The sequence below is a fragment of the Danio aesculapii genome, chromosome 20 (assembly GCF_903798145.1).
Source record: "Danio aesculapii chromosome 20, fDanAes4.1, whole genome shotgun sequence".
Taxonomy (NCBI): domain Eukaryota; kingdom Metazoa; phylum Chordata; class Actinopteri; order Cypriniformes; family Danionidae; genus Danio; species Danio aesculapii.
The window spans coordinates 21489723-21555861 of NC_079454.1; the positions used below are offsets into that span (position 1 = coordinate 21489723).

Here is a 66139-nt window from a genome sequence, read left to right on the forward strand (position 1 = left end):
CAAGCTAGTAAGCTTCATTGACAATGATGGATTGTCAAGAACTGCTTCGCCTGACAACATTTCATCACACCCTGATTACAGATAGCATCTTTGCTAAGAAAAATGAGGAAAATAAATGTTAATACTGTTTACAACAAGATCTGTGCAGGTTGGAAATATGCGATCATTCAGAATTTTGACAGGATAAAAAAAGGAGAAGCTGTAAATCATTCTCTATTGTCACTAATTGTTTCTAACAGGCAATTTAAGCCAATTATCTGCTAACAAAAGCCAAGCCCACAACAGGCAACACTTCACCCAATCTAAATGGGAAATCAAAGAGATAAGGGGAGCACTGTGGGGATTTTACAGCTGCGTGTACTCAGGGTTAAACAGAGATTTAATCCTGACGATTGTAATGCACCATAGCACGACTTCATGACAGCTATCCTCCTTACAGTCCATTCTTGATAGAAATGTGTTCAGATTTACTCAAACGTACTCAAGTCTAATTGTTTTAAGCTAGTAGAAGATTCCATTTGAATTTTGTACCACAACATGTTTATGATGAGTGATACCCATTTTAGCTCAGAAGCTATTAATAGCATGAGTATGTGCAATGTCTAAGAAACTATTGCCAACACTTTAGATTAGGTCACAATTCACGGTATTAACAAATCATTTGCTAACATTACTAGCTTAATAAACTACTAATTAGCTGTTTATTACACTGTAAAACCCATCAGTAAACTTTATTAAATGAAATGATTGTAGTTAACTGGAAATTTACAGTAAGTTAATTCTACTCTTGAAAAGAGTTTTGAACTCAGTGTTGAAGGTAATGGGTTAATTAAATACCTAATTACTTCAACTTAAATGAAGTAAGTTCATAGTACTCATATAGATTAGTTTCAAAGGGTTTGTAGCAATCGGTTTCCTCAAACAGTTTGAGTTGTCTTAGTTTATTAAGTTTTACAGTACTCAGTTGGTTTGAGTTCTCTTCATTTATTGGGTTTTCTGTGCTCAAATTGCTTCATTTACTCAAACGGATTAAGTTCACAGTACTCATTTGGATTCGTGGTTTGTTGCAATTGGTTTCCTCAAATGGTTTGGACTTAACATATTGGGTTTTACAGTGTAGCAGTTGGTAACATAGAAGTTGGGTTTAGGTTTGGGGTAGGATTAGCAATGCAGAATAAGATCATACTTTATAACTACTAATGAACTGTCAATATCGTAATAATATGAGGTTAACAAGCTTGTAGTTAATATAGCATGAATTGTGACCTGACCTAGAGCTGGAGATCATGCAGTATATAAAGTCATAGAGTTTATCAGCTCATCCTCCACCAAACTTTTCACCACAGTGGTAACTTGATCAATTTCAGCATAAAATAAATCTCTTTAAATCAAGTCTCCATATTAATAGTGCAAAAACACACTTAATTTCACATGTTTTCCTTTAAGTCTGATGAAAAGCATGTTGGGATCTAGAAATCTGCTTCAACTTTGTCAATAAAACCAAAAAGCGAGTTCCCGTAACTTGTTTTTATAAGGTATGATTCATTCATGCATTTTCTTTTTGGCTTAGTTCCTTTATTAATCAGGGGTCGCCACAGCGGAATGAACTGAAAACTTATCCAGCATATGTTTTATGCAGCGGATGCCCTTCCAGCCACAACCCAACACTGGGAAACACCCATACACTCTCATTCATACACATACACTACATCCAATTTAGCTCATTCAATTCACCTGCACTGCATGTCTTTGGACTTGTGGGGGAAACCGGAGCACCCGGAGGAAACCCACGCCAACATGAGGAGTACATGCAAACTTCACACAGAAATGCCAATTGACCCAGCCACGGCTCGAACCAGCGACCTTCTTGTTGTGAGGCGATCGTGCTACCCACTGCACCACCGTGACGCAACTAACGGTGTAATGACCTGAAATATTTGAGTAAGACTGACTTATTTGTTTAATTAATTCCGCTCTCTGTTTTTACAGTGATACCTATCTATATGCAGTGATATAGTCTAAGCAGTTTATAAAAAGTGGTACCTACATACCTATATGCCACCATCATTCCAGAGAGCATGTGAATGCAGGGATGTGCACAGAGCTTCTGCCAGGTATTCAGTTTGCGCTGGGTTTAATTTTAGGGATGCAATCACGTCAAGCTCCCCTTTGCTTTTGTGAGAGGCTTCTGGGGCCTCCTGTCAGCTGTTGCGGTTGTTGGCTCCCATACAAACCTTCAGTTTCCAGTAAACAGCATGACAAACTGAAAAAAAGGAAAAGTGCAATCAAGAGGCAGATTGTCAGTGCCTGTCTGACAAATGGACAGATATAAACAGTTGGTGGAATTGCGGTGCAACATTTGAGATTGGGAAAATGTCTGTTTTTTGGACAACTTGCAAAATAGTTGAAAACCAAGTTGCATAATGTTATTATTCATAGTTCTTACTTAAAGGTGAATTTTTTAGTGTATATTCTTAAGACGTTAAGCAATGCATTGGTTCAAAAGACAGATCTGACAGGTTTTGTAAATTTTTCACTCAAATTCTGATATAATATTCCCATGTAAATTAACTTAAAACTGTGAAAGAAATGAATGTCACGTACATAAAATGCTGCTGTTAAATGTTGCATATGAATTTATTGTGGCAATCAAAATTCTTATTATTTTACTTTAAACATTTTAACAGAAAAATAACCATTTGGTAAATAATTGAATTTAGCATGAAATAAAATATAAATACATAAATTCCACCAATAAGTATTACACTTTATTTATTTCACCAAATGTGTGATATTTTATTTATTTTAATACATATAGAATAGGTGTGCATGCTAGAGCTAAAATTAGTAATTAAAAATAATAATAATTCAAATTTTACTATTCATTTGACGTCTATTAAAAAATATTTTTATATACTGCAAATCTATAATATTTTACATATGCAGTGCGTAATAACACATCTCCTGGGTCACGACCCTAAATGTGATTTTTTTTTACATACAGTTGAAATCAGACTTATTAAACCCCCTTTGATTTTTTATATATATTTCTCAAATGATTTTTAACAGAGCAAGGAAATTTTCAAAGTATGTCTGTATGTCTACCATTTTAAGGTCAAAATTATTAGCCCCTTTAAGCTATATACATTTTTAATTGTCTACAGAACAAACCACTGTTATACAATAACTTGCCTAATTACCCTAACCTGCCTAGTTAACCTAATTAACCTAGATAAGCCTTTAAATGTCACTTTAAGCTGTATAGAAGTGTCTTGAAAAATATCTAGTCAAACATTATTTACTGTCATCATGACAAAGATAAAATAAATCAGTTATTAGAAATGAGTTATTCAAACTCTTATGTTTAGAAATGTGTTGAAAAAATCTCTGTTAAACAGAAATTGAGGAAAAAAATTAACAGGGGGCTAATAATTCAAGGGGTTTAATAATTCTGACTTCAACTTTATATAACAATACTGTTATAGCTCTACTCATTCTTCAAGGAAACGCTTGTTTTGGCTTCATGGCAATTGCTGACACCAAACGAAGAGAATTCAGCTGTTGAACCAAATGTTGAACGTGAGAACTGGTGCTTAGTTTTTTTGTGCGAGTTGACGTAGTGCAGCCTGCATTACCTTGCGCAGGTACCCGCGTCTGCTGAACGCTTGATGGACGTTCCCACCGCAAACATTTGTCTTCACATCGCAGTCGCTCCACCCCGTTGAAGCAAAGCGGCGAATCAAAATGCGCTCAGGACTTGGACTCCTTTCCAACGTGGGCTGTGGAGTTAAACTTGTGGTAGAACGGGGGACGCCAGATCTTATCCACACCACGCAGCGGCCAGATACCTGATCGTGCTTGGATGGAGGGGCGAAACCCGATCGCCTGATGTGCTGCCTGAAACCCAGAGGAGTGACTTATCAGGACGCGTTCAAAATGTCTTCTTCCTCAAGCGAGGTCATTAGTGCCGATGAGATCAAGAGGGAGAGTCGTGGGAGTGTCAAGCTGTCAGTGCTGGACCCCGCGGAGTTGCCGATGGAGAATGCCGAACTTTTGGACTGCTCGCCGGCCTCCCTGGCCTTTTCCCCCGAGCAGGTCGCGTGCGTCTGCGAAGCGCTGATGCAGGGTGGGAACGTGGACCGCCTGGCCAGGTTCCTGTGGTCACTGCCGCAGAGTGACCTGCTGCGGGGGAACGAGAGCATCCTGAAGGCGCAAGCGATAGTCGCCTTCCACCATGCCCGCTACCAAGAGCTCTACTGCATCTTGGAAAACCACTCTTTCAGCCCGTCGAACCACTCGTCTCTGCAGGATATGTGGTACAAAGCGCGCTACACCGAGGCGGAGAAGGCGCGGGGCAGACCGCTGGGCGCCGTGGACAAGTATCGCTTACGCAGGAAATATCCGCTGCCTCGGACTATCTGGGACGGAGAAGAGACCGTGTATTGTTTCAAAGAGAGGTCTCGGAACGCGCTGAAGGATATGTACAAGCGGAACCGGTACCCATCTCCAGCCGAGAAGCGAAATCTGGCCAAAATGACAGGACTTTCCTTGACGCAGGTCAGCAACTGGTTCAAAAACAGGAGGCAGAGAGACAGAAATCCATCAGAAGCGCAGTCGAAGAGGTAGGACGCTGTCGTAGATATATTTATATCGTTAACTGAGAATGGAAAGCGTATGAAGGAATGCGCGAGACCGAATGGAGGACACGTTTCAGCAATGTTTTGAAATACGAAGCTTTGAGCGCTTCAATGAGGTGTACTTTTGAAGAACGTGGTGCCGGTGACGCGTTCGCTTTTAAAAGTAAAGGTTACTCCGTGGGTCTGTTCAGTCATTAAACTTGATCGATGAATTATTTTCTTATCCAAAAGCAATTTGGGAGATGCTTGTTTATTCACAGAATAAAAGGTTAGCGATGTTGCATTATATATACGGCTGCTTTACACATTCGCTTTTCATAAATTGGAAATTTTAATTAAAATGTTTGCATTAATTTGATAAGCAAAACAAATACCTTATAAACATATAGCTGCTTTCAAACACAACCAAAACAGCTCATCTGTTTACTTTAGATATGATCAGCCATTAAATTAGCATAGGCATTGTCTATGTTTGTTTCTGGATTTTAAGGCCATTGTCCCACCCTGATAATCAGTCAGGGAGATCTGCACTCAATCTCCTGACGTGGCCAAAATCCTCTTCACAGCTTGAGGCATCTGAGACAGATAAGAAGCGATTCGGCTATGTAAACTTTAGCTCGCACCTTGTTTGTATGACATCGCGTTTCCAGCTGCCGTCGACATAACTCATAAGAAAGAAATAACATTGAAGCTCGTAAATACGGGAAAGTCAGGTTTTAGACTGCAGTGGGTCTTGCTTTGATGTTGCACTATCACCCTGACATTGATAATTACTCGTTGTTTGAACGAGGATGTTCATGAACTCCTCGTATGAGTTTGTTGGATAGGAAAAGACCAACGGCGTGTGGTGTCAATAGATCTTTGTATAGATGCGGCTCGGCTGCTCGAGGGGACTGAACGATGCACCCGCAGCTGTCATAGTCTGTAAAGAGACCCACCAAATGCCTTCAAGAGCTCAGATCCTTTTATCTGATTTTTGACCCTCGGGGGCAAGAGGTCTACTTTTAAATAATGACTGAGATATTTGTAGAAAATGACTTAGTAAAGCAGTCTGTTTTGTAGGGGTTTACTTTAAAATTATTACTTAAAGGTTCTGAAAGAGTTAAGTGCATACTGGTGATAAAGCAGTAGTACGCACTTAATACACACCATTTTGATTTAGACACTTCACTGTATTTTTAATTTGGCAATTAACAGTGAGAATTACAAATAAAACTTTTTGGCATTTATAAATACACATATTTATCTGATAATTATACTTCTCGTGTTTTTTAAAGGGACAGTTTAGCAAAAATTAAAATTCTGTCACTTGTTCCAAACATGATTTGAGTTTCTTCCTTCTGTTGAACACAAAAGAAGATATTTTGAAGAAAGCTGAAAACATCTAGTGTTTATTTTTCTTATTATGGAATTTGATGGCTACAGGTTTTCAGCTTTCCGAAATATCTTCTTCTGTCTTCGACAATATAAAGAAACTTATAATGGTTTATAATCACTTGAGGGTGAGTAAATAGTGAGTAAATTGATGGACCATAAAAAAATTAAAACATAAACAGACCAAATTGAAAGTACAAATAGTAGACAATATTCTTGAAAGAGTTATTTTTGAAACAAACAAACAAACAATAAATAAATAATTTCAATAAATAATTAAATAAATTCAAACTAAGCCCAAAAAATAATCAATGGTCTGTTTCAAACATTTCTTTTTAATTTTCAGTGAGTCAGACGGCAATCACAGTACAGAAGATGAGTCCAGTAAAGGCCAGGAGGACTTGTCACCACGTCCCCTCTCCAGCGGCTCTTCCAGCTCAGTCCCACACGGAACAGCCCCCCCTACAGTTTACTCAGACGGAGGAACAACAGTCATCCAACAAATCGGAGATGTCAAAATGCCCTCACACTCAGGTGGAGGAATGAGTTTTAATGGTGACCTTGCGAGCGTCAATGCTCACTACATCAACAGTGGAGCTTATGGTCACTCACACAGCAGCAGCGCTCTCCTGAACGGACTTGGTGCCACAGGTGGCCATTTCTTGACCTTTGATCCTCAGAGGGTCTCCCATCACAGTCAGGAAAGGCTGTTAGGTGGGTCTTCCGTGTCTTATGCTCCCTTCTCAATGGGGGGTTCTGAAACAGCCTCTGGAAAGATAGAGACCATGCAAACTTTAGTTTCCAATGGTGAAGATGGAGTCATTTCTTCAGTGGTGTCCTTTGCTTCGGCCCCCTCCACACCATCCACTACCTCAGGAGGTCTTCATCTGAGCAGTTACAGTGTGGTCAATCTCCCTGGAAGTGAATCTACCATGGGTCTTCCTCCTCTAATGCTGCCCCCATCATCAACATCATCTACTCACGGTAGGAGGACCTCATTTACTTAACTTCGTGCTTAAAGGAACAGTTCTCCCAAAATTTGGAGGTCATATTGCTCTAAAACCATATAGTTTCAGTGTCTTTTAAAAACTAAGGGGTTCAGTGTTGGTTTGGATGGAATTGACTTTTACTTTATGCATTACAACAACCTTATTTTTGTTCCACGGTCTAATAAATGTCAAACTGGTTTTGGAACATGAGTAAATCATGAGAAGTTTCATTTTTGAGTTGTTTTTAAGTCTGTTTTCCTGCCGCTTTCTGTTAAAAATGTCTGATTTTTACGCCTCTGTGTCTCAAACATGTGTCTTTGAAGATACAATAACAACAGTATCTAAAGTAGTCCGTGCACTTCTAGTGAGCTCATAAGAGCCAGAGTAATTACATCATCACTTTGGAGAATACTATGACTGAACATTTATGAGGTTAAGCTTGCCAAAAGTGACCGCAAAGATTGATGCAAAAGAGCAGAGGTTTTGCAAGAGAGCCTTGTGGGTCACGGGCAGTTGGAGTGTATTGTGGGTGAAATTGTGAGAGGCATGTGGGGGTCCAGGTCAACTGGCTAGAGGATCATACCAAATGCAGGCTCTCAACACAGTCCCCACCTCCCCTCCATGGCCCTAACCACTCACTAATGGTTCTTTCCATGAATATTTTATGGCCACATCAATAACAGCAAGGCTAGCTGTGTTCTGCTCCTCTCTCGCTCGTCTGTTTTATCCTTTAATATGCAGTTTACGAGGCACATAAAAACAAACCCACCCCTGGCTGAACTTTTGATTTAGAAGGAAAACAGTTGAGCCCAAACGAACCAGCGAGAAAAAAGACGATATTAAAATTGTTTAGCCAAAACCTCGTTTCCTTGTGCCCGTATTTTTCAAGTCGATTCAATAAAATATGTCTTCATAAAAACACAAAGTTTGATCTCCAGTGCCTCACAAACACAAAAAAACAATAGCAATTTCCTTGCTGTCTATGAAATCCAAAATAGTGCGATACATTTTTAGACTTTTCTGTTGCCTATAATGGCAGAGATGACAACAGAGGATTGAGTAAAATGTCCTAATGAGATGGAAGGAAAATGTGTTTCTGACCCCCTCATACAACAGCCCTCCACCACAAACAATGTCTGCGGGAAGCTAAAGGAAACTTGTAGAAAACTTTGGTTCTAGTTTCAGAGAGTGAGCGAGTATGAAGCGAGGGAGGAGGGGTTTGGACTCCGTGATTATTTATCAGACATTTGTGCAAGCCTAATGGAAGAAAAGTGTCTGGCCAAAAGCCAGAGGCTGTCACTGCAAGAGACATGTGCCAAGAACCACATTCTAGAGTTACAAGGAAATCATAGTGAGTCTAACCGCAAACAGAAAATGAAAAAGGTGTTTCATTTTACAGTTCACTAGAAAAGTTCTGAAGAAAAGAAGAAAGAGACTACAAAGAGATACTGACTGAAAGAATGGCGGAGCAAGAAAGAAAGAAAGAGAAACAGAAGCAAACCTCCTGAGATAGAGCGACGAGGGAGTCCCATCTGGATAAACAGATCACATGTTCACGCTCTGTCCTTTCTATCGCATCTATTCTCAATTGAATTGTTATAAGCTGTAAGAGCAGCCTTTGCCAGCTAAAAGAAAAGAACATTGTATTAAATTGGGAACGGTTGACGTCCGGCCAAAATGTTTGGGGTTACCTTGGAGTCACAGCACAAAATGTGAACTGCTTCATCATTAAGAGGTCATGTACATTAAATTCATAATATACTGCATATATTTATCAACACGTTTATCATTTACAAGATATACTCTTCTCTGAAATGATTTTAAAATTTTATATATATATATATATATATATATATATATATATATATATATATATATATATATATATATATATATATATATATATATATATATATATATATATATATATATGATTTCGGTAGATTATACATTTCAAGTTCGATATCGTATCTTTTAGCACCTTCTGACATTTATTTTTGTTTGCAAACCAAGTCCAAAGCACTTAAAAAAGTATTGAAAGTATTTTTCGAGTGCCTTAGACTGATGATTTATTTGCTAACCTTAACAAATCCCATTTTCAAAGAGCACCAATACATTATATACCCCTGAAGCTCATTTTCTTTGTTTTTAATGTTTTGTTTTGTGCTATACTGTAACTATAAAAAGTGACAGGTTTACATGCACTCAAAAAATATATTTTTTTACTTGTTCAAACCACTTATTTAAAATGAACTGAAACAACATAATTCTTGAGATTTCATTGGGACAACTTAATCTTTGTATGTTCAGTCCACATAAATTTGTTAAAAGTGTTAAAATAACTAAAGTTTGTGTTGGGACAACATTAATAAATAGTGTAAAACCCTGCATTTTTTACAATGTGTAAGGCTGAGCAAATATTTGAAATGTAATTGAAATCGACATTCAGAACCTATAATCAATCTTATTTTTCCAGGTCAATTTATTCAATTACTTTCCCTACCTTGTGTGGAGTCACGTGAACCCACTCTGTTAAGGCTAATTTATACTTATTAAATTATTCTGATATTATACTTCCACCAAGCGCACACATACATGCAGCCTTCGCATACCTGTGCACCTCTGCAAAAATGTGCAAAACTTACATCACAACGATGCGTTGCGCAAGCTTTGTGATTGGTCAGTTAGGTAGCGGTGACAAGGGTGGGCGGCGTGGAGAGCCGCGTTTTAGGCAATGTGTGTTTTAATTTCAGTTGTTCAGCGTTGATGTTCAATAAAGAATCATTAATATAATAGATAGTGTGTGTTTACTTCAATTATTTTTAAATCAAGCAATGCACCCTTCAAAAATTTCTCACTTGTAATATGTGAGCATATCTACTGTACAAAACTTGTCTGTGAATTATGAGGGCAAAAACATAAAATAAATTAAATAATCAATTATTAATTGTAATCGAGTTAAAATGTTTAATTAATCAAGATTTTCATTTTAGGCCAAATCGTCCAGCCCTTTTTACATGTGTTCCGTCCAATTACAGGAGCAAAACTAGCATTTTTAAAACGCAGAATTTTGTAATTCATTTGACAGAATTCAAATGATGTAACTTTGTTTTATCATAGCATGTGCTACTTCACGAATTCATTCATTTATTATGATTAGCAGACATAGTGAACTACATTACCTGAACTTGATTATCCTTCCTCTTTTATCCCTCACCCAGGTTCTGCTCCTTTGGGCAACGTAGTCAGTGACTCTTCCCAGCACTCAAGCCAAACTCTGCTCTACTCCCAGACTGTGAAGCAGGAACCCTTGGATGTGCCTGGAAGCTATGCTTATCCTTCTGATATACCCCTGGACCAAGGTAGCAACCTGGGCTATACAGCCTCCCTTTTCCTCTCATCGTCCTCCAGTGGTGGTTCTCTTCCCCCTACCATCACAGCTACAGTCACCTCGGCCCTCTCCAACTCCGACGTACACCATGCTCTGAATCAAACAGGACGTGGCCTCCATGAGGATGGTGTAGCTCTGTCTTCAGACTACAGGTCTCAAGACATCCATCTGCCCAACAGCCTGCAGGTTGTTTCTAGGGAAGGAGAAGGTCCAGTCAGGGTTGTTTGTGGGGATCTGGATATGGAAGGGAAAGAGCTGGCCAAGCTGCAGACTGTACAGATGGACGATGATGGAAGCGACCTCTGATGATGTCAATGATGCATTTCACTCGTGCTGGACTGGTTTTGTCACACCGCATTGTGCCCTTATGGACGCTGTAAGCACAAATCATTCTCATATGAAGCCTAGAGATGGATGTAAAAATGCGAACAGTGCCTTCCTGTCCTGATATATCCCAACTTGCACTAAGAGGGCTGCAGAACTTAGCAGGCAATGCACTGACGTTTGGAAAATTATTTAGCTGTCTTTATACTGTCACCTCAAAAACAAAATACGAAATACCTGTTAAAAAGCACAAACGTGCTCTGAATCAAATAATGCAGCTTTATAGTGATTGTTTTCTTTTAACAAGATTTTATTGATGCACAGATGCATTTTTGTTGTTGTTGTTGTTGTTTATGGTCTTTTTGTATTTAAATTTTTTGTGTGTGAAAATGCAAATGTGATAAAGCTTATTTTGTTATGCTTGACTTGAGGAATTTTATGTTACAGAATGTTTTTTAATTCAAACTGACAAGTCTCTTTCTACACATCCCAGTGTAGAATCTAGATAACAAGCCATTTATTTAAAAGAACTTAGCAAGAATTATGTTTTTTTTATTGATTTGTGTGATTTGGATGTGTTTGGGATGTAATTTACTTTAGCATTCATTTCTTCTGAATAGTCACATGTAGCAGTTTGGTGAATTTTCATGGGCAAAATGCATTCATTTAAATAGGAATGTAACACATAATCCTCAACACACATCTTTTAAATTCAAGCTGACCAAAATAATGCAGTTTTAGTTTGACTTTTGTGTGTGTGCGTTGTGCTACACTTTTAAAGGTAACACTTTATTTTGATGGTCCATTTGAGTATTAGTAGACTGTCTGCTTAATATCTGTTGATACTGCTCCGTCAGCAGGCATTCAACTGAGTATAAGAAACTTTGCAAGTACATGTTAACTTACACTAACCCTAACCCCAACCTAACAGTCTACTTATAATCTAATGAGAATTAGTTGGCATGTAGATGCAATGTAACTTAAATTCAACAAACGGACCATTAAAATAAAGTGTGACCCTTTGAAATTTCAATTATTACTTTATTATTGCCATGAAATTTCGCTAAAGTGATTACACCTTTCCACCTTTCCTCTGTACATACTGCAAGAACCACAAGAAAACTTCAAACGTTAGTCTTGCTTGAAAGAAGCCTATTTTTCTAACCCCTTCTACCCTATTAAATATTTATATTTGTACATATATAATGAATGATCCCAGGGTTGTCTATGTCACTGACACCAGTGTTTCACAATAGAGTCCCAAGTCTGATAACTCAATAAGTAACGGGAATGACCTCACTTTTAATGAATCATGGCTTATTGGAAGCACCAGGTAAGTTGGCTATATGTTTTTAACCAATAGCAGGCGTAGACATCTCCTATCTATTTAACCAGATCAGGCTACAACTTGGATCCCCTGGATGACTGGTGGTGATCTCAGACATTACTAATGCATGGACGTACGCATATGCAGCACGATGGAGATCAAGCTTGTGTTCTCACCAGAGGCGTCGTCTGTGATCTCTGGCCAAAGCCTGGCAGCTGAATAAGCCCTGCTCACTCTTAAAGTGTCATATGGTACCTGTCATGACATTACTCAAAGTAAAGGTCATCCAAAAAGTCAGAGTATATGAGGAGAAGTTACATATCCTTATTAGATTTCCTGAACCGTCCTCACATGATCTTGCAGGAATAGACTTTTGGCTCGGACTCCAGGGCAAAATGCAGACTCATCGTTAGATAGATTATTAAAGGGCGATAAGAGATATACTATGTTCTTTGAATAATTAAAAAAGGATTTCACTAGGACATTCGTGCACAACAAGATTATTCTTAAAAATAAAAGGTTTCAAAATATACTTTTTCATACACTGTAAAACCCAACAGTCAACTTTATCAAATGAAACGAGTGTAGTTAACTCAAAATTTACTGAAAGTTAATTTTACTCATTTTTGAATAAATTTAAGTTAAATAAATATCTCATTACTTCAATTTAAATGGAACAAGTTCACAGTACTCATATAGATTAGTTTTTTTTTATCTCAAATGGTTTGTTGCAACCGGTTTTCTCAAACGATTTGAGTTGCCTTAACTTATTGGGTTTTACAGTACTCAGTTGGTTTGAGTTCTCTTCATTTATTGGGCTTTCCTGTGCTCAAATTGATTCGTTTACTCAAATAGACTACGTTCACAGTACTCATTTGGATTAGTTTTTGATCTTAAATGGTTTGTTGCATTCGGTTTCCTCAAATGGTTTGAGTTACCTTAACTTTCTGGGTTTTGATGCTATATAACAATCATTTTTGGTTCCTCAGAGTCAGAGAACTTTATGTGGACATTTCCTTTATAGACCTTTTATAGAATTCCTTTAGTTTGAAAAACATTTTTAAATATGCAGAAGTTTTCTGAACTATAAAGAACTCTGTAAAACCCAAAAAGTTAAGGTAACTCAAACCATTTGAAAAAAAAAAACGATTGCAACAAACCATTTAAGTTCAAAAACTAATCCTAATGAGTACTGTGAACTTAATCCATTTAAGTAAATGAAGCAATTTGAGCACAGTAAAACCCAATAAATGAAGAGAACTCAAACCAACTGAGTACTGTAAAACTCAAGTAGTTAACTCAAACAGTTTGAGGAAACCGATTGCCATTTGAGCTAAAAAAATTATCTATAGGAGTACTGTGAACTTACTCCATTTAAGTTGTAGTAATGAGATATTTAATTAACTTATTACCTTCAAAGCTGAGTTCAAAACTCTTTTCAAATAAGTAGAATGACCTTACAGTAAGTTTTACGTTAACTACAGTGATTTCATTTGATAAAGTTGACTGTTGTGTTTTACAGTGTATCTTTTTTGTGTGCAATAGAACGGTTGTATGGGTGTACTGTAAAAGGTTCATTGTGAAACCATCAATGCCAACAAAGAACCATTAGTTTTAATGATGTACCATATAATGGATCACGACAATATAGATTTTGATTGACAAGACTGATATAAATGTACATTTTGATTAATTGTCCAATAAAATATCCCAAAGGGAGTTTTGTAGTAATGTCATGAAGAACATTTTGGTTTCACAAAGACGCTTTAAGCAGGTCTTAAAAAGAACCAGCATGATGAATGTTTTTAAAATCTAAAGGACAGTTTATAGAATGGGAAAGTTCTTTGGGTGTTCTTTCAAGGAGCCATATTTAGGATTGTGGTGGTAGCGTGTAACAAATTATGATCTTTTGATAAGGTCAATTTTGATCTTCCAAGTAAGTGTGAAAGTAGCATCCAAAGTCTGTTTACTGCTGTGGGAATGTTTCTGTCACTCGATGCACAGTTGTCTGCACCAGCCCGTGTGAGTCAGCGCTAATTGAATGGCGCCCAGGTAGGATTTGCTCCCTCGCACAAAGGAGGAGAGAAAAAAGCACACTGGGTAAAGAATCTATTGTTACCTGCCCAAAGGTGACCCTGTCGCCTAGGGCACCAGATTAGCTGATTGCCAGGTATCAGATGGCGCCTCCTGGAATACTGAAGGGTAAGAAAGCGCTATTGTCTGGGCCTTTGAGCAAAGAACTGGTGGGCACAAGAAAGAGGGACATGTGTGTTTCATGTCCCATTTCCCCTTGGCAGACTATATGTCACTGAGCATTTCATGGGAAGCGGTGTTATGTTGCTTTTCTGTATTATTGAAATACAAAATACGTCACTCCATCTCCTCGTAGCATGAATGGGATGGTTTATTGGGGCGACCTTAAAGCTCTTTTCATCTTTTATAACAAAAGGCACAGAAGGGAAAAACACCTTCTTTTTAATTTGATCTCCAGTTTCAGAAAAGAATGTGCAAGTGCAAGGAACGGTCACTTAGTGTGGGTGAAGTTCACCAAATGTTAAATCTACATATGCAAGATGCGACATGAACGAGTTACCATAATTTCACACTCTGCAAGGCTTTTGTATGCATTTTTAAACACGCTGAAGATGTTCATAAATCCTGGGAAAGACAGGTCATAAAAAAGGAGGAACTCTGCAGAAGTGGGCTTATTAAAGAAACTGACCCCTGACTTTTTCTGGAGGTTTCAAAGTGTGACATTTAGTGAAGCACAGCAGACTGTGAAGTACATGTAACCGGACCCTTGTGCCCACTGCGCCACACCACTATACACTGTGCTAATGTGAGGTCAAGGGGCAACAGGGTCTGAGACCCTGCACTTCTGTAAACCCCCCTCTTAAATATAAGTCTCTGTGAAAATGTTTGATTTATGAAAAAAACTGAGTATTATAAGTTTTAGATAAATTATGTCCACAAACAGAAATAACAATTTAGGTACAATAATTGTATAAATACGTCATTTTATTTTAATAATAGAACAAATATGAAACATGTCTATAATTGCAAAAGTTAACTTTAGTCTATAATTCCATTACTATTAATTCTATAATATGTGTATATTATGTTTATTATTTGATTTATCTTGCATTATTATTATTATTATTGCAAATTTCCAGACATCCAAGTCAGCAGGGGGCAGTGGTGCTTGACTTCATTCTGTAGAGTCCATTAAATTTAAGGGATGCTGGGTTTAAATGCTTTTTGAGAGTTCTCTGACCTGAATTTGCTGTGACTTAAACTGCAAAAAAAAAAAAAAAAACTTAAATGCAAAATCTAAAAATGACTGCTGATGTGAAAAAAAAACTGATAATGGAATTAGTGGCATAGTAAATGCAAATACTTTAAGTCACGTACAAAAAAAGTTTTCAAAAAATATTAGAAACACATAAATGCGTTCTCTTGCATGCTATGAGTTCAGGGTGTGCAGCAAATTTCTCAAATAACTGCATGGAACTGATCATTATCACTGGTGTTTTAGATTAGAATGAGGAAAAGACAATGTGAGAGAGAAAAAAAATCACATTACAAGTGTTTTATATCCATGCTCCAGTGAGATAGTAAAAACACATTCTCTTACTTTTTTCCACAGGAAGATATAGTAAACATAAAAGGACATTGTTAAAATAATCATGTATCAATATAATTTAATGTATCCACAATCTTTGCAGGTTGGTTACAAATAAAACAACCATAATTTTTTTGCATTAATATCTCATTTAGGGAAAACTGATAATACAAAAAATATTGAACATAGTTTCATATAAATATCTTATTTCATAGAAACATTTTAAAAATGCATAAGGTAATTAATCTGTACTGTCTCCCCAGCAGATGAAAACTGAGGACCGTCCTCTACTGAGGACAAATGAACAAAAATCAATGTCTGTCTTGTACAGTAATTCAAACTCTGCATTTTTAAAGGAGTAAATCGAATGTAATTTTAAATGTATAGACATCAATAAAATAATATAACACTACTGTTTTTTGCATATAGAGGAAGCTGTCATTTTGGCCCAGACATGTGGTATTTAAAAAAATTATTATAAGAATTATGTATAAATATTTTATACTTTTTCCTTAATATGACAAAATAAAAACATCTTTTTTATATAAATTTTTCATCAATTACTCATGAAAACTATATGAGTCATGCAATCACAATTATACTAATTAAAAACGGTATAAAGAATGGCTTATTAAAATAAGAGAACAGACCCTGCGCTAACATTATCCATGGTATACTTGCATTGCAAACTGGTTAATAAATTATCTTTAAAATGCAATTAGTTGAATATTTTATCAGAACTATACTAGGATGATATTTATTTATTTATTTACTTATTTATTTATCTAGCTATCTTGCTTCATCCGGTAAAAGACTTTTCCCAATATTTTTATTTGTCGGAAACAAACCCATCAACGCACGTAGGCCTACAATGTGAAATATTAGATGGGGACATTTTTGTACCTTCGACTTCAAGGTTTATTCCATTGTTACTACGACATTTCAGTCCAACAAAGGAAGCTGCCATGATACCACAACGAATCATGGCGCAACTTCATTATAAAAAAGCAGACAATTTTTTTAATTATGGGTAGGCTATATAATTCTCCCTAGTTTTTATTTTAAGTCTGAAGCCACACCTTCAGACTTAAACTATCCTTGACTCCCTCCTTGACAGCAATTTAAATTAATCATCTTATTTATGTTATGCGCATCTACACTGATGTATTTAAGCTATACTTCTTTGTGTGCTGTTTCACTGGCTCTTTCAACACTGAAAAATAAAAACAAGTTTACATTAGCCTGAGTCGGACATTTACCATATCAATTTATTAATTCAGCTATTTCTACTTAATGCGTGTGAAGAGTTACGGACGTGACTAAAACTTTAAGAGAATGACCTCATTGTTGTTCAATGTATACAGCCTACCGTGATGCTTTTTTTTGCGGGAAGCAGTTTATGGTGTGTTTACCATTGGTATGTGTGCAGGAGTTCGCGTCGACCTTGCCAACCCTCGCCTTTAGGCCATAAAAGAGCACATCTTGAAATGATCAAGGCCTGAGAACGGGCACGGCCTTTCGATTTTTGAGGTTTAAGGAGGGGGCGCGCCGCAATGTGGTGGAGACATTACGACAACCCGAGCGCCGTCAATCACAGGCCCGTGTGCTGTTACACCGAAGCTGATACTCGACCCTACTGACGAATTGACCTAAATGTCGTTAAATTCAATAAAGTCTGCAGTCACACACAGCAACGGAAAATTGGTTGAGAATTGGGAAACCACCGTTACCATCTTATGAAACTTCATTTAATCCGATGACAAATAAATCAATGTAGAAGACAAAATAATTGGCCTAAGATAGCTCGGTTTAAAATAAAGAGCTAGCCTACATTGTTGTCGTATTGTAAATCTTGTGCTCTTTTTACAGTTACGAGTGTAGACAAAATAATTGAACAAATAACATTTTCTTGCTTTTAATTAAAAAATGTTTTGCAGACATTTATTTTTCATTTCAAGACAATTTGTAAGTCCAGAAACGAAATGTGGTAGGCCACATCTTCGGTCTTTATATGTTCCCATATTTCTTGTGCCTTGAGTGATCTTTCGGGACAGATGGATGGGGCAGCTTTCATTAGCCTGCTACTCTCTGACCCCTCAGAGACAGTGGGTAAAAAGTTGTTTTCACAGGTGTACGGATTGGCTGCTAAAACCGATTAAGTCTTCGTTTTATCCCAACGTCTTGCGGCTTGCAAGATCATTTTATCCCCATATCTGGTGGAAGCTCCATAAGTATAATCTGCATTAATGGGCCAGTGCATAAAGAGCGTCTTAAAAATGAACGCCGAGTCTCAAATTAAATTAAAAGAGGTGCTCCATTCTGGGTGAGTGATTGTGAGTTTTGCGTCGCCGTGGTGTTAGGTTGCAGATTTCGACGAAGATAAAGAAACGCGATCTATGCCTTAAAACAGCGTCTGGATGGCAAAGACCTCGACGAACACAGAACTCATTTACTAATGCACCGGTTTTAGATTTCACTGTACAGGGAAAAGAGGGAGAGAGAAAGAGAGAAAGAGAGAGAGAAAGAGCTGGGAAGAATGCATTTTTTTCTGAGTGTAAAGAATACAAATCATTTTGCTATAGGCTGTTTCATGTTTTGATTTCAATAAAAAGAAAGAAAAACAAAAATTAAGCTTATAAAGCTTATTTATTATTATATTTTGGCGATTTTGCGGGACTTAATTTATCAATATGAGACAATTCTACTTATTACGTTAGTGTCCGTTTTCTCGTTAATAAATGCATCAGTCTTATAACCAACGCCATTTGAGGGATATCAGAACAGTCTTGCACGCTCAGTCAAATAGTTTGGAAAAGCCAGCGGCGCTGCTTATCTAAAGACCAGCATTAGGTTATCTTACCAGCTCGAGAGGCTGATTGTTTTTAATGGAGCTCCCAATATCTCTGCGTTAATCTAGACCTCGCGCGCAGCGTGTGCCCCTGACAATGGCGCAAGCCAAGCAGAGTGAACATAATTATGTAGCAATCAACTGTATATGCCTATTTTTTTCTAAGCAGAATTGTCCAATGTTCAATACATACATGTTTTTGTCATGATTGTATTAATGAAGATAATACCGTTAATTCGACTTAATTAATAAAATATTGTTTATTCAAATTCTGAAGAGATATGGTTAAATAAACGTGCTGAAAAACTGCAGTAGCTTTGGCTGCAATAAGAGCGTGCGCTGCCTTCAGACAGTTGCTATAATTGATTAGTATCGAGGTGCCCGGCTCCCTCAGGTAGAACTGGAGACGAGGGATCCAGTTTCAGACCACCGAGTCCCCGTGGGAGGAAATGGAAGCAGAGCTCTTCTCGCACTGCTGCTGGGGATAGGGCAACCGGAGAGCCAATCAGCAGTCGCGCAGTGCTCTTTTAGCGCGACATGAGTCGACAGTGAGCAAACTGTCTCCAACAATCACCCAAAACTTCACGGCGCGCGCAGAGGACATCTCCAACCCTAAAAAAACTTGTCAAGCGACTTGGTCGCTCTCATTAATCGAAGGCAAACGGGGTGTCGCCCATTCCGCTTCCTTCGAAGCATCCAGAGGACAGCGGTTTGGTAGCGGGAGTCAGGCGTCATGTCAATGTTGCCTTCTTTCGGGTTTACGCAGGAGCAAGTCGCGTGTGTGTGTGAGGTGCTGCAACAAGGGGGGAACCTCGAGCGTCTCGGACGATTTCTGTGGTCTCTCCCGGCTTGCGATCATCTCCACAAAAACGAAAGCGTCCTCAAAGCCAAGGCTGTCGTCGCCTTCCATCGTGGAAACTTCAGGGAACTTTATAAGATACTAGAGAGCCACCAGTTCTCTCCGCACAACCACCCGAAGCTGCAGCAGCTGTGGCTTAAGGCCCATTACATTGAGGCTGAGAAGCTGAGGGGGCGACCACTGGGAGCCGTGGGGAAATACCGAGTACGCAGGAAATTTCCTCTGCCACGCACAATATGGGACGGAGAGGAGACCAGCTACTGTTTTAAGGAGAAGTCCCGCGGGGTGCTGCGGGAGTGGTACACGCACAACCCATATCCATCTCCTCGAGAAAAGAGGGAGCTGGCCGAGGCCACAGGACTGACCACCACACAAGTGAGCAACTGGTTTAAAAACAGACGGCAGAGGGATCGCGCAGCGGAGGCGAAAGAAAGGTAATTAAGCGCCTTTCAAATCACCTGAGATCAAAATAAAAATGCGTCACGTAAACCTATTTAAGATGCTCGTAACGCTTCTCATCTGACTGCTGTTGGCGCAGCGCTGGTGATGTGCTTGTTGACATCTTGGTTCCAAGAGTGCCGTTTTATTTTAGACAGACTGCTAGGTGTATTATTAGACAGACTTTTATATAGATTCCGTCGCATCAGCGTAAAACTGTTACTTAAGGATTTATTTCTGATTTAACCTTTACCGTAGGTTATATTTCATTTCGATATTCACAAAAATAATGTCAACTGTCATATAAAAGGCTAACCTATTGGTTAACCTTCAACAAATTAATTTATGGTACCAGATTGATTTTATAGACTTCTACCTCACATCTTATTTTAATTATTTAGCCTACATTTTATTTAGTGAAGAGTCATAATTAAGAAAACATGTCCGATTAAAAAGAAATTTTCGGTGACCATGCAGCAAATGTTAAATTGCAGTCTATGTTTTATTGAGTAAGAATTTGTCAAAGTTCTGTTATCCGTCATGGATTTAGATAGGTAAAGACTATGAATTTATATTTTGCACATCATATTGTATCGAAACAATACAGTGATAACCTCTCATCTCATTTGATTTGACAGGGAGAACAGCGAGAACAGCAATACGGGCGCTAACAAACAGAACCAGCTGTCACCGCTGGACGGCGGGAAGTCCCTGATGTCAAGCTCGGAGGACGAATTCTCGCCCCCGCAGAGTCCTGACCAGAACTCCGTGCTCCTGCTCCAGGGTAATATGAGCCACCCCGGCGCGTCCGCGTACTCCATGACCGGTCTCGGCGCCGCACAGTCGGTACACGGCATGCAAGGACACCCACATCAGCTCCAGGATTCATTACTGGGACCTTTAACTTCAAGTCTAGTGGACCTCGGCTCTTAAGTGATTACGACTAAGCTTTTATTTATTTTTTGTTATTTTGTACCAAATATAGACTATGATCTGCCACCTTTACTGTATATATAAGGGGAAATGAACATTATAAATATAAGTAAAAATCCTAGTTTTTCTCTGGTTTTCAGAGAAATACTCAGTGGTACACTTTACCGTGGTAGACTATTACGGACTGACATTTGCCAAGTCGTTAAACTGGTCAGAAGACAAACCAAAAAGCAGTTAATAAAACTATTCTTTCCTTCAAACTCATAACACGTTCTTCTAGCATTTTATCATGCTGTTTTGCACCAATAAAATCCAAAGATGAATCCTTGAAAACCTTTTCTATTTGACTGCAATTTCGAGATGATAATTTTCGCCAAACATCTTCGATGAAAAGAACATTTACAGATGAAGCGCCAGGTCTTTTCATTTCAACATATACATAATTTACAATACACCATTACATTTAAATATGAGTAAATGTAATGTTATATTACCTTCTTTTTAATCAAGACAAAAAAAAAAAAAAAAAAAAAAAAAAAAAAAAAACAAGAACAAACACCGCAATCTATTCTTTTGGTAATTAAATATATAATCTATATAAAATAACATAAAACATCATTGCAGCCAGGTGATCTACCGTGAGTTTCCCGCTTTTCATCTAAATCTAATTTAAACAATTACATTAAACCCAACGCTAAAGAAAAATAGTTTTATAATAATTTTCTTATAGTTGGCAAAAAAGATAAGAAAATACATAGAAATAAATAAGAAATACAACAAATTAATTAAATGAAAATTTATGGGAGGACGCAGTGCGGGTTTATTTTGTTAGAATAAAACCTCTTCATCCAGCTCATCCCTATATAATATACTCATGTCACAAACGTCCACTTAATAATGTGGGTCAACAAAAAGCCGGGAGTTGTTGATTTTCCTTTAGCCTCAGGAGGCGCGTGTTGCTTTTGTGGTCGCAGTGCATCGTTGGGTTTGTAGTGGGGTGTTTACTTTGCGCTCACCCAATGTTTGTTCTGGTGGTTCTGGGCCAAAGAGAAGACATACCAGCTGCAGGAGGCAAACTCACGTGGCTTCATTCATAAGTTTCTTTTGCACAAAAACGCAAACATGGGTTTCAGGGCCAGCTGACCTATGTTCTTATTGTCTCATAGACAAGATATAACAACCTTAAGACAACAACTACAATGATAATGTCTTTTACCATTCGTAACACTCACAAAATAACATTATTTATCACTGCTCAACATTAAAATACGGCCATATTGATAGGAAAGACTTTTAAAAGGACCCCTGAACGTTAGCCCAGCAAAATGTTGAGTAACTATCCAGCCTCCCACCCATCTTCCACGCATGCATGTCAGGGTAATTGTTTTTAACAGAGAGCACCGAGGATTTCCGGCCGCTAATCGGAACCAGTTGCTTGCGCTATAGGTCCGCAATGTAGAGCACTGGAGGCACAGAACCGCCCATAGAGGGGCACTTCATTTCTGCCCCCAGGGTACCAAAACGTGCACTTTCGACGTTGAATGCAACATTTCTTGACAGCAGTGGAGACCATTTTTCTTTCTTTTATTCGATTCTACCCCGCATTCTCTTTGTTTCAGCAATTAGATAATAAAGAAACTACAAGCTTAATAAAATTAATATATTATTTCGAATGTACACATTTGCTTTTGAAAATAGTGAGTCAGAAATCTCGCTTAGATTTAAATTTTAACAGTCCAACAATGTTCAGGTTAATTATGCAGTTTTTACAGGCCGATTGTGGAAAAAACACTGTATTATTCTACTGAAAGAAAGTGCAAAAACCGATTGCTTAAAGCATCGATTTTACGTCTGACCAAATTTAAAAATGACTTATATGAGAACAATTGTGAAATGTAAACTTTGAAAAAAAGTGAAATTATACACATTATAAAAATATGTACATTACAAAAGCATATATAATTTACAACAATTGAGTACAGCCCATTTTGAAAATGAATATTTGTATCCATTTCTCAGTGAATATAGGCAATGTGTTTTGGTGCCTTTAAACATAACAGATGTATTAAACAGATATATTTATTAAAATAATGTTTTAGTCACCAAACATATTTAGAAATTGAAAGAAATATTGCAAAAAAAAATTAGAACCTAGAAAAAAATTCTACAGAATTTTTAATTGGCTTTTGCTTCTCTTGATTTTTCCTCTTTTTAAAATTTGTGTTTAATATTTTCCTATAACATAAATTTGAGTGTACTAGTTTTTGGACCACTATCATTATTATTATTATTATTATTATTATTATTATTATTATTATTATTATTATTATTATTGTTAGATTAGCTCCAAATTTGTCTTCAGTACTAACTAATCTAAAGTATATGCACACATATAATATTGTATAGCTTCCTATTAAAAATATGAATTTAATTTAGATTTTTCAGGGGTATATTTATATATGCTGAGCACTGTACATATAAAAAAAAATTGTAGTTCACCCACATTCCTTCCCCTATCCCCCAAATTTAAAGAAAAAAAAAATCACCCTCATGCTGCTCCAAACTTACTTTTCTGTGGAAAACAAACAACAACGTGACCAACATTTCTCTAAATATCCATAGTTTTCTGTAATTTTTAATTTGCATACTATTTGTAAAGCTACACACCAATTTATTATTATTATTATTATGACTGTTATAATTATAATTATTACTATTATTATTTTTTTTAAATCCTGCAGGATTTGCGCTACATTAAAATAAATAAAAATATCTAATTTTGTGAAAACGATCCCTTAATAAATAGTTGTTCTGAAAGGAAACAGAAAAATATCCAGTGCTCTATAAGGCTTTCCTCGATATACCACAACCCTTAACAGTAGAGCAAAAAAACAAAAGGATGCTTTTAAAAGTAAATGCTTTTAAAATAAATGTTCTGTTATTTAGTGTAAAGAGCAGGCGAGTTGGGAAAGAGAGTTTGGAGCTCAACTGGGCCAAGGCTGCTTTTTTAAAGGGTTCAGGTTTCCAGTCCCTCATTCCCTCTCGGAGCAAGAGCTCTACAGCACTGTAAACCAAGGTGAGCACACAAAGCCGAGGCCTGTGCTGAACGTAAATGAGACAAATAGAGTGTTTCTCATGTGGGAAGAAAAGGGTTCGGCTGTAATGTGAGCAGCCTTTGTGGGGTTTAGGAGGGGGAATGACTGAGTGCTATTTTCTTCACAGATAATAGTTGAGACTTTTGGGAGTTTTTGAGGGGGGTAAAAGAGAACAGGTGGGCTTCATGGCTCTCTGCCCTTCCCTGTATTACCTTTTGTCACCTGAGCTCAGGTCATCCCTCGCCTCAAGGTTCGGCTCAGTGAGGCATCATGGGATTACGGGACAGGGACAAACAAACAAAACACACATAAGTCAAAAAGTTTGGAAGCTGTACAGACTGAAAAGCTTATGTCTGTGTGACCACAGTATTTATGACAAATTAAGATGCAGATGGCTGAGAAAAGATAGACGTAAACTGTTTAAATGAACGCTAGAATTTAGAAGATTAAGACAGTTGAGTGTTGGAGGTAAATGTTAGTTTGTGCTAACAGCTTATAATAAATCACCAGAGTGTTCAGGAGCGGCTGAGCATCCGCGGTGATATGTGAAAGTAGTTTTCCATATGGCTGTGTCAAAGACTATGGCTTTAAATATGCTGAGAATCCTTTATTAACTCTAGTGGACTCTAAATGGCCAGTGAAACGTTTATTATAATGCAGAATCTTTTTTCTTTTTAAAAACGAGATTGATCAGTTTTATTAAATATTATTCAACTTTCTATTTCAATTATCAAAGAAAAGATCACAACAAACACAACTGACCGCATTACTTTCTTTATAGAGACCAAAAAAGAAGAGAGAGAGAAAGAGATTCAAGAATATCTTTTTTTTTTAAATCAGCATCTTGTGGTCTACAGTTTCTTTTAAAAACAAACAAACAAGTAATACAATTGGTAGATCCCCTAGTACCTCAAAAATATGCTAATTTGTTAACTGTAGTATTAAACCTAATTGAGGATTTAAATGTATTACTACCAATAATTATATGAAATATAAAGATACAATCTATAAATATTATTTAATATTTTATATTTATCTATGTTATTAAAACGGACTTCTCGTCATGTACAAAAGTGAACGATTTTGTTTCTTCTACTTGAATACAATAGAAGATATGTTGAAGAATGCTGTTATCAATGCAATGGAAGACTTGGGGCTCAAAATTAAACTGGACCAAACTGACTTTCATTATATAGACAAAAAGAATGAAAAAAAAAGTTAAAATGAAAGATATATTGAGGAAAAGGAAAACATTTGTGATTTAGGCAAAATGTAATCATCGTGGTATTGAGTAAAATGACAGAATATTAATTTCACAAACAAACAAAAAACATTCAAAATTGGTGGACGCCAGTTGTATCTCAAAGACTTTGGCCTAAAGAAACTAAAAACATACTTGCAGAGAACTAAAAACATACTGGGTTCTTTCAACAAAAATTTGAGCTAGAAAAAAATTTGCAACAGATGGATTAAAATTTACTTTACAATTTAAATCAAGAGATTGAGTCCACATTTTACTCAAATTTGGATAGCAAAAATCACAAATTTTTAGACAGAATCCTTTATTAACTGCTCTGTTCTTGTCCATATCAATATAAAAAATATCCTTTTTAGTGTTCCAATATTTTTTCACAAATCAAAACTGGTTTGGTAATCCGAAATTAGTGTAACACTTTGTTTCAGCCCCTTCATTCTCCCCAAAACATCCTAACCAAAACAATGAGACGAGATGAATAAGTGCGTTACATTGTCTCATCTTACAGGAAGTCATGTCTAATGGCATCACCACAGTGACTGTGCGTTTCTCAGACTGTCAATCGACCAGCATTGTGTTCCCTTACAAAATCACCTCAACGTTAACACTAACAGTACATGTATAATTGTTGTAATTATCTCTTGTATCTGGGAGTGGGGGAAAAAAAACAGAGTTTCAAACTGTGCTACCTTAAAAGTACAATAAAGGGAACTAACTGTCAATGCAGTATGCCAGAAAAAGTACAAACAGACGGCATGTTCCCTTATGCATTGACAAACGCTCACATTTGAGCAAACACGCGTCATAAAAAGGTGGACTAAAGCCTGTGTTGCACACCTGCCTGTGCGTCATCTCCATGTGCAGCTGATTTCAGATCAGCATCTTCTCTGGGGAAGCATTTGTCTCTTATCCCCCTTTACTTACAATCATGGTTTGTGGAAAATCCATTCGAAAGAACAGAAACAAACAATTTTAGACAAGGTTGCACAACAAATAATCCATATACACAGTGAAAACTTGCGAGAGGTACGTTTGGCTTTTCTCTATCTTTATCTGTTAGGAATATTATGTTACCTTTGGTATTTGGTATTTTAATTAGCTATTAGTATCACAAGCATTAACTCTGGCCAAAGCACTTTCCGGTTCAGATTATTTTTTTCATGTATTTCCTACAGTACAGTAAATAAATTCTTTAAAATATATGGTGAAAAAAGCAACTGGCAGCTGTAGTAAAAACCAGTAAAAATCAAAAAGAATTTCTTAATAATTACATTAAACTACCATATTTCATTAATTTACAGTGTTATACACCAATGTTTTGAAGTACTAGATTTGTTATATAGACAAAAACACAACCAAAAGTATTTGGGGATCAGAAAGTATAATGAACCAATGCCCAATCACAAACAGTGAAACATACTAATATACAGAAGGTGCTCAATGTCATTCACACAACTACTAAACACCATCATGCATTTAAAAAAAATATTTAGGCCTAACAAATAAAATATATGTATTCTGACATAAAATTTCCACTTGGATTACATTCAACGTAATTGAACTATTAACTAAATTAAATGAAACTAATTAGAACAAAATTAATGTAATAATATGACTAAATCCAATGTACTTTAAATGCTTCTTATCAAGTCATCTATTGTCTGGAGTATATCTGCGTCAATTTTGTACTCTGATTTAAGTAAACCAATCTCATATAATTGGAGCAGCCTTTTTCTACAGTTAAATATATTTATATATCATATTATATAATATATACTCAAAAAAAATGTTGTTACTTTTTGAAACTACTTTACTTGTTACTTGTTGAAATTTAGCTTAAACAACATAATTCTTAAGATTTTGTTAGGACAACTTAATTGTTTTATGTTTAATCCACTTAAATTTGTAAAAACTAATAAGCTTACTTAATTCTTTTATGTTGTCCCAACACAAATTAATTGCGTAAAACCCAGCATGTTTTGAATATATATATATAAAAATTATATCATATTCATATCTTTTAACTAATTAAATCTAGTATTCAATTTGAACAGATATAGATCGATTCTAAGGAATCACACAACAGTTGAATTATTAACCCCCCTGAATTATTAGCCCCCCGTTTTTTTTTTTTTTCCCCAATTTCTGTTTAACTGAGAGAAGATTTTTTTCAACATATTTCTAAACATAATAGTTTTAATAACTCATTTCTAATAACTGATTTATTTTATCTTGCCAAGATGACAGTACATAATATTTTACTAGATATTTTTCAACACACTTCTATACAGCTTAAAGTGACATTTAAATACTTAACTAGGTTAATTAGGCGGGTTAGGGTAACTAGGCAATTTATTGTTCTGTTGACAATCGAAAAAAAATATAGCTTAAAGGGGCTAATAATTTTGACTTTAAAATGTTTTTAAAAAAATTTAAAACTGCTTTTATTCTAGCCAAAATAAAACAAGACTTTCTCCAGAAGAAAAAATATTATCACACATACTGTAAACATTTCCTTGCTCTGTTAAACATCATTTGGGAAATATATTTAAAAAAGAAAAAAAAAATCAAAGGGGGGCTAATAATTCTGACTTCAACTGTATAAAAAAAACTTGAAATGAAATGAAATCAAAAGGTTACCAACAGTAAATGAGAAACATAACTCTTTAGAATGGTACACACATAAAATTAAAGTAATGCAATAAACATTATTTATCAAAATTAGATGTAACATGCTAATACACATAACTGGACCAGAGTATTGTTAACAAATACGCATAAGACGTCAAGTGTCATGCAGGGAACTCTAAGACAGTCAATGTACTGTTATTCACCATATATATTAAGGAAACTGTTACGGTTTACCAGGTTACAGATTTTTACTGGAGCATTTTGACTTTGACTTCTGATTTAGATTTTTTTTCTGTTGAAATCAAGGCCATTTTTAACAGTGTACAGTAATATTCAATTTACATCAGTAATTTTGCTTCAGAAGGAGTTTAGAGGTCATTCAAGGTCTGCTGAAAGCAGTTTGTTAATTCTAATAAGTTGCTTGTAAACATTCAACGGATGACCTGTGATATTTAGAGTTTAAGAGAAGTTACTCCCATTATTCTTATAAAGCAACATGGGCCGCAGGAAGAAGGTGGATAGATTTGTCAAAAAGACAGCAAAATTACTCCATCAATTTGGCATTACTTCACGCTTTTATCAGTAAAAAGCCGAGGGTCACACGCTTTTTCCCAGCAGCCTGGACGGTCATGGTCTGTTCTGCGGAGCTGGGTAACGGATTACTTCCAAACGGTCACAGAGGCTCAGGTTTCAAAGCCAAGCCCCACTGATAAACGAGTGGAGGCAGTTGTCACCCAGGCAGGGAGTCCTCCATCAGCAGCGTCTGAAGAGTAAGAGGCCAGGAGTTTTTCACAGACTCGCTGCGAGCCTGGCGTCAGTCGCTCCAGGGTTCATGGAGCAGGTATTTAAGGGTGATGACCATGGAGGAGCCGGCGTGTAGAATGCCCAGGCTCATATAAATGGACATGCGTGTGTGTGCGTGTGTGTGTACACTCACATTCACACATACAAAACACTGTAATTCTGTTCTTCAGGTCTTGTAGATTATAGTAGGTCTGCCTTAGTTTGAATAGAAAAAATTATATATATTATAATATATTATGATGTACTGTATATTATAATAGGCGACAGAGTGGCTCAGTGGTTAGCACTGTCGCCTTACAGCAAGAAGGTCACTGGTTCGAGTCTCAGCTGGGCCAGTAGCCAGTTCTGTGTGGAGTTTGCATGTTCTCCCCGTGTTGTCTTGGGTTTCCTCCGGGTGCTCCGGTTTCCCTCACAGTCCAAAGACATGCGCTATATAGGTGAATTGAATAAAGTGTATAGTGTATGTGTGTCAATGAGTGTGTATGGATGTTTCTCAGTACTGGGTTACAGCTGGAAGGGCATCCGCTGTGTAAAAAATATACTGGAATAGTTGGCGGTTCATTACACTGTGGTGACCCCTGATAAATAAGGGACTAAGCCGAAAGAAAATGAAAGAATGAATGAATTAATATATTATAATATCAAAAGACAACAGATTCTCAGGCTTTATGGTTATGTGCTTGAGAAAAATACAATTTATGTTTTATTCAGGAAACTACTCATGACATTTCTTCCAAATTTAAAATAAAAAGGTTGTCATTTGAGCATATTTATTTGTTCTTTCATTCAATTATTTTCTTTTCGGCTTAGTACCTTTATCAATTAGGGGTCGCCACAGCGGAATAAACCGGCAACTTATTCAACATATGTTTTACACAGCGGATGCCCTTCCAGCCCCAACCAAAAACTGGGAAACACCCATACACTCTTTCATACACACATACACTACGGGCAATTTCACTTATTTAATTCACCTATGGTGCATGTCATTAGACTGTGAGGGAAACTGGAGCACACAGAGGAAATTCATGCCAACAGGGGGAGAACATGCAAACTCCACACAGAAATGCCAACTGACTCAGCCTATTTATCACTCACCGTGATGCCTATTTGTGTTCTTGTTGCATAAAATAAGAAAAAGCTGCCTGCCACTCTTTCAGATGTGGTATATTTATGTATAATCAACACAACACCATTGTTTTAAGAGTAAAAAAAATCTGCATTTTGTGAGAAGAAAAATGAACCTAATGACTATGTTGTTTTCAAGTTTGCGAGAACTTTTATCAGACCTTAATATTTAAGAATAAAACAAATATTAACCTTTTTTTTAAATCCATACAGAATAAATCCAGAGAAAGTTTCATAGCTTCAGGGTTGGGTTGAGACAACTCAACTTTTAGAATTTACAGCTTTATGGCACAGGCAAAAAGAGAAGAACGATGTTTAGAAATTGTAAGATATCTACTCAAACAAGCCACTACTCAAAAGTATGTGGTTATATTGACAAAATGTGACACTACAGATATTTACAATGCCTTTAGATCAATACAAACATATTCATCAGTGCATGATTTAAATAATGTAACAGTGAAGACTGGACTAATGATGTTGAACATTCAGATTTGTCACTGCAGGACTTAATTACATTTTAAAACACATAAAATTGTAATTTACATTAAATTGTACATGTAAAATATACTAAATCTATTGTTTTCCTTATTCTGTACAGCACATTGGTTACACGTGTGATGTTGAAAGGGCGTTATAAATAAACTGAGTTGAGTTGAGTAGACTAGAATCAATAATTGAACATTTTAATATTATTTAAAGTAGATTTTACTCTCTTTTTTCAACTAAACGTCCTCAAATTAAGAGACCAAAATATCCAACTTTTAAACAGTACTTTATCTTATTATCAAATCTCCCAATTAATATGCATTTGTTATATGCTTTTTAAATTTACTAGCCATTTATTGTTTAAGGCTATAACATAAACACAATTGAAGTGTTGCACATGCTTAATTAAAATCTAGAAACATGAGGTTTTGATATGGAGATCAATACTAATCTCAGCAAGTTTTAATGTATGAACAACAGAAAAAAAGAGATCACTCAAGGTGAGGAAGAATAACTGGCAACAACTCTGAAGCTCTAAAACTAAACAAACCCATGTAGTCATTTCAGACCGCACATTTCCACATCGCTTTTAAACTTGACAAACACAGAAAGGAGATCCTTCCTGTGGAGTGCAGAGGTGAAGACATGCACAATTACAGAGGTGAAGAGGGGCATTATGGGAGGAGACTCACAGGTGACCAGCGCTGACAGACACACTGTCATAACATCTTGATCTGTATCCTGGACAGAGGTCAATCATTTCAATTTGTACTGTCAATGCTAACCAAGATATTTAAACTTAGCACACCGCTTTTTTTTTTGAGACTCTTTTTTTTTCTACTGGGCAACGGAAAAGAAGATATCTTAAAGAAAGTTGGCAACCAAATTGTTTTGGTAAGGAAGTCAATGAGAACTTGTTGGTTTTGGATATAAACATTCCAAATAATGTCTTGAAAAAATAAGGATTATCTAAGGTAAAAAAAAAAGATAAATATAACAATAAATATATTAGCATCAACTAGGTTTATGTAATATTATATATATATATATATTAATATAGTAATTGTTGATTATACAGTGAATACGCTCACATTATAGAGTGTTATTCATAAATTAGCAGTTTTCTGTATTTTGTGATTCATGTTTTTATTTTTCCTCATTTATTTATGATTTTGAATTGCATTATATGACCTTAATCTTTCTTCAACAACTTTTAACCCTAAATAGTTAAAAAAGTAACTTTATTAACATATTTTATAGTTTAAAGAGAAATATTGTCTGGCTTGGTGTTGTATATTCCTGTACAAAAACCTTGCAATAAACTGCCAGTACATTTTCTGTTATTTTGCAGATTTATTTCTCTGTTTATTTTTATACATATTTCTAATAATACTTCAAACTACTCAAATATAAATAAAAGTCACTTTGGTAAACTGTAGAGTTGAATTTCCAACATCAAACGTCTACAAAGAAGAAATACTGCAATTCTCATACTGCAATTCACAAACATAAATAAACGGCAAACACTTGTGAATCACAAAATACGGAAATAAAATGTTATCAATCAAATCAAAATATATTTTTTACAGTGTAGCTAGAACCTAGTTAGAATTACCCTATAATGTAATGACAACAAAAAAACTATAAATATTACTATAAAATTAAGTGTAAGTACTATAAAAATACCTGTATTTATAAGACATATTTAGGTAACATCGCAACATCAAGATTGCGGTTTTCTTGAATACCAGCACCTAATAATCACAAATGTAATATTGATTGTATACAGTTGTACCAGTTTATACAAGAAATTAACAACAAAATACATAACTATATACATAAAAATATACATAACTTTTTCCTGTTTTGCTGAAGAAAATGGCAAACAAAGTTTGAGCAGAAGTTTAGTCTTAGAGCAATGAGTATAATATATATGGTTTACCTGAATAATTTGAGAAAATGATTCATGGAATGATCATGTGTCATGAATGATGTATCATCCATTATAATCATCCATTATTTTTACAAAAAAGTCATCATCTGTATTAGCTTAAATTACCTTAAATTGTTTTTGCATTTCGCAGACTTTCAGTAAATAAACAACAATGGTTCTGTAAGTATTCTTCAAAATACCTTTATTTGCATGGGGGGGGGTATCGAATTCAATATGCTTGGAATGATATGACGGTGAATAATACTGAGAGAATTTGTATATCTGAGAGAATTATCCAATAAAAATAGTATCTAGCAACTTGCTAGTCTAGGTTCACATGAAATAAGTAGTGTAACAGCAGTTTAAATGAGGAACTTCAGTGTTGAACTTGACCCCCTGCTTTGAAACATCCAGCTGAAGCATATACTGTTAATATAGTGTGTGCACATTACTTTTAGCATGTATGAGTGCATGAGGAAGCCTTGAGCAAAAAAAAAAAATCATAATGGAAGGGGGCCTGTACGAACCCCGTCGATCTCTGCCCAAAGAGAGAGTCGTTTGTTCATTGATGGCTAAGTGACTGGCCAGGTAACTCGAGATCCTTCCCCCTCTTCCCCTCCCTTTGCTCAGTGTAACAGGCACTGATAAAACCCTGGATGTTCCCTCAAACATTTCAGGAAATGAAAGTTTGAAACATGATCTGGCTGCGCCAACATCTCCTGCTCTGGGACAAAAGAGGCTCACAACCCTGGCGGATACTGTTCACCTAACAGATGATGGAGGGAAGAGTGAGATGAAGAAAAAAAAAAGAGAAAGATGCAGGAGAGGTGACTCAGGGAGAAGGTGACAAAGTGAAGGAGGAAAAACAATACATTCAGAGATTTTTGAGTTATAAAACTCAAACACTTTGCAGTCACGCGTCGCAAAACCATGCAAGCATTACTGTTCTGGTCCGCGCAGCTGTCCTGTTCCCCACTGCTTGGAATGTTTAGTGCTGTCTGTCACTGCTCATTGCAGAGCTGGTTATGCTTCAATGAAGCATATCGTGAGAGTTAAACGAGTGACAAAGCATAAACTATAAAGGTGAGACAAACTGGAAACACCTTTGATGTCCTCTTTTGCTAAGACAAGAACCGATGGCTCTGTGTAGGAAATGAATTACTTTCTAATCTTTCATTGTATTGCAATCTAACAGAAATAATGAGCAAATTAGTTCGTTAGAATCCTGTGCTCAACAGCAAGTATTTATGTTATACAGTCAGAATTATTAGCTCCCCATTTTTCCCCAATTGCTGTTTAACAAAGACATTTCAAAACATACAATACTTTTAATAACTCATTTATAATAACTAATTTCTTTCATCATTGCCATGATGTCAGTACATTATATTTTACTAGATTTTTTTCAAGATGCTAGTATTTAGCTTAAAGGCTTGACTAGGTTAAAAGTTGGGTAATTAGGCAAATCATACAATGATGGTTTGTTCTGTAGTCAATCAAAAATATATATCTTAAGGGGGCTAATAATATTGACCTTAAAACATTTTTTTTAATTAAAAACTGCTTTTATTCTAGCTGAAATAAAACAAATAAGACTTTCTCCAGAAGAAAAAAATATTATCAGAAATACTGTGAAAAAATCCTTGCTATGTAAAGTTTATTTATGAAATAATTTCGAGAGGATCACATGCTTATGTTTTATCATGGCTGGTCCAGTATTATTCAATTCATGATTCACCAATCAGACGATTCCTAAGTCACCATAAATAACTTTAGTTCCATACCACAGTCATCTTCATTTTGAAGAATCCCCCCCTTCCACTCATACGCCTCCTCCTTTCCTAGATAGGCAGCACGGCAGCCCAGTGGTTAGCACTGTTGCCTCACAGCAAGAACATCACTGGTTCTAGTCCTTACCAAGCCGGTTGACGTTTCTGTACGAAGTTTACATGTTCTCCCCGTGCTCACGTGGGTTTCCTCCCACCATCCAAAAACATGCGACTTAAGTTACTTGGATAATCCATAGACGTGCTCCTAGTAAGTAGTTATCGCTTCATAGCAGTACCTAATTGTTCATTAGCTACAAACAGCAGGGGAGTTCTCGAGATCTACCTGAGCTCAAACTCCCCTCCGACCTTGCAAATGGGCCACGGGCTCAAGGATCTCGAGTTCAGGGCTCTCTCCTGGGACAGCATGTGAAAAACGCTTCTATAGAAACATCAGTTGGGAAATATTTGAAAAAGAAAGAAAATCCACAGTAGAGCTAGCAATTTTAACTTCAACTGTCTCTACATAGACATTGGCATGGGAAAAAACAAATGCCTTTCCCTTTCATCTGAGATAGGATTATGAATTATATCCTAAAAGGGTAAAATATTCTGACCAGTGACAGGTGGATTAGGTGGTAGGCAAACCATGAGAGGTGTTCTCCAAAAAGCAAGTTTAACTTAATTTTACAATAATCCTGATCTCTAGATTGATTAACCCAAAACCTTCTTAATCAAGGTATGTCGGTTCCAAATGTGGTTCTGGGAAATATATTAAAGGGGTCAATCACACAAAAGTGTATACTGTGTTAATAATAACTCACCATCATGTCATTTAAAACCTTTAAGACATTTGTTCATCTTCAGAACACAATTAAAATATTTTTGATGAAGATGGAGACATCCCTGATCCTAGACAGCAATGGTCATGACTCCAGAAATGTACCAAAAAACATTATTAAAAAACAGTTCTTGTGTTTTCAGTGGCTCAGTTGGAATATTATCAAGCTACAAGAATACTTTTGTACTCACAGAAAACAAAAATAATCACTTTTACCAGATTCTTCTCCTCAGTGTCAGTATAGGGTGCACATTCATAAGCCCTGTGCACACCTGAAACTTGTCTATAGCGCTTGTTCACTGCTGCTCTTATAGTTATGTAAATTGCTTCCTTGTCCTCATTTGTAAGTCGCTTTGGATAAAAGCGTCTGCTAAATGACTAAATGTAAATGTACATGTAAATCTAAGGTATATGTCAACAGTGCAACTGAGCACAACACGCATAAAGACTACAAAGCTCCCGTAAATGTGCGCGGAGAAAAAAAACTGTTGAAAAAAGTGGCCATTTTTGTTTTATGTGCGCACATAAGTATTCCTGTACCTTCATAATATTCCAGTTGCACCACTGAAGGCATAAGGTCTTTTTTGAAGATGATATTTAGTATTTTTCAGAACTGACAATCTCAAGCTCATTGCTGTCTATGTCTATATGCAGTCTAAAATATCTTAACTTGCATTCTAAAATGAATGAAGGTCTGAGAGGTTTGGCATGATGATGGTGAGTAATTAATGATGCTCAGAGATAAACTAAAGCATAACCATAAGCATAAGTCAGCATCTCACATCCCTTTAGAGTTACCTTGTTTTTGGCAATTGAAGCTGAGGCTATCTGTACTTAAACTTATCTGGGTATGTCACATAACCTGCTTTATGGAATACCTCCCAGTTCTTGCAATTAACCCATTGGATGTAGGAGAAATAGGCAGAAGTAAAGATCGAAGCAACATTATCAAGGGTCAAATTGTTATACTGTAGCAAGCTGACTGGGTCAGGGTCTCTGAAACGGCAAGGACAGGTTTCTCCTGTTCAGCTGTGGTGGTGATGGTGAGAATTTACCAGGATGGACAAACAACAATATAGTTACATGCTGCTGGGCCCTCAAAACTCATTGATGAATGTTATGTTTGAGCCAACAAAAGGTCTACTGTGGCACAAGGCACGCTCAATTTTAATGATAGTTGTGCATCACACTCTGCTGCATATGAAGCTGCACTACCCTTACAATGGGCATGTAAGTGTTAGAACTAAACCATGGAGCAGTAGAAGAAGGTGTGCCATTTACCTGAATAATTGATGCCACCAGACTGCACTGTGAGATGATGACAAGCTGGTAGAAGGGAGCGTGATGCTCAATGTTCTAATGGGAAATCTTGGGTCCAGCCACTCATACAGTGGACAATCCATAAAAATGACCACCTAAATATTGCTGAAAACCAGGAACACTGCTTCATGTCAATGGTGCTCTTTGGTGGAAGTGGCTTCTTTCAGCATGATACCATGCCACACAATACACATCCCACATGGAAAAAAAAAGTATGGTAATATTTGTGTTTTTGAACCATATAGTAAAGTACTTGAATTAATGTGTTTAGGTAATTCAGTTGCTGTGGCAAGAAGCTCATGTAATATAGACAAATTACCCAATACAGTACGTTTTCAACTAGGTTTATTTTTCTACAATAGACTACAGTGTACTGTATGTATGCTACAGTATTCATAACAGTTTATCAGTTCACTATACAGTAGGTAATTTTATGGTATGCTGTAGCATTCATTAGCAAGATATTGTACTATAATATACTGTAAATTACATTCTAAAATAGCATGGTTCAAGAACACCATAGTATTTTAATCCAACTGAGCATCTGTGGGATGTGCTCGAACAAAAGGTTTGATCCACAGTAGCTCCACCTCGCAACCTACAAGACTTGAAGAGTCTGGTCTTGGAGCTTAATGTTGTCAAGGTGTCTTGCAGAGTTCACGCATTGGAAAGTCTACAAGTTGACCAACAGCACATTAGACTGGTGGTCATAATATTTTGGCTCATCGGTGTATTGTTTCCCCTTATTTTCTATCCCTTTTGCAGATCACCTGAAAGATTTCCAGGTAGAGGCAAACCACAACCTGCTGACAGGTTTTTGGTCGCCCGAGGTTCATCAATACATCAGAACCTATGCTATCTTATCCAAGCCTCCAGATTCCCTAAATCGCAGTACAAATGTGCACCTCTGGGATGTCCTGGATCAACAGGTTTAATGGTGGCTGCCCTTTTCAACCCACACCATCTGCTGCAAACATTTGCGCAAGTTATCAGGCCAACTTCAGGGGTTTTGTACAGTTCTGATATTTTACGCTGGTGGACATAATGTTTTGGCTCATTGCTGTATGCTATTGTTTTTAATTTAATTCATTTTCTATTTGTCATTTAATGTCACCTACAACAGCATCTGTCATACACCACCTGCATCCATCCTATTGTACACTGTATTGACTCCATTTTAATAGAAAATTATAATCAATCTTTATTTTTACAATATGGAATTAAAGAAAATTGTATAATTTGGATTAAATACAGGTCACACATATTTAATCTGGCTGGGTTGTGGCATCCATAAGTAAAACATGTGCCAGAGTAATTGGCAGTTCATTCCACTGTGGCGACCCCTAATAGAGTGAGTGGATTTAAAATATGCCACACTAAAAAAAAGTCAACTTCCTTAATTACTTCCTTATTCGTTGTTCCTCAAATGTCATATAACATACACTACCTGACAAAAGTCTTGCCGTTGAACCCCGTTGTAAAAGCAATAAATAATAACTTTATTTCTAGTTGATAATTTGGAAAATAAGCAAAGGTAGATTTTTATGATCAAAAATCCCCACAAATACTGCAGAAGACCTATTGAAACCCGCATGGACCCAAGATTCCCCTAGAAATCAGTCAAATTTGGTGAAGGAAAAATCATGGTTTGGGATTACATTCAGTATGGGGGCGTGGGACATATCTGCAGAGTGGATGCAACATCATCAGGTATCAACACATTTGTGCTTATTACATGAACCACAGAAGAGGGCAAATTCTTCAGCAGGATAGCGCTCTTTCTCATACTTCAGTCTCTACATCAAAGTTCCTGAAAGCAAAGAAGGTCACGGTGCTCCAGGATTGGCCAGCCCAGTCACCAGAAATAAACATTATTGAGCATGTCTGGGGTAAGATGAAGGAGAAGGCATTGAAGATGAATCCAAATAATCCTGATGACCTCTGGGGGTCCTGCAAGAATGCTTTCTGTACCATTTCAGATGACTTTATTAATAAGTTATTTGAGTCATTGCAGAGATGTATGGATGCAGTCCTCCAAGCTCATAGGAGTCATACACAATATTAATTCTTTTTCCACTGCACCATCGCTTTATATTGTAAACTGTACATTATTTTTGTTAAGTGACGAGACTTTTGTTTAAGCAAAGTCAGGCCTTACTGTCCTAATTAAATAATTAAAAATCATGACATGATCATATTTTATTTTGGTAAAATAAGCGTAATCTAGAGGCCTTTGCCTTTCATATGAGCCACTTCTGATACCAAATGATCAAGTGGAAGTCAAGTTATTATTTGCTGTTCCTAAAACTTGGCTAGGCAACAAGACATTTGTCAGGTAGTATACTCTAAAAATGCACAGGGGTTGAATTTATGGAAGCTTTTCCAAAGTAATATCAGAAGAATGAGACAAAGCCCTGGTGCCCAAGTGAGTGTTCTTCTCTCAGATCCCCATGGAGGAAGCCACTTTGGCCTCATTAGCACCAAGTCTCATCTAAAGACCCGCCGAGTCCAGTATGCTAGACTGGGATAATAACGAAGAGGACGGAGATTCAGAGGCTCAGTCTGCATCCGCCGACTCTCAACCAGAATTACCGGGTTGCATGAGGGTTTAACACACCTTAACCAGGATCTGTGTCACATTGCAAGATAAGCTTCAGATTTGGGATAAAGGAAGACACCGAAAGGAAACAACATGAGTGATAAGAATCTGTGAATACATTCTTGCCTCTCGGTCACTTTTACATTATAGCAGGATGTTTTCTAGTCTTAAATAAATCCACAAGCTACCCAGCACACCAAGACTCTGCTTGGGGTTTTAAGAGTGTTCTCAGAGAGATACAAGGAGCAGGAATTAACTATGGTGACAGCTGCAGAAACCAGAGACAAGAGTTATTTATAAAACCTCTACTGTAGCACTTTAAGTCAGCATCCCTCCTCAGACAAGTGACTTATTAACTGGTGCCATTCTATTTATTTTGCTCCCCAAACTAAATCAATAACTAAATAAATTTAATCAAATTAAAAATACGTATGGTGAAACAAACAGTGCATTACAAGCACAACTAAAATAATAAATTAATAAAATTCTACATAAAAAGGCATGCAAGATTCCCATCTGCTGTGGGATCAATTTAGATTTCAGGACAGGTCGATGCATCATTCATGTGCTGCCATACTAACAAAAAGCACAATAAAGTCACATGCCATCTGGACTGCAGGACTGCAAAAAGATAGAAAAAGAAATAGAAAAGTTTGTGTCCTGGGTCATCTGGATGAGAGTCATTTTACAACTTTTCATTAGGTTCAAAGTGTCAATAAGTATGTGAATAATATAACTGCTTGTTCGCAGTCGAGCATTTCATTGGAGAATTCAGATGGGATCATCTAATCATGTGAATCAATTATTTCTTTATTATGAGCCAATTCAATGATTTTTTTCTCATATGCATTCAGGCATTTGTGATTTTCATATCTATTTTATTGTGCATACACAGTTTGGCTGGTCAGCTAAGTCAGTCTGTGAAAAAACGTGTGCTGTTTATGTAAAAACAGTGTGTTTATGTAAGTGCTTATTTATTTGATGGACGAACAGATTGACAAACTTTTACATAGGCAAAGGCAACATGATCTTCCATGATCGCCCTGGACGTCAAATACACAGATGTTTTCGCTTCTCAAATCATTTGGTAGACCTCCATCTTTTGGTCATTTTAGGTCATTGCAAGAGGCAGAGTTTTAGAAGAAAATGCTGCATTTTGTTATATTTGGCTCCCTCTAGTGGACAGTTTAAAGGTTGGTTTTTCACTTTGTATTTCAATGTGAATAATAAAAATAAATAATAAAATATTATTAACAGAAAAACTTAAATTATATATACATTATTATTTATACTAATTATATATATATTTTTTATTATTTACTTTTGAATAATATGTTTTCCCCTTAAAAACATGGAGCTGAACACCCTCAAAACAGTGGAGATGATAGTGGACTTCAGGGGAGAAACCCCCCTGCACTCCCTCCACTCACCATCATGAACAGCACTGTGGCTGCAGTAGTCATTCAGGTTCCTGAGCACCACCATCTCTCAGGATCTGAAGTGGGACATTCACATAGACTCTACTGTGAAGAAAGCCCAGCAGAGACTGTACTTCCTTCGTCAGCTGAGGAAGTTCAACCTGCCACAGGAGCTGCTCGTACAGTTCTACTCAGCTGTCATCCAATCCATCCTCTGCACTTCAATCACCATCTGGCTCAGCTGTCAAAACTGACCTCCATAGAGTACAGCGAATAGTCCGGACTGCTGAACGAATCACTGGCACAACCCTTCCTACACTTCAAGAACTGTACTCTTCCAGAGTGAGTAAAAGGGCTCGCAAAATCACTCTGGACGCCTCACGCCCAGCACACTTCCTGTTCGAACTGTTACCGTCTGGTCGGTGCTTCAGAGCACCAAGCACAAAAACAGCCAGCCACAGGAAAAGTTTCTTTCCTCAGACTATCTACCTTAAGAACAGTTAAATATTGCCCTACTGTGCAATAAATATGTGCAATACTTTCGCATACGCACTTGTACACAGCACCTTATATCAATATACAATGCAATACCTTCTCCATTCGCATTTGTACACAGCACCTTATAACCTGTATAACCTTTTTTCATATTTATTTTGTGTTGGTCACTTGTCACTTTATGTACACTGGAAGCTTCTGTAGCCAAAACAAATTCCTTGTGTGTGTGAAGCACATTTGGCAATAAAACTGATTCTGATTCTAAAATTACTAAACGATTATTAAAATGTATCCAAAATTATCAAAATATATAAAAACTATTTAAATAATATCTAATAAAAATATATACAAGAACAACCATCATGTCTCAATGACACAAAAATAACTGACAATCAAAAATGAAAGATCTCATACAACAATGAAAGGTAATTAAAAGTGATTAAATGTCAATATTAGGCAATATTTATGAACAAACTAATAGATAAAAAAAAAATCAACAATAAATCATCAAAGCTCCCTCTAATTCGTCAACACTGAAAAAATAAACTTTTTAAGAGCAGAAATTTCTCATCACAAAGAAATCAACTGTCCAAAATAAATGACAAGTCCTTAAAAAGATGAAAAAAGGTTGTCACTAAGCTGCATTTGAGAGATGCAGCATTCTGTTACAAATGTATACATAGTTGTAAAAACACACTGCACTCACACATACACAAACATGAAGATTGCAAAGGCACTGGCCATGGTGCTGAAACTGCTCAACACAATGAAAAGGGAGTTTTACAGAAAAGTGATAACACACTTTGCAGTACAAGGATAATCAATACGTATGTGCAAATGTATTGTCAAATTACATTTAAGTCATTAAAGTTCTAAAACTAAATCAGAAAAGAGATCAAGAGCTTATAACATGGAAACTTTATCCAATATATATATATATATATATATATATATATATATATATATATATATATATATATATATATATATATATATATATATATATATATATATATATAATAACAATTTTTTTTTAAATTCAAAAAGTGTAAATTCGGTCATCATCCCTCAAGTTCTCCTAATTCACACACACACACACACACACACACTCTATGTATGTATATATATATATATATATATATATATATATATATATATATATATATATATATATATATATGTATGTATATATATATATATATATATATATATATATATATATATATATATATATATATATATATATATATATGTATGTATGTATATATATATATATATATATATATATATATATATATAAATATATATATATATATGTATATGTGTGTGTGTGTGTGTGTGTGTGTGTGTGTGTGTGTGTGCGTGTGTGTGTGTATGTATGAATTAGGAGAACTTTAGGGATGATGACCGAATTTACATTTTTTGAATGAACTATACACTTAAGGCACACAGGATGAACAGACTTCCTAAAATTCTGCACACACTCAAAAAATGACGTTTGCTGTTTGTTAAAACTACTTCTTTAAAATGAGCTGAAACGACACAGTTCTTGAGTTTTTTGGAGGGACAACTTAACTGTTTTATGTTTTTTATGTACATTTAAATTTGTAAAAACTAGTTACAAATAAGTTAATTTAAATTCCTCATGTTGTCCCAACATAAATCGATTGTGTTTTGAGCATTTCTTTTTTTACACTGTACACTTAATGTTGTCGTTTAACCATGAAAAGTAACTTCATAGGGGCCTATTTCTCTAACAGTAAGAAGTAGCGCTGTTTCTGAACATCAGTAGTTAACCGTTTTCTTCGGCAACGATAAAACGACACAATAACCCGGAATTTAAACAATATGGCGTATCGAGACCTCACTAATTTGCGTTGACGCCATTTCCACACCTACATATGCCAATTCTTTCCCAGCTGTTTACAATCATAAAGATAATTAACATTGTGCAAAATTTGTTTAATACTCACGCAACATGTCGTCTAACAACCACCTTCCGGTGCTTTCAGAAAACTAATAATAAATGGTTTGAACTCGTAATTCTTTTAAAACAAGTTTTGAAACCAATGCGCACGTTTGAATTCAAACATGAAAAAACAATATAATGATTTATAGTAAATACTAATGTTTCTGAACCAAAAGTACTTGAATTGAGCTATCGTGGTATTTAATTGCTTAATGCTTAAATTTATTCTACAATACACTCCAGTTTAAAACTCACAGTATGCATTAGTTTATCAGTCTAAGATATTTAACACAATATGCATATCATATATTAACATTCATTCATTTTCTTTTCTTTACATCTATACACATTCATTCACATACACTACGGACAATTAAGTCTATCCAATTCACCTATACCACATGTTTTTGAACTTCTGGGGGAACCCGGAGGAAACCCACGCGAACATGCAAACTCCACACAGGAATGCCAACTTCGCAAACTCAGAGTAACAACAGAACAACTATTTACATTTTGGGACATATATCGATTGCAGCCTATTTAAATATTAAACGACTGAATGCAGTTGATATTTACGTATTTGTAACAAAAATGTTACAAACAGACAATACAATTCAAAACAACACATTTTTCCTAATTTCACTGTAGCTCAGATGAAAGGTATGAAATGTATAGATAAAGTGCCATAAAAGATCTTACCCCCAGAGGGCGTCTTGTTCACATTTATATGCAGTCAAATAAAATAACAGCTTATATGCGGTGAAGGTTGCAATCTTACTGATATCCAAGCACTCACTCTTTTATGTAACGTCCTAAGCAATTACAGATATGTGCTGCGTAACTAAAGGCAAAACTGCATAACAACTGCATAACTAAATTTAATAAGCTATTTTACGTGTTGGTGATTATGAGAAATAGGTGTGAACATGCTGAGAAGTAAAAAGAGAACTGTTAAAAACCAGTACACTTTATATTGCATTTTGGATTTAGTGGTTTAAAATGTATTTAGTTGTTTATTTAATGTATTGAAAATTCTGACATCATTTACTCACCATACTGTCACAAACCTCTTTGAGTTTCTCTTCTCTGTTGAACACAAAATACGTTATTTTGAAAAATGTTGGAAAACCGATAACCATTGACTTCCATGGTATTTGTTTTCCCTACCATGGTAGTCGATGGGTGCCAATCAGAATCCTTAGCTTCTTTTGTGTTCAACAGAAGAAAGAAAATCATAACGGTTTGCAAACGACTGGGAATAACTGAGGAGTGAGTACATTTACATTTTAGACGAACTATCCCTCTAACATGTCACATTACCATTGCAATTCCCATTATACCCATTAAAGCTATTACATATGGTTTCTATATATGATGCTTTATATTTTTTCCCCAAGCAGCCTTCGTAAAGGACCTTATACTGGCATATATTCTGGCGCGGATGAGTGTTTTAGATCATGCATAAAAGTACTAAGTTGACAATTCTACAAAGCCACCATACTTTATAATAAATAAATAAATTGAGAGAATGTGCATTCAGTATTCCAGCTTATCACGGACAATTCTCCATAAGCTTGGAATATTTGGAAAATATGACCATGCAATTTACACAAACAACAAAATTAGCCTGAATTAGTGAAACCAAACAAAGCGAAGATTATGAAGTAGGTACATCGCATTGTTTATAACTGAAAAATGACAATCACTTTGTTCTTTGCTTATTTATCAAATAAATGTATTTGTGTATGCTATTCGTTCGAAATAAATAAATAGCATTTAGATCTATATTTCACGGTCTATGTGACACTCATATGCAACAACTAAAATAGAGATGTTCTCAATAAAAACCCTTTCATTTCAGCTCAACACTCTCAGAAATAATGGTACAAAATCTGTCACTGGGGCGGTACTGTTTCAAAAGTTACACTGTTGTAATTTACAGCTGCATATTAGTACCTTTGTGCATACACTATTGTATCTTTAAGGTTCACTTTTGTACTTTAAGAGTACTATGAGGTACAGATTTGTAATTATTAGCTATTAAAATGTACATTTTAAGGACCTGTTAGGAACAAAAAAAAGTACCTTTTGAAAAGGTATACCTTCCCAGTGTGACAGATTTTGTACCCTTATTTCTGAGAGTGAATAAACTTATTTTACATCCATATCACTTGTATCTATTTGAGGCTATGATCACAAAAGGTATACAAAAGGTATAAAGCTTTAGGCTAAATAAAGTAAAATAAGCGAAAACTCTGAGGTATTTTTATGGCTCTAATAACAGAACCAGCCAAGTTATTTAACTTGTTTTTAGGAATCTGTGCCATGATGTGTTTAGAAAGATTAATAAACGAGTACTAACTGAAGAGGGCGCTCAGCTCTAACAAAGCCAAACATCATGACTCCACTTGTCTGTCTGCGTGTTTGACAGTTTGTCATTTAAAAAAAAGAGAGACCTTTCATTGATCATTCAACAGTGCATTGCAATGTATCCAGAAGAAATTATGGTATATCTCGCAACACATGGAAAATTTAAAAATATAGCAATGTTATACAAAAATATACTGTAAATATACATGGGAAAATACTGTATACTGTATATATACAGTAAATATGGGAAATATACTATATGTTATTGCAACGTTGTAGGCCTATTGTTGTATGTTTTAGATAGTGATCTGCGCTATTTTTCATGAAGCAATAACGAGAATCCTAGGGAAAATAAGTAATTATGTATGATTTGTGCGCGTAATTGTCAACGCAAAAACTGCAAAGTGGATTTTTTCCACATTAACAACCAAGCCACTTTACCCGTAAATACAGCAATAACAGGGACTGTTGTCCTTTTAATAAACCACTGTTATTTAAACATAAACGAATGAATGAATGAATGAATGAATGAATGAATGAATGAATGAATCGAGAGAATGTGCATTCAGTGTTCCAGCTTATCACGGACAATTCTCCATAAACTTGGAATATTTGGAAAATATGACCATGCAATTTACACAAACAACAAAATTTGCCTGAATTAGTGAAACCAAACAAAGTGAAGATTATGCAGTAGGTACATCGCATTGTTTATAACTGAAAAATGACAATCACTTTGTTCTTTGCTTATTTATCAAATAAATGTATTTGTGTATGCTATTCGTTCGAAATGCAGGCTGTTGGACAATCGTGACCAGTTTTCGGAGTCGTATGGTTTAGTTTACTTATCCTATACAGACAGATGCACTATAGAGACATTCGGTTTTCAAATCCTTAATTTCGATAAACCATTTTAGTGGTTGTGGTTGGCAGTATATTGTTTGGCTGACTTGCAATGATAATAGTTCGTTTCATATTTTGAGCACAAACTTACGGAGAACGTTATGACATTATTATAAAATATATTTTTGCACTGGATGTGGCCTTGAGCACAACAAATTTGCAGTTGTGCTATTGTTAGGTACCAAGAATTGTGAACAACCTCATAGACCTAGTTATAATAATGATATTTAGACAATGAAGTTCATTAGAGCCCGTCTAGCGACTTTATTATTATTATTATTATTATTATTATTATTATTATTATTATTATTATTATTATTTTGCTGGTAAAAGTAATCAGGCACATTCATTTTTTGTTAGCCTACTTTCTCGGTTTGACTTCCAGTTATAAAGAATGCTAACCACAGTGCTATTCACGCATTATTTTACAGTATATTTTTCAATATTGCAATAATGCAGAGAAAAGGGGATTCTTGGAGCTCGTTGGGAGAAATAACCCCCTTAACCCCAACAGAGCTTTGAAGAGCTTACTATTGTTCCAGTTGGGTTTGAGAACCGGTCATTACCGCTGATTAGCGCTGAAGAGTTTGACAACCTTATTGACTGTCAGAAACACTCTTTTCACCTAATCTTTCTGCTTTTGTCCCTTTGCAAACTCAATAGACTGCTCTCAATTCCCTTGCCACATTTATGCTTCGTTTTCCCCCACTAACAAATCGTTAGCCAAGCATTATTAACAGACTTAAACGTACAGTTTGTCCCTCCGAACGAAACAAAAGTGACTTTAAAGGAATTTATGTGTGATGAGAAAACAAACAAATAACAATAAACACTGACAATAGCTAGCATATTTATATTAATAAAATAATAAAATATACTTTTAAACATGAATAAAGACGATTTTCAAATTCAGTGTTGAGACTTTGAAAATAAAATAAAAATTTTGATCGGTTAGGCAATATATTAAAAACATTTATAGAGTTTTCAGCAAATTATCAGATTATAAGTATTTCTCTAAGCAATTAAACCATTAATAAATCAATCAGCTGCGTGTTTAACAGGTTTTGAGGAGCTTTTCTTATACAGCTTCCTCGTTTCGAAACCAAGGCTTTCGCCCTCTCGTTGACCTTCTCCTGTCAGAAAGCATTACGGGACGGCAAAGCCAATCACACGGGGCGGTTAACGCGTCTGGACACGCAGTAAGCTATCAGGTTAAACACACCACTATAGCCTACATTTACCGATTACTGGCTGTGCATGAACCTCACACCATTTATTCCAGGAATACAGAGGCAAAAGTTCAAGTGGTTTAAGGGTGAATGCAGACAAAATACATGCGTGCTAATGCTATAAGGCTACTACAAACAGGCTGTCCGGGACGGGACAAGATGACATCCAAACCGTTTTAAAATGTAATAATAATAATTAATATTATTGTTATATTATTAATAATAATAACTAGCAGCTTCTTAACTAAATGAGTAGGCTATCAGAAAAAACACGAATGGAATCAAATTGATAATTGATGAGAGTAAGTCTGAATCGTTACTTGATCAACATTTTATTAGCGGTAAGTCTTTCATTCACTAATATCTTCACTATCGGCGCACATACTCTAAAAGTCGACTGTTAACACCGAAAATGACCATACTTGAAAAGACCAAACAAATGAAAATCAGATTCTATAAGAGCAATTTAATGCGTAAACACTTAGAAAACCTGCAGGTAAACGGTTTCACCAAGAAGTCCTTTTCAAAACAATAATAAAAAAGAAAAAGTGTTTCGTCGGGGCGCCTATTTGCTTGAGGCAACCGAGTTTGTTTACAAAAGTAGTTTTAATACAGATAGCATCTTTTTTCTGATGTCATTTGTGTCTGTTTTCTCCACTTTTGCTCTCACAAAAACATAAATACATTTGAAAGATAAAGCATTCCATGAATCCCAAGATTCCGGCTGGTGTAACAGCCTCCAAATAAAAAAGAAAATAAAACAAAAACACGGCCTCTGATACGTTAAGGCAGGCACTAATGTGCTTGTTTATCTTGCTGATTGTCTGTCTCGATTTCCTTCGTATGTGTTAATTTTCTCATAGTCTTCCCGTATAGCCCGCGGGGCGGTTCGTGGTGCGATGTTAGATGTCACATTCGCTGTCACTTGAAGTGATGGAGATCGCCGACGCAGCGGCTTTGCTGGACAGGCTCGCTTCAGGGCTTGACGCATTCCCCAGTCGGTCTACAGCACCATCCTCTCCACTTAAGGACCGAACCGAGCCGTTCGACAACACCTGCTGTTGTAACCTTTAAAAACGAAAAAGAATGGGTGTTGGATAAAAGGTCTTCTGTTAAAACTTAATTTACTTCAACTTAAATTAAATAGCTGTTTCACAGGTGTCCACTTTTGTTTTCAATATAATCGAAAAAAATAATTTGGCTCAACATTATAAATTACAAATCCTGGAATGTGTGAACATGTTATGAAATTATGTTCCGCTTATTCCAGGCTCCAGATTCAGCCTAACGGAATGCCCCGGAAGAACACAGATCTGTTGCCTACATGCAATTCTAGCATATTCTATATGTGTTAGGCTATAAGGTGAATGTAAAATAAAAATAAAAAAGAGAGTTGGCAAAAACATCACATAACCTACTTCTTAACAAATAAAAAATTTCAGTGATAAAATATTCGGCAATAAATAAACCTTATGTTTTGATAATTTGTTTTCTTAAACGGCAACATATTTAGGCCAAACTGAACGATTGTTAGCCTATACCAGAAGCTTCTAAATGTAAATTTTGAACAAATAGAAAACACATTTGACATAGGTCGCCTACATTGTTGTTGTGAGAAACGGTTCTAGCATCACTCCAGATATTTATTTAGCTACACCACCATAGAATTTCATTAATTCTCGTGTAGGCTTTAATCTGTCAAAAATTAGAAAATGTAGTTCTCGGGTTTAAAAAAGAATCCTTGCACGCTGTAATCCTTTGACAATTGTTATATCACATAGGTTTTCGTAAAGGACTTTTAACGAGTGATGCAGACTAGGCCCACGCCATTGCTAATACAAACACAAAAGCTAGCCAATGATTTTTTGCTTAAAAAAGAGAAAAGGCTATTTTGTACATTTGAACGCTGTTTTAGTGTTGTTGATTTTTTCTTTATGCATCGAAAATAAAAGAAAGTACATCTATTTCACGCGAATTTCAGCTTTAATAATAATAAGAATAAAACACCTTATTGGTCAAGTTGCAAAATACAGTTTTAAATAATAACCGGTGTATTTGGTTGATGAATATGCATTTGCTTTTTCCATTAAAAACTACTACTTTTATTTTGTTTGTTTGTTTATCTGATTTGGACAATTGTCAACCGAACACAATGTTTAGCTTAGCATTTCTATGATTAAATATGCAGACTTTGTCAGAATTTATCGCAATATGCTAGTCTATAGCCATTTTATAGCTAAATTTCACTCGCATAATCGGTCACAAAGTGTAAATCTGGAAAACGCACCTGTTTTTTGCGGCCGCGGCTCTGTCCCTTTGTCTTCGATTTTTAAACCAATTCCCCACTTGAGTGGGAGTGAGTCCCGTAGCTTGTGCAAGCTCTCTTTTTTTACTTGGGTTCGGATAAGGATCCTGGAGGTACCATTCTCGAAGTAAATGTCGGGTCCTTTCTTTAAAGCAGTGCGTCTTTTGTTCTCCATCCCAAATAGTTTTAGGCAGGGGGAACTTCTTCCGTACCCGGTATTTGTCCACTGGTCCTAGCGGGCGGCCTCGGAGCTTCTCTGCCTCCTGGTAGTGTGACTCCAGCCAAAGTGCTTGCAGTTTGGAGTGGGACTCTTTGGTGAACTTGTGGTTCTCAAGAATGTGGTAAAGCTCACGGAAATTCCCAGTGTGGAAGGCTACGATGGCTCGAGCCCGCAGCACAGACTCATTTCGGTTCAGCACCTCGCAGGCAGCGGGCGCGACGGGCAGCGACCAAAGGAATCGGCCGAGACGCTCGATGTCTCCGCTCTCTTCCAAAGTCTCGCATACCCCAGCTACCTGCTGGGGACTGAAATTCAAAATTGGCAACTGAAACATGAAGGCTTCTGTTTCCCCCTCGCAGTCCTGTTTACCTCTAGCACGGCTTCGTGCTTTCTGTGGCTTTTCTCTCGCTCCCCCAGCCGAATCCAGACAAAAAGACAATTCCAGAGTCAGCTGATGAATGTTAGACGATGCAGAGAAATGAAGATGTCGCTCTGTCGGTCTGACGCTGCCTCGGTTGGGAACACCGAGAGTTCGAGGGCACGAGATTATAGCACAAGAATGAAGATATTTTTTTGAGGAGGGAAAAGACGTGCTGCCCGCTTCTGTGTTTCTATTGGACTTGGCAGATTGGTTGCGTAGTTTCCACGGACGCCTGTCAATCACTGTCAAGCGTGCCAATCACGCGGAACGGAGCTTGAGTAGATTTCAGCACCTCCCAGACCTCGACAGCGCCTTTTAGAATGTAAACATCAGCGACCTCTACGTTTACTGAATCCCCGCGAGTTAATTACGCTCGATTGCGTGTTTCACGCTCATCTTAAGTGAAGTTTCCCTAACATAAACTTTAAAATCTAATCACATTTTTTAATCTATTAGAGCGTTTAATCTAGCACAAAGCGTTCTGTTTATGATGTCAATCGGAATCGAACCAAAGAACACAACTGGCTTTTCTTCCACATACGTGAACACAGACGTTTCCCTTATAGCGTGTCGCGACAAGCGAATGTTTCGGATTAAAATGACAAATGACATTAAATAAGATCATCCGTGTGCTGTTTGGATTTTTCAGTGAAAAGTCATTCGTCAGTTCCCGATTCTCGCTTCTGAAGAATAACGGCCGCTGACATAAAAAGCAAACAAATTAGGAAAAATTCGTTTAGTTAGGCATTCAGCTATATGATCTCGTAGACATCTGACAGCTCAGCGCAACAGTCATTGGCCTGTCACATTTAATATCGTGCTGTTCTGAAACTAACGAGTCTTAACTGGACAAACCAATCCGCCTTCCAGCCGCACGTGGATATGAGTCTGGTTACGCTGATTTTTCGTTTGCTACCAGTAGACTAAAGACTATTAACAGCTTACATAAGAAGTTATAATCAAGTATTTTAAATGACATCACTAAAAACTTAAAAATCACAAAAAAATTTTTTTTTAAAGCAATTTCTTTATTTGTCATATGTGATTTGATGAAACCTGTTTTTTATTTTTAAACCTGTGTTCTCATAGGCTTCCATAGTTATTTTTTGCTCTGGAGGGGTATCGGTGAATAAACCTGTCAACTGTGCTGTTTGTGGAGATACCATATCATGAAAAACTGATTTAGTATCAACTACAGCTCGCAATAAATAAGAAGGCGGATGGATAGCGCAGATGGTTTGAAGTGTCGGGTCGGATTATTTCACGGCTGGCTACAGAGGAAAAGTTCATTCTGACGGAAAGCCCCTGATATTATTCTCACAGACCCACACAGTTCATTTGAAGAAAACCCTTCGGGCCCTTTTTGCATGATGTATGAGCGGCCCGTAGCTCCGATTATAGAACTACCGTCTGCATATACGGGAAGCTGCTCATTTTCATGCAGTCGGAGACCGATCCTCTTTTACACCGTCAAAAACAAGATCTGTGGGCTACACTGCCTCGAACCCAATTTAGCAACAAGTTACACCTGAAATTATTATTATTGGAACAATACAAAAAATATAGGTCTATGTAAGAGTAGCTAAATATTATTTATTATATAAAGTGCAATAACCAGAAAAAGGCATACATAATATGTAAGGGCAAAAAACAAATACATTTTCAAAACATTTCAATTTAATTTATTCATTGCTCGATGGTTCATTATTATTTAAACTTTTGTAACAAGAGAAAATAGATAAGAGAAGCCAGTTTCTTACCATTTCGCTTGCCTATGTTTGTCTGGAAAACATTTAAGATTTCATCAGAGACATGTTGGCTATTTTACAGTGGGCTTAGAGATTGCCTCGTTCTCCGCGCTGCGGGCCGTACGAGCATATGAAACAGCAAAAACGTTGTTTTAGTGGCCTAACATGTTTCAGGCTTCAAACATTCAGGGGCCATTTAATATTTCATATTCTGTCTTGTAAGTTAAAAACAGCCGAACAATTCCATTGTGCTGCTCTGGTCTTGAAGAATGAGAAAAAAGCGGTATCGTGGCCTATATCTGACGTTTATGAGTGAAAGCATGTACAGATGTTCCAACAATTAATTGGAAATTATTATATTCAATTTCAATTTTGTTAAAAATAAAATATTTTTACTACATGTTTTGTTGACATTTTTAGGTAAACGATTAATCAATAAACATTGATTAAGTCCATTATTAAAATCGCTTAAAATTTAAATCGGTGTAAATTTCTGTTTTATTGTCTCATTGTAATTGACGGTATAAATCCCTTGACTTCAAATAAACACATATTGCTTCCATGCATGCACGGAGTAGATTGACATTTTTAGCATGTATAATATTGTAATACGTTTTGCATCAAGACAAATATATGATTTGATATTTAATATTATTATTAATATAAATTATTAAGCACATTAAAACATGCTTTATTTATTATTTAACTGATTATATTTATAATAAATTTTTGAAGAATTTCAATATTTTAATTAGATCATTATTATTATTATTAATATTATTATTATTATTGTTGTTGTTGTTGTCATGGTTATCGCTGCTATTTTTATTTATTTTATGCCCTACCTTTTTTTTTTTACCACAAAGGTCTAATGAGACAGGTCCTTGCTTCAACCTTTTCCTTGTGAGACAGTTAAAGTCATCCGTTGTGGACTACAGATTCCCACGGTGTGGGGTCACAGCATGCCCCACAACATAAAAAAAATGGAGCAAAAGAGAGAGCAAGAGAGAGAAGGAGTGAGAGAGCAGAAATAGTGGGTGAGGGGCCATTAGATGCCCCAGATTCCTCTGGATGTGCACAGACTATATGAGAGCAGGCTGCTCTCATTTCTCTCTCTCTCTCTCTCTCTCTCTCTCTCTCTCTCTCTCTCTCTCTCTCTCTACCAATGTTTGCCTTTTTCTAAATCCATCCTAAACATGCCTTTCACAAACCGCCTTTACATGCCTCCAGCTAGAGTCACAGTATCATGCTTTTGTTGTTCGAATGGCCTACAGTGCATATCAGGCTTTGGATTATCGCTCACCAAACATGCTGGATCAGTGACCATTAGATTGTGAATTTTGAAAAATCCATAAGGAAGCAGATTAAGCAAACACAGGCCTAATTTTGTCACGGCACTACCAAATTTCCAGAAAGCAGGCTACAACCTCTGAGGCCAGAGAGCAATTGCACTGGCTGGATTATATTGTAATTAAGGTATCATGCCAGCAGTCATATTAACAACCCCTCTGGTGGTCTAAATATGCAATGGTTAAGCTGTAAATGGGCATTTAGAGTGACAGGGATCCCAGGATCAGTTGGACAGTTGAGGATAATGTAGTGGATAAATCTGTTGCTCTGGAATGTGCCACAGAGCATTAGGACAGCTGACTTCTGTCTTTACATAAACCATAATCTACGGATGTACAGTAATAGAGAATATCTAATATCCACAGGCCATCAAACACACATTCATCATCGTACAAACACACACAGGCTCAAGCTTATAGCAGCATTCATGGTCATGCCGTATATGGTCATTCTTTTAAATGTCAGTAATAATAATAATAATAATAATAATAATAATAATAATAATAATAATAATAATAATGATTCATTTTGTACATAAAATATACAATATTTCAATGCTCATATTTTGTATTTTGTTAATATTAATATCTACCTATTTATAAACATATATAATTCCTACATTGTGTAACTTACACACAATGTAATGTATTTATTAATCCTTTAACTTAAGAAAACTCTTACTCTTGGGAAAATGTTTTAACCCATTTTTTGGTGACATTGTGGCACCACCCTAAGCAAACGCTGAGTTATCATTGTATTATTGATATGGACAACCAGGGAATTATGAAGTTATGATGCCTTTGAAAGGGTTAAGATGTGCATGTTTGCATTGCAAGGGGTAAAACAATATGGTTTATGTCACATGAGTTTTAGAGCCATTAAGTTTTTCAAAACGGTATTAAATAGATAAAGTATACCACTACATCTAAATATGCATTTCTGTCAGTCAATAAGGACTAATGCTACACAACATGAAAATTTTATGTGGAGTTATACTCATCTTTGATACGTATAGTGACATATTAGGCCTGTTAGATATAGGAAAAATCTGAAATTGCAATAATTTTTCTGCATACAGTTTTACAAGATAGTTTTGAGTAGAGACTAAAAGGACTAAAAGAGACAAAGTATTCAGCTACAGAAATTGGATAATCACAATGCAAAAAAAAGCTTTTAAATCCAAATATCTAGAAATTATTAGAACAAGTAAAAATATTGTATTATTATAATATTGTTTTTAACTTCAGAAGAAATAAGTCAAAGTTAAGAGTTTATTGTTAAAACAAGTAAATTTATCTGTTTGTGGGGTAAGAAAAATAATCTTGTTTTCGCTTTGAATTGCATAATATATGATATTTGGACTAATAACAAAATTCTAGATAAGAACTGCAAAAATTGTGAAAATTCAGCATAAATACAGTTTTCAAATACAATTCTGTAGCTCCTGGTCAACTATAATTCAGACTCAGCATTGCATATTTTGGGATATGACTATTGCGAATGCACACGTTGCAATATAAATGCTGAAGCGATATATTGTGCAGCCCTATGACATATCATTGTCTATGATTTTGTTAGCCAAAATGAGAGCGACGTAAAAAATAAAGCAGGTAAACTCTAAACAGAACGGAGCAAATACATTTCAAATAGCTAACAAAGGTTGTACTAGTCACAAAGTTCTTATTTTGATTACTCTTAACTTTTATTAAGTCTAATTACCTTGATTGTGTAGCAAAGTGGCATTTTTACTGTCTTGCTTCTGTTTTACTGATCAATGCTGAAAATTTAGTGAGAAAATATTTTAAACATTGACATTCATTCATTCATTTTCTTTTCGGCTTAGTCCCTTTATTATTCTGGGGTCACCACAGCGGAATGAACCGCCAACTTATCCAGCATATGCTTTACACAGTGGATGCCCTTCCAGCTGCAACCCATCACTGGGAAACATCTATACACACTCATTCACACACATACACTATGGACAATTTAGCTTACCCAATTCACCTATACCACGTGTCTTTGGACTGTGGGGGAAACCGGAGCACCCAGAGGAAACCCACGCAAACACAGGCAGAACATGCAAATTCCACACAGAAACGCAGACTGACCCAGCTGAGGCTCGAACCAGTGACCTTCTTGCTGTGAGGTGAATGTGCTAACCACTGCGCAACTGCAGCCTCATTTTCAAAATCATTTCTACTAATGAGTAGAACTAATGAGTAGATACTAATTTTTACAGGACAAACAAACAACTTGTTGATAGAATATTCCATAATGCAATAATAATAAATCTAATCAGCCATTTTGTGTAGTAAATACAGTGACTTATGACTGCTTGAAGACTGAAAAGATGATTTATTTTCAAACATGAATATTTTCATGTTAATCTGGCCTACGACATTGGTAATCAAATGACTATTCTCTAGGCCTTTTGTTTGGCATCTCTTTACAGCAAGGTTCAATCTGTTAACAGTTAATTAAAATAAAGCATATGTAATGAAAAGCATTTATCAATCTTATGTGATATTAAGTACTTCGTTATTGCCTAATAACACATAAGGAAAGACTTAGCCATTCTATCAAAAGGACTTAATAACTAAAAAATAATTTGTAATTTTTATTAACTTTGATTTTGTTTTTTTTTCTAATTAAAAACTGTTACCTATTGTACTTTATCATCCTTTTTGCAATTTAACTTGATTAAAATACTTCTTTACTCTAAACGTGAATATAAAATGAAGGTACACAATTTTTTTATTTATTATTATACCTGTTAAAGCAATCCTTTTATTTCCAGCTTAGGTCAATACCATGATAATACTCGCAACAAGAAAAATAGATTCTGGCAGAAGCCTACGAGTTGGTGAGGAAAACAGGAGTCCCCAGAAGTCTGTGCATGATGGACTACATAACATGTTAAACGTTATGATACAAGACACAAGAGAGCTCAGTGTTTCCTCCGGCTAATTGACTTATTGGGAATGAATGTAAATCGGCTCACAAGGCGCAGTTGTAAACATGACTTGTTTGGCTGGAGGGTCGAGTTATATTTCTGTTCAAGAGAAATCTTGTTTCTCTTCTAGAGGTTCTGAAGTGATGATGGGATTAGTCGAGACCTGGATGTTCTTTTGCATAAGGCCGACTTGGCATATTCAATGGTTTTGTGTTGGGAATATCTGTCCTTTCCACTGTATCTATTTATTGTTTCTGATGACTCATCATTGTGTTTTTGTACATTCATTCATTTGATCATTCGTCTTTGATCCGCAGTTCATATGCGATGACAAAAGCGTTTTTCTTGACAGGTATTGGACTGTGTGTGTATGTGTCTTTGTTGGTCCATTTGGTAAAGTAGTTTTGATGTGTAAAGCAACAGCAAAGGCTGCTCACTTATTATTTTTGTTTTTGTTGCAAAGGGATACATGCATATTTCACACTAAAATCCAATGTTCACAGACTTGGTCAGCTCGACATGTTTGAACTCACACAGTGCAAAAATTAAGCCGTTAGGGGCTTTTATTTATTTTTTAATATACTTGCGTATTTTATATTAAAATCACTGAACTTATAAAGACAAGAAAAGTAATTGAAAAAAATACTCTGCTTAATGGTTACATATGTTTGATTCATGTGTGCCATTGCCTGGTTGATCCATCATATTTTTGTTTTGATTTGCTTTTCGTTTTGTTTTGCTTTGTATTGGTTTCTTTCTATTTCTTTTGTTTTGTTTTGTTCAAGTGTTTCATTTGTCCAGAATAGTTGAACTGACATCTGTTCTTCAAAAAAAAGTCCTCCAGGTCTTGTACATTCTTTGGTTTTCCAATAGTGATTATAATTTTGATATAATTCTTTTCACATAGCTGGACAATTTAAGGGACTCAACTATAACTTTCAGAATAGGTGAAAGGTGTTATAAACTGGGTAATCAGGATACATTATACTTTGTTGTGGAACCTCCAAAAATGATACAGTATTAAATATTTTTGCATTAAAATATCCCCAAAACAGCACAGGTATTTTAAACAGCACAAGAAGATATGTATGTTGTATTGACTCAATTTATTAAATTATTTAGAATAATCAAGTTACTTTTCAGAGAATGTCCAGTGCTCAGCATAATTGAGTACACTAGGCTTGGGCGGTATCCAAATTTTGATACCGTCAAACCTTCCTATTTTACCTCGGTATCCGGTATTACCTTGCATAATAAAACAAATTATGATGTAAGGCTCAGACAGCGTCACCAAACTGTTGGCTTGTGCCTATACCATTCAGAAACTGAATAGCGTATATATGCGACCTTAGATTCGCGGTCACCTGTTTGTCTTGTTCGTATTAGAGATCTGCGCGGGACGCTCTCTCATTCACACACACACACACACACACACACAAACACACAAACACACACACAGACAGCACGAAGCCAGATATGCACAGCATCACGCTCTCTCTCATTCACACACATACACACACACATACATATACAGCATCCATGCGGATGCACGCATGCTCGCTCGTGAGCGATACTGTTAGAACGCCCGCTCCCGTTCAAATTAGACCAAAGTTACTGACCGCTCCCGCGCTTTATTCTGAAATTTATTCCCGCACCGCAAGAAATCTGGTCGGGTCCCGCAGCTCCCGCGGTACAGCAGCAGGAATGTAGACCTCTAGTTTGTATTTACCACGTCTCCCTTCTCGTTCAGTCGAAACGGGAAATACTGCCAAACTGCAGAGGTTGTGTTCTTTTTCGACACCAGGTCTCTTGGTGCATGACTCGCCATCTTACCTCACCTCTCTCTCTTTCCCCCCACTGTCCCGTGATGAAAATCAGGCATATGCATTTTTAGGCATTAAATAAATAATATTTATTATTTAATACTTGTCTCCTATTTAAGTTCATTGTTTTTTATGACGGTATAACAGTATTGAAACTGACACCGTTGCTATTTTTAGATCCCGCGGTATACCATATTACCGTATTACTGCCCAAGCCTAGAGTAAACACCATTTGGAAAAGAATATTTTTACCAATTTCTCAGTGAATATAGGCAATGTATTTTAGTGCATTTAAACAAAACAGATTTGTTAAACAGATATATTTATTCAAATAATATTTTAGTCACCAAACATATTTAGAAATTGAAAGATAATACAATTAAATTCAAGGAAAATATTGCAAAAAAAAACAAAAAAAATTACAACCTACAAAATTTCAACCAAATTTTTCATTTTTCGTTTCAATTTTTAAAACTTGTTTTTAATATTTTTATACAACATATAAATATGGGTGTATTAGTTTTTGTACCGTTATCATCAGTTATTTTGTTAGATAAGCGCAAGATTTAACTTCAGTGCTGACTAATCTAATGTATATGCACAAATATAATATTGTATAGCTTCCTATTAAAAATAGGAATTTAAAAGATAAGATTTGTTATGCTGAGCACTGTAATAGTGAATAAATTTTTTGAAGTAACTTACGCAACACTGGGCTTATGTTTGTTTCAACTTTATCAAAACAGTAATTAGGAGCCTAATTTAGCGTCTCACAGTCCAGCTACTTCATGTAATCAATACTTCATCCACCAACATGAATAGTGCATCTTGTATGCCCCATTTGTGCAATTTGTATGTACAGTTTTTATGACACCTACCAGATTTTGTCAAGATTTTGTTGTTTTTGGCCTCTAGCAATTAAACTTTTTTTTTCAGATTTTAAAATATGTAACTAATCATATATATCAGAATCAAATATTTAAATTCCAGAACTAAAAACAAGAATAATAAGTATAAAAAGTATGGTAACACTTTATAATAACTACACACTATAAATCATTTATTAAGCATTAGCAAATAGTTAATTCATTATCTGTTAAGCATTAACTCTACATTAATAAGCGTTAGTAAGCAGTTTATAACTGCAGCTACAAATGCTGAATTCTTGACTTACAAACATATTTATAATGTGCTTAATACTTGTACTTTCATACTTTGTTAATGGTTTATTTTTCATTACTAAATTAAGTATTGCATTGTTTACAAACCATTTGTATTTAAGAGTAGTTGAGGGTTTTTAGGATCATTCAGAATGAGTTAGTAAATGACTAATAAAGTATTGAAATCAACGTTTATATGTCTTATTATTCAGGCATATATTAAGGGTTACTATGTATGTTAATAAATGCTTTATTAACTCAACTTCATCTAGTTTTGTGACCTAATCTAAAGTGAGGACTATTTATGCTTTATAAATCCATTATAAATGACAAATTAAGGCTCAGTTAAATTCTAAACAGGAAAATTGACATAATTCATTCTTTTTCATTTAAAGATACACAAATAAAACTGTACTTCAAATGAAAAATAAATCTTTGTAACCTTATCTAAAATAGAATTACTGTACAGTTTAAACATTGCATCTTATTATATCGTTAAATTATTATATTGTTGTTGTTGTTTTATCCAGTTTTATGCCGTATTTTGACACTCCTGTTATTTGGCAATGTTTAAACTTAACTAGTTGTTTAAACTAACATGCTTAATAAAGCATTTCTTAACATATTAGTTAACTAGTATATGCCTGAATAATAAGATATGTAAATGTTTATTTCAATAGTTTATTAATCATTTACTAACTCATTCTGAATGATCCTAAAAACCCTCAACTACTCTTAAATACAACTGGTTTGTAAACAATGCAATACTTAATTTAGTAATGAAAAATAAATCAACTAAGTATGAAAATACAAGTATTAAGCACATTATAAATATGTTTGTAAGTCAAGAATACAGCATTTGTAGCTGCAGTTATAAACAGCTTACTAATGTTTATTAATGTAGAATTAATGCTCAACAAATAATGAATTCACTAGATGCTAATGCTTAATAAATAATTCATAGTGTGTAGTTATTATAAAGTGTTACCAAATATTTTTTTTCTTTTCTTAAAGATGTACAAGTAAAGATGACAGAGTGGGCATGAGTGTGCTTATGCTTTTATACCACTGTGCTGCAAATACGATTTATAACGTAAACTTTTTTCAAAGGGTGTTCTAAAATTTCGGAACAAAAACAAAACAGCTTTTTTGGTAATTGCACTGTCCAGAACCCAACACAATCACACTCAAATATGGCCTGCTTATAGACAAAGTCCTTACACCTCATCAAATCCAACCTCATGCTCACAGATCAGCTCTTAATTGATGTTGTAGTTGTAAAAGTCTAACACACTCTACAAAGCTCTACAAAGCTGCCCTTAAGATTAATGACACACTCGCTTAACCTTGAGTCCGGGACCTTTACAGACCACTGCTATTCACACCCACACAGACAGCTCAGTGTCCACACACAGCCCGCTGATCCAATTGAAGCCCTGAGCGAGCCGAGCATGCGCGGTGTGTGCACCAGATCATGCTCTATTTTCAGCTGCTAAGGTGCATGTTCTGAAGAAGAGAGCCTTGTTTCCAAACCTGACAAAGTTATATGTCTTAAATGCTGTGAGCAGACAGGATTAGAAATATAACTAGACCATGAGGATTCCAAGAAAGATGAGAGGTACTGTAGTGTAAACAGCTTTTGGAAAACAGTCTGTTGTTCTTAACTATAAATGTCACCTGGATAAAGCACATTTTACACATTGTTAATAATTTAATATTATAAATTAAAGCCGGTTAATTAAAAAAAAAAAAAAAGTTAACAGCACACAGTACACACTTATTAATTACATTTTAAGTAAAAAAACAAAAAAAAAAAACAAATTTGTTTTGTTATTAAATCAGCTTTTAAATGACAGAACAAAATGTTGAGTTTGGTTTATTGCTAGTAAATAGCATAACATCTTTATATATATATATATATATATATATATATATATATATATATATATATATATATATATATATATAGTTAAGTTTTTGAATAGTGCTGCTTCTTTAAATAGACCAGCCCAATTTCCAAGAATAGGTCAGGATTTGAGAGTCTCGGCTAATAAGAATTAAGTCATCTATTTTAAAATGGAGGAGATCCTCACGCTATATATCAAAGGGCATGTGTTTACACCAAGAATGGTAAGTCACCCCAAGAATTTGTAAGTCGCTTTGGATTACAGTGTCTGCTACATGACTAAAAGTAAATGTACTAAACAGTGGTGTGTTTTATTTATAGTTAGAAGTCTGTAATTCCCAGTTCCAAGTAGGAGTTTTTGACTGAACTGAGGGATTGATGCGTACTAGTCATCATTTTAAAGGAACAATTTATCATCCTGAAGTAGTTCAATATTGAGCTAACAATATGCCAAAACAATCTGAATTTGATTGGTGTTCATTTGAATTATTGACAATTGTAATTTAATAAATCTGAATTTTATATGATGTTAAAATTGTTTTGAATTAGAATTTCTTAATTTGAATTTCTTAATTTAAATTAGAATTTCTGAATTTGAATTTCATAACTTGAACATTGAACATCTGAAATGTAAGACAATTGAATTTTTCAAGGCGGAATTTTTTATAGGCGTATTTTCAAACTTCAGATTTTTTGTGTTGTTAATTCATGGACTGAAGATATCCAGCTTGTATAAGTACAGTTTCAAGTTTTCAAGATGAAGAAATTCAGAACATCAAATTCAATATTCTAAAATTCAAAACCAGAAATTCAGATCGTGAAATTCAGATTCAGCAGAAAGTAGGTCAGAGGTGATCAACAGGGAAAAGTAGACGATCACATCTAAGAATCACTCAATTCTGCTTGATTTATAGTCAAGGACAAATTACAGGGTGCGAATTATGAGGATGGGGGTTTGGGGGGGGGGGGGGGGGGTCTGTAAATAGGTAAAAATAAAGGTTTTTCTAAATCTACATATAGCCTAATGTAAAATTAAATTTTACATTTTATATTTTAGCTTTAAGTACAGGGAAGGCTGCTTTCGGGTCACATAAAACAAACATTATGTTGAAAACTCATCAAGTGGCTTTCCCTGTGGCACTATTCACAATAATATAGACTTTTAACACCTCTTATGTTGTTACAATTTGAAACAAAGATTTAACCACTTAACAAATGAGGTTAACACACAGACTTGTAGACTACACCAATTTAGTTTATTGAATTCACCTATAGCGCATGTCTTTGGACTTGTGGGGGAAACCGGAGCACCTGGAGGAAACCCATGCGAACATGGGGAGAACATGAAAACTCTACACAGAAATGACTGACCCAGCTGAGGCTCGAACCAGTGACCTTCTTGCTGTGAGGCGATCGTACTACCCACTGCGCCACCGTGACGCCCTGCTCATATATATATATATATATATATATATATATATATATATATATATTTGAGGTTGCACCGACCAGTCAACTAATCGACTTTAATGCTCTGCAGTGGCGCTTTTTGATTGACGTCGACTAGTCGCGCTGCGCAGATCACATGGTTTGACCTGAAATACAAGGCAGCTTTACACACAGCTCACTGAATAAAACTGCCCTCAGATTATTTCCAGTAATTTTTTTAAATGTTATTTTTCTTATGTCAGAGTCAAAGATTCACATGAACTTTGAGTGAACTTTAAATCGTCAAACAGATCCAAGTTAGATCGCTTCATACTAATATCCTAGTGCAGATGCTAGCCAATCACGTTAACTGAACCCTGGAAAAGTAATGTGATTGGCTGTTGCGGACACATTAATTTCACAGCATGACAAATTTCACAGCATGTGTAAACATTATCCCCAGTAAACACGGTGAAGATGTGCAGCGAGGAGAAAAAATCTGAAGCCGTTCAACCCCATATATATATATATATATATATATATATATATATATATATATATATATATATATATATATATATATATATATATATATATATATATATATATATATATAAATAATTATACAACAGTTCTGTCTGGTTCTCAAATCTGATTGGCTGATAGCCGTGCAATATTCTGCAATACCAGAACTCTTACAGCCTCTTCAGTCTTCTGTATTACTCCGCCCACATAGAGTGACAGCAGATCAATAAACTCAATACAGTTTGACGAACATTGCAGCTGTTGGACAACATAATGTACTTTTAAGGCTTTTTTTTAGGTGAGAATGTAGTTGTTTAGATTGCATCTATGCAGTTTATTTATAAGGACAGTGCCTATGCAGCCAACATGGGAAGAACATGCTAACTTCATGTTCTGCACTAAAATTTTAAGTGACAAACAAAAAAAATTATATTTTATCTTATAAATTATTTATTTTAAAAATAAATCTCAGGGATTCCATGACCTAAAACTCTTAAAGGGTTTTCTTTAAAATTCAAAAAGGACTTAAAGCACCAGTGGACAGAATAAAGGTTTTATGTCATTATCCTGAGAGCGAATCTAAAATACATACTAGATATTTACATTTGAATTTGCAACCATCAATAAAGAATGTTCCATGTTATGGATAGAAGTAGTATGAATGAACTTGCAGACGTACTACATTCACTGAGTTTTTACTGCTATGTGACCTCCTAGCATCAGTTGCATGGTTTTACTCCCATTTATAACTCCTTAAAAATCTTCACAGTAGCAAGTCATTAGGGAAGTTTTTGTATGGTTTTTGTAGATGAATTTGAAGATCCTAAACTCATATAGGTGCAGCATGGTGGCTCAGTGGTTAGCACTGTCGCCTCACAGTAAGAAGGTCGCTGGTTAAATCCCGGCTGGGCCAGTTTGCACTTCTGTGTGGAGTTTGGTTTGCATGTTCTCCCCGTTTTTGCTTGGGTTTCCTCTGGGTGCTCCGGATTCCCCCATAAGTCCAAAGACACATGGTACAGGTGAATTGGGTGAGCTAAATTGTCCGTAGTGTATGTGTGTGAATGGGAGTGTATGGATGTTTCCCAGTGATTGCAGCTGGAAAGGCATCCGCTGCGTAAAACATATGCTGGATAAGTTGGCGGTTCCTTCCACTGTGGCGACCCCAAATTAATAAAGAGACTGAGCCGAAAAGAAAATGAATGAATGATTGTTCTGCTTTTATGTTAATGCTTTGTATTTGATATGTATCTGCATTATTTGCAAATAAGGAAAATAATAACAAGTTCAAATCATAAAAACAAGCCAATGAACAAACAAAAAAAAAAAAAAAAAAAAAACAGGTCCAGGCCAGGTCCAAAATATCAGTACATTTTCTGTTAAAACTGAACTTTGATTAACAGATGGTATTTATTTATTAATTGATACGATCACGGGTGATGTGGTGGCGCAGTAGGTAGTGCTGTCACCTCACAGCAAGAAGGTCGCTGGTTCGAGCCTTGGCTGGGTCAGTTGACGTTTCTGTGTGGAGTTTGCATGTTCTCCTCGTGTTGGTGTGGGTTTTCCCCCACAGTCCAAAGACATGCGGTAGAGGTGAATTGGGTAAGCTAAATTGTCCGTAGTGTGTTAGTGAGTGGGTGTGGGTGTGTGTGTGTGTGTGTGTGTGTGTGTGTGTGCGCATGCGAGTGTGTGTGTGTGTTTATGGATGTTTCCCAGAGATGGGTTGCGGCTGGAAGGGCATCTGGTGCGTAAAACATGTGCTGGATAAGTTGGCGGTTCATTCCGCTGTGGCGACCCCAGAATAATAAAGGGAGTAAGCCGAAAAGAAAATGAATGAATGAATGATACGATCACTTAGACACACACATAATCATTTTAATAACTAATTTCTAATAACAAATTCTTTGTCATCGATGACAGTACATACTGTAATATTTTACTAGTTATTTTACTAGTAATTTTACTAGTTTAACTTAACATGCAATTTAAAGGCTTAACTACACTCACCAGCCACTTTATTAGGTACACCTCTCCAACTGCTCGTTACATGACAGCAACTCAATGCATTTAGGCATGTAGATATGGTCAAGACAATCTGCTGCAGTTTAAACAAAGCTGACTTTGTTTTGCAGCGAATGGTATGAAAAAGAAAAAAAAATATCTAGTCCGCAGCAGTTCTGTGGGTACAAATGCCATGTTGATGCCAGAGGTCAGAAGAGAATGGACAGTCTGGTTTGAGCTGATAGAAAGACAACAGTAACTCAAATAACCACTTGTTACAACCAAGGTATGCAGAAGAGCATCTCTGAACACACAACACGTCGAACCTTGAGGCGGATGGACTACAGCAGCAGAAGACTACACCGGGTGCCACTCCTGTTAGCTAAGAACAGGAAACTGAGCTTACAATTCGCACAGGCTCACCAAAATTGAACAACAGAAGATTGAAAAAACATTGCCTGGTCTGATGAGTCTCGATTTCTGCTGGGACATTCAGATGGTATGGTCAGAATTTGGCATCAACAACATGAAACATAGATCCATCATGCCTTGTATCAACGGTTCAGGCTGCTGGTGGTGGTGTAATGGTGTGGGAGATATTTTCTTAGCACACTTTGAGCCGATTAGTACCAATTGAGCATTGTGTCAACACCACAGCCTACCTGAGTATTGTTGCTGACGGTGTCCATCCCTTTATGATCACCGTGTACCCATCTTCTGATGGCTACTTCCAGCAGGATAACGCACCTTGTCAAATCTTGAATCATCTCAGACTGGTTTCTTGAACATGACAATGAGTTCACTGTACTCAAATGGCCTCCACAGTCACCATATCTCAATCCAATAGAGCAGTGGTTCTCAAACTTTTAAGCCAGCAACCCCCAATGTAAGATCGTCAAGAACTCGCGACCCCCCCACTACCAAAACATATCCAAACAATAAAAATAACTTATTTTAAGTTTTATAAACAGATGTATTGCATTTGAAATCAACACTAATCAAAACTATCAAGCAAATATATATATATATATATGCATGCGTGAGGAAAATATGTCTCAATGAAATCCCTTTATCACAAGAAAACACATTTTTATAGCATAATTGAGTGACCAAAAGATACACGGACGAACCGCTCACCGGCCCTGCACGCACTGCTTGACATGAATTTATTAATGAATCTGTTAACGATAACTGTTCTGTGTTCTCACAGATGGTGTCTGATATTGCACAGATGCTTTTGACATATACCTTATTATTTGTATACATAATTTTAATAGCAATACCGCTCATTTCATGAGCTGCAATATTAGTT

The 66139-nt window shown here is 35.9% G+C and overlaps 3 protein-coding genes across 3 annotated transcripts; 2 read left to right on the forward strand and 1 right to left on the reverse strand.

Moving 5' to 3' along the window:
• The first annotated feature begins 3772 nt into the window (after positions 1-3772).
• Positions 3773-12598, forward strand: six4b (SIX homeobox 4b). Its single transcript, XM_056481509.1, has 3 exons — positions 3773-4622; positions 6358-6995; positions 10222-12598. Exons 1-3 carry the CDS (start codon positions 3889-3891, stop codon positions 10695-10697), a joined length of 1848 nt encoding a protein of 615 aa, XP_056337484.1. The 5' UTR covers positions 3773-3888; the 3' UTR covers positions 10698-12598.
• Positions 12599-18978: 6380 nt separating this feature from the next.
• Positions 18979-21009, forward strand: six1b (SIX homeobox 1b). The gene is made up of 2 exons (XM_056445327.1): positions 18979-19805; positions 20448-21009. The coding sequence occupies exons 1-2, from the start codon at positions 19246-19248 to the stop codon at positions 20740-20742; spliced, it is 855 nt and encodes a 284-aa protein (XP_056301302.1). The 5' UTR covers positions 18979-19245; the 3' UTR covers positions 20743-21009.
• A 26880-nt stretch (positions 21010-47889) lies between these two features.
• six6b (SIX homeobox 6b) lies at positions 47890-49846 on the reverse strand. Its single transcript, XM_056481756.1, has 2 exons — positions 49275-49846; positions 47890-48055 (listed from the first exon to the last, which is right to left on the reverse strand). Exons 1-2 carry the CDS (start codon positions 49844-49846, stop codon positions 47890-47892), a joined length of 738 nt encoding a protein of 245 aa, XP_056337731.1.
• Positions 49847-66139: the final 16293 nt, after the last annotated feature.

Excerpts from the sequence above, each read along its gene's own strand:
- six4b (XM_056481509.1), top strand. The coding sequence starts at position 3,889 with ATGTGCTGCCTGAAACCCAGAGGAGTGACTTATCAGGACGCGTTCAAA. Across the intron at positions 4,623-6,357 it reads TCAGAAGCGCAGTCGAAGAG|TGAGTCAGACGGCAATCACA; the intron begins GTAGGACGCTGT and ends TTTAATTTTCAG. Across the intron at positions 6,996-10,221 it reads ATCAACATCATCTACTCACG|GTTCTGCTCCTTTGGGCAAC; the intron begins GTAGGAGGACCT and ends TCCCTCACCCAG.
- six6b (XM_056481756.1), bottom strand. The coding sequence starts at position 49,846 with ATGTTTCAGTTGCCAATTTTGAATTTCAGTCCCCAGCAGGTAGCTGGG. Across the intron at positions 48,056-49,274 it reads GCCGCGGCCGCAAAAAACAG|GTTACAACAGCAGGTGTTGT; the intron begins GTGCGTTTTCCA and ends TCGTTTTTAAAG.
- six1b (XM_056445327.1), top strand. The coding sequence starts at position 19,246 with ATGTCAATGTTGCCTTCTTTCGGGTTTACGCAGGAGCAAGTCGCGTGT. Across the intron at positions 19,806-20,447 it reads GCAGCGGAGGCGAAAGAAAG|GGAGAACAGCGAGAACAGCA; the intron begins GTAATTAAGCGC and ends TTGATTTGACAG.